The 72,089-nt window shown below is 38.2% G+C and overlaps 1 protein-coding gene and 1 pseudogene across 1 annotated transcript in view; both read left to right on the forward strand.

Moving 5' to 3' along the window:
- LOC139731301 (flavin-containing monooxygenase 5-like) overlaps nucleotides 1-10,115 on the forward strand; it is a 14,232-nt gene extending 4,117 nt beyond the window's left edge. The window contains exons 4-9 of the mRNA XM_071642189.1: nucleotides 829-1,045; nucleotides 2,201-2,343; nucleotides 3,818-3,954; nucleotides 5,766-6,166; nucleotides 6,759-6,862; nucleotides 7,513-10,115. Of these exons, the coding sequence (XP_071498290.1) occupies nucleotides 829-1,045; nucleotides 2,201-2,343; nucleotides 3,818-3,954; nucleotides 5,766-6,166; nucleotides 6,759-6,862; nucleotides 7,513-7,851 (1,341 nt within the window). The 3' untranslated portion in view covers nucleotides 7,852-10,115. The remainder of the gene's footprint in view (nucleotides 1-828; nucleotides 1,046-2,200; nucleotides 2,344-3,817; nucleotides 3,955-5,765; nucleotides 6,167-6,758; nucleotides 6,863-7,512) is intronic.
- Nucleotides 10,116-20,932: 10,817 nt separating this feature from the next.
- Nucleotides 20,933-48,349, forward strand: LOC139731375 (flavin-containing monooxygenase 5-like; annotated as a pseudogene).
- The last annotated feature ends 23,740 nt before the right edge of the window (nucleotides 48,350-72,089 follow it).

Raw genomic sequence — 72,089 nt, forward strand, 5'->3', positions numbered from 1 at the left:
TTTTGTGTGTTTTTTTCGTCGTGAAACAGCTGTTCATGTATTATGTTTGTGTGTAAATGTACTTGTATAGATGTATATATTTGTGTAACTGTCAATTGTGGTGTGATGGACCGGGTCCACTGTATTTCTTTCCTTGTACTTATATACCTGCCTGTGGGCAGGTAGTATCCTAGGATTATTTATCACATGCTTTAATTTGCAATGGAAATAAAGTATGTTATACACATTGAGCGATATGGAAACGTTGTTGCTCGAAAGACGCGTTTGTCTCTCAGCAATATTCCATGATTTTGAATTCAATTCTCAAACACCATGAACAGTACTCAACCCTCTGCGTGTCACATTGATTTAATGTCCATAGGTATGCACACGGAGAAATTGGTGCACATTTTTTGACCCATTGAGACAGAAACGGTTAACCACATTTAGAAATAGAGGTATAGGTTAGGAAGCTAGTGCACAAAAGGTTCCCTCACAAACTCTTGGTAGAGTTGGTATCTTCGCGGTGATCAGAGTACATGTGTATAGCTGCACACATAGGCCTACACTTACTACTAAACTTACCACCTTCTCTCATTTACTTACTACTAAACTTACCACCTGAGCTTCTCTCATTAACATGAATGAACATTTATGCACTGATGATGGTTAAGGTTTAGGCCCACATGAGCCATGAACAATCTTCCGCCTTCATTCAATATTATGATCATTTTAAACATTATCACAATCATAATCATCACCACTACTAATACCTGTTACATGCTTCCATTACTTATGTCACACTGTAAACGATTTCCTATAATTGCCTTCCTGACATTTTGCGCGCAGTATTTCGAGATGTACGCCGATCACTTCGGCCTACGCAAGCACATCAAACTCCAAACCAAGGTCAACAGTGTCAAGCCCGCCCCAGACTTCGATACCACGGGCAGATGGACAGTGTCATTGACCTCCATGGGGAGCAATAAAACGTGGGAGGAGACTTTCGACGCGGTGTTTGTCTGTTCCGGCCATCACTGCCAACCAAACATACCTCACTTCGAAGGTATTTAACCTTTCCGCGGCCGCGACGTCATCAAAAACCTCCAGCTAAAAAAGAAAGAAAAGTGAAAGTATACACTGTACATTAAAAAAGAAATGTTGTTACATTTAGATTTCCATTGAGGCTCACGCTTCCACAACTCTCAAAAAGAGAAATAATATAACGATAATAACAATACTACAATGTACTACTAATAATTCTACTACAAAAATTAATGACAGTGCATGGTAATTATGATAATGATGATGATGATAATAACGATAATGATGATAATAATAATGATGATGATAATAGTAATAATAATGATAACATTTGACAATAGTAATGAGAATGATAATAATAACGATAATTGTGAAGTTTCATTGTCCGTTCATCCCATAATATATTTGTATCCAGGTCCTGTTCAAAACCCTCATGACAGAAGGATTTCTCTTTTTTTCAAAGTAAATTCATTCAGTTGTGGTAGCAGCTGAGCTAAAATTTTAGAAACAACACCATTGCCAATCTCAGCAGCAGCAATTCTCGGAGAAGCGAAAGTATGACTATGACGGGAAAATTAATAGTAGTATGAGAAGAATTTAAAGTGGTAGTAACCTTTCTACGGAGTGGGTCGTATCATCATAGAGGTGGTAGCGATATACAAGGTTTGTAGCATCTCATCCTAGGTACAAGCTCTCGCTCGCTCTCTCTCCCTCTCTTGCAAGTACATAATGTAGGCAATGTAGGCAATGTTGACAGACTATTAGCTATACAACTGAAGTAATTTGCATGATAGCGTGTATTCATTTTCAACTCAGACTGCGGTACGATTTATGTTAGGAAAATATTAAGAAAGAAACAATTTTTTTTTTTATTCTTCTGAATTGTCTTTTGAATGTCATGAGAATACATATGAAAATCGTATATTACAAATATTCTCAGGTATAGTGTGTAGTATGCCTCAATTGTGTATTAAGCACATCATTCTGTTGTGAGTTGCACAATATCTCATTTCTTTTTAGACAAACCGTGACGTAGGCGTGTGGACAATGTGTGTAAGCTCATTTAATATGCATGTGTGTTTGTTAATGAAATTTATACATGCACAGTTGCTTTCGAGGCTCCTTGTGTTTACTACATAAGGGCAGGATAATCCATATGTACTTATGCTTTAATCAGGATTGAAAAACTTCAAGGGCACCGTAATGCATACCCATGACTATTTGACACCAGAGAAGTACCGTGACAAGAGGGTAGTCATCGTCGGGATCGGGAACTCAGGAGGCGACGCGGCTGTCGAGCTCGGGCGAATGGCGTCCAGTGTAAGTATACATTCCTTCATCAACAGCCTTCGAAACGGAGTCATGAAGATTTTTTAGGATCTGACCTATACAGGAGCGCTTTTGCGGCGTTGATATCGGAACACTGAAAGCTGTAGATGTCTCCCTTACCCTGCCTTTGAAAGTATAACGGCTTAAATATGATGATAGTAATAATGAAGATAATTACGTACACTGATAATAACAAATTATCATCAAGATCATTATCAATAACATTGATATCATCAGTACTGATAATGATAGAATCATAAAATTGATGATTATCATTACAACAACAATGATGATTTATATATTCATCACTCCTTTTGGATATGTTTATAGCTGTCTCATCATAAATTTCGGAGGAACATACTGTCAGCTATAGTGTATGATTCAAAAAATCTTCTCTGCACGGATGTAACCTGTGATAAGTATCAAGCATCATGGGACGTTTCGAGCAAAAAACTCGATATGATATTTATCTCTTTCAATGTCGACAGCGTTTCATTGTGACAACCGGTCCTGAACGCAACAACTACGAAGCATTGCCATAGCAACTGAGAATAACGATGGGAGACAAAGGGGAGAAGGGTTGACAGGTGGACATCTAATCATTTTCACTGAAAGTGTCTGAGCACCTCACTCACTCAAATACGCCTCTTTAATTTGAATATATTTTGTTGTTGTTTGGTTTGTTTTACTTTGTCTTGTTTAGGAGTTTTTTTCTTGGTTTGTCTGTCCACAAGTAAGGCTAGAATTCATCTTAACCAATATTGTCCTAATAGAGTCTCGTGGGTCCTTTGCAAAGTGTGTCGCGATTGTAGAATCTCGTAGAAACAGTTGAAGGCATTTACAATGTGTTTAAGCGACCATGACAGTTTTCTTCCCAAAGTGAAATTTGAAACAAAAATGCAGAATGTACACTTTACTTAAAAACCTATACTTGAATATGTGATTAATACTTATGAATACTGATAATAGTTCTTTTTTTCCGAGAAAGGTAAGGAATCATATGCAGGATGTTACTCTAGGCTCCTACCAAGATCTGAGATTAAATACAAATGATGCACAGGACAGAGTGGATCGGTGAGAACTGGATGCGCGAGTTTAACTTTGGAACTGTTTAAACCCACGAGCGCAGCGAGTTGGTTTTAAACTGTTCAAAAGTTAAACGAGAGCATCCAATTTTCCCGACCCACGAAATTAGCCTGTGCATCATCAATTTGTGTTATAAAATGGTCCCGTAAACTTTTGAAATACGACCATTTTCCTCATCATGCGTCCGGTACATCTATGACACTGCACAAGACTTGAGCCATGCGTTCGGATTTTACCGGACGCATGGCTCAGTGTGAGTCAGTAAAAATAAATGCATGACAATTGACCAATCAGATTGCGGAGATCCTAAAGCCCATTTTATCATATCCACTTTTCTACTCCGCTTGTCAATACTTTTCTTGATTTCCTCCCCTTGTAGTTGTTTCTGAGCACGAGAAGTGGAGCCTGGATCAGATACAGAATAAGTGACAAAAGCGTTCCTTTTGATCTCGGTAACCGTATCGAGCGATTAATGCCCATGAGCCTCCAAGAATCGATACTCCTTAATGAGAACAAGTGAGTTTTCGATGCCACCTACCGTTTGTCGTTCATTGGATCAATGCTGACATATCATAATCCTGTGTACCTGAATTTCATTAATCGCTTGTTCCCATGCAACATCAAATTGATCTCGATAGTTAACGACGATACTAATACGTCGTGATCATTTACCGAATAACTAATCATTTTTTGTCGTTTTAATGAGGAACAGTACATAATTATAATATGACCTACGTGAATCAGACAAACATTATATATATATATATATATATATATATATATACATACATACATACATACATACATACATACATACATACAATTCTTCTTCTTCTTCTTTTATGGCTTGAGTCGCCACCAGGCCGCCACTTGGTCTAAGACGACGAGATACCCACTTTAACGTACACAACAAACATGAACATTAACACTTATCCACAACTCATTTCCACGCAAACACTTCACATTTTGCACAATGCACTGCTGCACTTTTTTCCCTCATTCTTCCCTCCCTCTCTCTTTATCGCCAGTCAGTGAGTGGGGACTTGTATATTATATTCTTACAATGTCTTTTGTTAAGACACTCATTTCTGAGGCCATTGTCCTCGTCAAGAGTTTGCTTATGATGATGGTCTCCTGAATTTCTGTGCATCAAGAGTTGCCTAATTTGTCTTTGAACAATAGATATACGGGAACCTTATGTATGCATAAGATAATTTGTTTATTTTCATTTAACATTGTGTCAGAAAAAAAAGTTGGATATTTGAATTAATCATTTATTTGTTTTAATTGTCAGATTCAAATTATACTGTCCTCAATTAGTTCGTTCAAATGACTTTGTATTTTATTGAAGTATATGAAAAAGAAATTTAGGAATTCAAATCAAAATCAAATCAAATCAAACTCAGATCTTAGCTCGCCATTGGACCCCAATTCTCATCGCGAGTTCAGTCAGCGTGAAGAGTACAGTCAATATCGTGACTATCAGAATTGTGTTGGGGGACTGTAACGGGCATGTCCAGCCGACCTCTTGGCTGTTGCAAGGTATCTTTAGGGTGCAGGCAAACATGTTCTAGAATGAAGACCAGATTTCATCGGAACTCATCAGAACGCTGACATTTTTGCATAATATCTTTGCATGGGGGAGGGGGGGGGGTCAGAAGGAGCCTTCGATGGTCAATAGAAAGGGGTGTAAGCTACATGGCCTTTACACGGGCTGTATACTATACGATTAATTGCGTGAGCTGGTTGTGTGCAGTTGTGAAGAGTGTTTCCCTCCAGAGCATCACATGGTACGTGGCATGGGCTGAGCCATTTTCTCGACTGAAGATATAAAATTGAATCATTTTTTTTTTTACGATTGGCACGTGCTCTTTGGTTTATGCGCAGAGAAGTATTTTTGAAAACAGTCTAACGTAACGACCACATGGGAACCCTCTTAAAGGGGATGGCTAGTAACTCACTGTGAATGCTGGGGGATGATTTTTCCAATCCTTGTGGGATTCATTTTAGAGTACATTATATATCTACTGTTGTGTGAAAATTGTTTGCTTCAGAATGGTCTCATATTCAAGTAATGTGCCGTTTAATGTTTCCAGGTTAGCATGCCTGTACAGTGACGGGGCATTAAACTGTGCATTACTTGAATATGATGACCATTCTGAAGCAAATAATTTTCACACAACAGTAGATATGTAATGTACTCTTATTGAATGCCACAAGGAATCATCCCCTAGCATTCCCGCTGATTCCCACTGATCAGTTACTAGCCATAACCTTAAATAAAGTCAAGCATCTGACAAATTGTAATTGCATTTCCGTGTTGCCAGGAAACGTGTCGACCACGATCTTATTGGTCTCAAGCCCGATTTCGGTATCCTTGCCGCTCACCCAACAGTCAACGATGACCTTCCGGGTTGTATCATGAATGGCCTGGTCACTGTCAAGCCAAACATCCGTCGCTTCACCACGACCGGAGTTGTGTTCGAAGACGGCACCGCGGAAGATAACATCGATCTCGTCGTCCTGGCAACAGGCTACAAGATCTCCTTCCCATTCCTCTCGTCTTCCGTGCTTCCGATCAACGACAACCGTGTTGAGATGTACCGCTATGTCTTTTCTCCGCACCACAAGCACCCAACCTTGGCAGTGCTCGGTATGGTCCAACCTCTGGGACCTATCTTCCCTTCATCTGAGCTGCAGGCCCGTTGGGCGACAAGGGTGTTCAAAGGTAACCCATTTGCTGTTACTCTCGACTACTTCCTACAGATCGGTCAATGTTTTGGTCGAAATCAATCTCCAGACAGTAGAGAAACATAGTAAGTGATGTAAATAGATAAAAAACAAGTTATTGAAACATATCACCGAAGACCCTGCTTCCAGTGGCGGGAAGGGTCAAGGCCCTCCTACATCGCGGTAAGTTAATACCGTTAATATAGTTTAAGTTTAGCACTTTCCTGCTCTTGGAACTGCATATGACTGTGTGAACACAATAGGCAGAACTTGAGAGACTGCTGACATCCTCTACAAAATTCCTCATTTCTCTTTGACCCCTGAAGCAAATCGAATTGGGTTTTCAGTAAGATGTGGGCAACGAGTTATAGTTTCATACCCTGAAATTGATTCACTACTTTAAAAGTTATTATTGCGGAGGGTCCCGTTGAATGTTTTTTTTTTTTTTTGGGGGGGGGGAGGCATACGGTATACTAAATGATGATGGTTAAAGCTGTATGGCGGAAAATATGCTTGACAGTGATTTAGATAATGCCCGCTTTCACTCTGGTAACTTTGTTTGTTCATACATTTTTTTTTTTTCCTGACAGGTGAGAAGCAGCTCCCGACCAAGGCTCAAATGATGGAGCATATCAGACGCACGCAGGAGGCTATGGACAGGCGCTACAAGAAATCCCCGAGACACACAATCCAGGTATGGGTAGACATGATCACCGACTCGTTCATTAGGTGTTACTGACGATTGCAAGAATGATAACGATAATAGCAATGATATCGATTTCAAAACGAATGAAGATATATGAAGACGAAAATGATAAGACGGTATTCTCAATAACATTGATAATGAAGACTTGATTGTACATGCAATTACTTCTTTATTCAACATTCTATAATAATAGAATGAAAATAATAGGTGTCCTTTTAGCAATAAAAAATACATGAATTATAACAGTATGTGAGCAAGGCAAGGAAATTCTCTCATCTTGAAAACAAAAGGCAACAAACATTACAACATTTCTAGGTAATGAGTGCATTAATGAATATGGAAAGGCTATTAAACGAAACGCGTGTGTTTGTGTGTGTGTGACACATTACAGTGGCAGAATCAATAATCCAATAAAGGTTATACACTTAAACAAACAGAACATCTTTAGTCGACCACAATTTAAGTTTACTTACACTCCTATGTATATACCTTAAGCCAGATCAATTTCACTTTGGCCTTGGTAAATCAACACTGTATAAAAATGCTATCTTGGGTTCCGTTTGCCTGTACATTTTATATCAGTGCAATGGATTCGATTTCATGCTTTGTTTGAAAATACACCCTGCCGTCCATTACAGATCGACGTCATGCCGTACTTGGATGAAATCGCGAGTGAAATTGGCGTCAAGCCCAACCTACTCGTGCTCCTCCTAACTGACCCGGCCCTCGCCTACCACTACATCTTCGGTCCCTACGTCCCCGCCCAATATCGTCTCTATGGTCGCCATCGTTGGGCGGGAGCACGCGAGCACATGATGACGGTGTGGCAACGCGTCCATAAGCCGTACAAAGCCAGACAAGGCGGGGCGTCGATGAAGGAGCTTGAGGTGGCTTCAGGTCCAAAGTTCGGACTCCTTCAACTCTTTATCATCCTTGGCATCTTGGCGGTTATTTACTTCCGGTTTTTCCAAAAGTAGTTATGTAGAACGGGACCAGAATCCCTTCGTGATAAGAACAGAATAATGTATGGCATTTAAACCTGCGGAATCACGGTAGCGTTTTATAGTATCATTTTTGTATCAGGGACGTTTTGATTGTTATAAAATACCCCACAGAGAAGTAAAGGCAGTGAGTCGGCCATTGCCTAGCGATGACAAAACAAAGAATCCATCAGTGAAAACGGATTATGAGAATATTTTTTTTTCTATTTTTGTTACGAAAAATAAAGATGAAAGTATAGCTCATCTATTAAGTGATTATACCGTTGTTCTAAAATGTTCCTCCAGTATGTGATTACCGTCGTTCTTATAAATGTTCCTCCCTAAGTACATAGTCAAATTTGTTATTTTAGATTATGGAATGGCCACAGTAGTGAGAATAATGTGTATTATACTTACACACACGCACCCACATCCACACCCACACACTCTCATTATACATGGCATAAATGTCATCCCTACCAAAGTTATAGACGAAGACAAGTAGGAGTCTCTCTTGAACGCTGTTTTGACCGCACCCTGTTTGGATAGGAGAGAAAGAAATGCAGATATTGTGTCATTTGCTTATTTTTATCTATCAATAACTCTTACCTCTAAATACTGGTTAAGTTGCACTTTTTTTTTGTGCCAACCTCGATGTGAATCTCTAAGGAAACACACATTCATAATAGATATAATTTTTATGACTTTATGATTTTATGATATAACTTTTATGTGAGTCATGTGAGTGTAGATCCTAGACCCCAGTTCCCTGAATTGTTTTATCGATATGTATATTTCAAATTTTAGCATTCATTCATATCCTGACCGTCATGCAACAGATTATCATTTGGAAAATCCTAAAATTACTATAGCTCAAAATGCCATAAGACATCATGGTCCAGATGTATGGAACTCATTGACTGATGATCTTAGACGCAGGTTTTTTACAGCGTTTTAAATGATCCTATAAAAAAGTTCTCGCAATGTACCACTCGAATAAGAAAGTACGCTCATATTAGCTTCCAACTCCTGAACACTGTATCTCATCGCTTCTCTTCTCTTCTCGTCTCTTAAAGGGATCGTACAGTTTTGGTTGAAACCTAATTTCAGGTTTCTAAAATTCTTTGGTGAGATAATGAGAAACCTGTTCTGAAATATGAAAGAGCATGTAATTCTTTGAGGAATCAATGTTTATTTAATGGAAATTGGTTTTTTAATGGTTGAGATATCAAAAAAAGAGCGATTATAGTAAAGTGTGGGACCCACACTTTATCATGATCGCTTTGTTTTACTTTGTTTTTGGATGTTTCAGTCATTCCAAACCCGATTTTCATCAAATAAACTTTGAATTCTTCTTAAAATGGTATGCTCTGTACTAAATCATAAGTGTTTTCTTGGTATCTCGCGAAAAGTTAAAAGCCAAATTCTCATAACCACCACTACTGTACCATCCCTTTAAGCTCAGTTCAAATTCATTTTTTTTTTCGCAATGAAATAATATATTACCATAAATCTCACTATGACAAAAATGATGCGTGTAAATTTATACATAAATTATATTGTATATTTTATATAATATGTAATTACATAAGGAAGACAATTAATAAAAAAATACATAAAGGATGCATTACAATGTTTGGTAAAGTAACGAAAGTGAAATAATTGTCAATATGCATTGTGTGTAAAAAACCGGAGGACCCCACTAAAAAGACAGAGCTTGTTGTAAAATGTGGGCCCCTCTTGGGTAAAAAGATTTGGTGCAAAGATTGATTGAAAACAGCAACAAAGCGACACAGAAGGTTTAAGAGCCCATCGAGAGACAGACGGACAAGCAGTTACACACAAACCAACAGCAAGCAAACTAATTGACACGAGACAGGACTGGGACAGCAACATTTTTACTTGTAGAAAAAAAACTGACTTGACGACACGACACGACAGGAAACAAAACTATGATAACGTGACAAAAAGGTAATGAAATAGACATCGATTTGGTTGATAGGTCTTCACTGTGGTTGAAATTGTTTGATCATAAAATTATTGGTAAATTACTCCGGGTCGTTAGGATATCTATAGAAAGTCAAAATCCTGCGTTTTTTATAACAATTCTAAATCAGATTTTTTTAAAGAGTAACATAGGTGTAAAACAAGGCGAGAATTTATCACTAATATTATTTTCGTTGTATCTAAACGACTTTTCGTAATTTCTGTCTCAGAGATACCCTGGCCTGGATTTTCTTTCATCAGGTATCAATGAAACGTGTTCTACCGAAGAAGTGAATATAAAATTATGTTTGTTGATTTATTCACATTACTATATGCAGATGATACGATTGTGTTGGCTGAAAATGCTGAGGAACTCCAGTTAGCTGTTGATGCTTTATTTTATTATTGCCAATTGTGGCATCTGACCGTTAATACTGCTAAGACTTAGATAGTTATTTTTTCCCGTGAAAAAGTTAGAACAGCTCCTGCCTTTCTTTTCGGAGATGACAAAATTTGTGTCAGCGATTATTGTTTACTTAGGAACAACGTTCAATTATAATAATAAATCTAAGAAAGCTATAAACAAACAAGATCCCAAGCCAAAAGAGCGTTGTACTCCATGAAAAGCAAAATTTTACCTCTCCTCCTTCCAATCGACGTAAAACTAGAGCTATTTGAACATTTTGATCATGCCTATTTTTCTGTACGGCAGTGAAATTTGGGGTTTTGAAGACCTCGCCCAAATTGAAACTTTCTTTGGTAGATATTGTAAGGAACTTCTTGGATAACATAAGCGAACTCCGAATTGTATGGTTTATGGTAAAATTGGTAAAGATAGATTACAAAAAACAGTGACCCTTCGGATGTTAATGTTTTGGTTTAAGCTTGTTCACAGTAACATGTCAAAGATAGCGCATGTTTTGTATAATTTTCGATATGTTTTATCTGCGAGGCAAGAAAATTCGATGACATGGGTAATTAGGATAAAAGAGATATCTAACAACCTATAGGTCTCACGGAAATTTGGAACAGCCAAGCATCACATCTCACTTTAGCTGGCTTCAAAAGTTTAGTTAGTAACAGATTAAATGATAGTTATAAACAAGAGTGGCATAGTAATGTAGACAAAAATTCTCAATGTTTAAATTTTCGAGTTTGTAAGCAGGATCTCCATTTTGAGAAGTACTTCGAAACCTTAATGTTTCACAGGCAAAAATTTTATGTAAATCCCGTTGCGTTAATCGTAAACTGCCAATTGTTTCTGGAAGATACAATCAGATTCCAATAAACGAAAGATTTTGTACCCATTGCAATGAAGAGAAAATTGGTGATGAATTTCGCTACCTTTTTCAGTGTAGACTTTTTAGTGAACAACGAAAGAAATACTTCAAAAATATTACTTGAAATACCCAAATACTACGAAGATGGATCAATTATTTAATTGTCAAAAGAAAACAGTCCTTTCCAATTTAACCAAGTTTTGTAGTTATATAATGACACATGTTTAGATTACTAGTAATTTTTATCCTTTTTGTAAATACTTCATAAGCCTTTTTTACAGGCTGTGCCTTCTTCACAATTGATTTATAACTTATTTGTCTTTTCACTCTCTCCTCCATTTTTCTTCCATCTCCCTTCTTCTTCTTCTTTTCGTTCTCGTCTCCATATTTCCTTCATTCTTGTTCACTTAGCGTGTGAATTCATTTCCGTATGTCTTTGCGTTTTTCTTTTCTCTGTTTCTATTTTTTCTTTTTTTTCCTGAACCAAAAGTTACTCGTATATCTTTTGTTAATTCCTCAGTCTTGTGTCCTTCTCACTCTCCCTATATAGCTCTTCACCGCCATTTCCCTTCTCTCTCTCTCTCTCTCTCTCAGTCATATTTCCCTTTCTTTGTTTTGTTTTTGTTTTTTCACCATATATCGTGTTTATATTGTATATTTCTGTACATTTATTTTTCTTTTCATCAATTACATTTCATTCTTATTTTCTTTGTTATAGTTGTTTTTGTACACTTTTCAGAGATATTTGCAATTCTGTATTAGAAAACTGTTTTAACTGTGTTGTAAGTCATGATAACCACGCCCATCGCAATAATCGTATCCAATAGGAAATATTGTTAGAAGTAGCATCTAAGACATTTCAACCAATAAAGATTGCTCCCTTGGGCAAAACGCGCCTTGCTTAAAGTGAGGCAGTCCTCACGAATTTTTAAAAAAAATATGTTGTTGTTGGTACCTCCAATGAAATACTTTCACCAAAAACAAACTTTCAAATCACCAAATAAGCTCGTAAATTTTGGTTGAAAAAGTGTGAATCTGCATGGTGAATATGCTAATGAGCAAATCCTGTCGGAGAGTCAGACGTCACCGAGGGGCAACTCTTCCCAACCGTGTTCTGCTCGTTATCCGTACGCTCCCTAATTACCCGGATGTATGAAGAAGTCGGTGGCTACTAGTATTTGACATTGTTTCTACGTACTGTTTGTGTGTGTGTGTGTGTGTGTGTGTGTGTATCGTGTATTGTATATTCGCACAGTACACGTGTGGACGGTACAACTAGATCTACGGTAGACCAACTGTACTAGTACCAAAGAGATTATACCTTGTGGTATAATCTCTTTGACTAGTATTACATATAGTCTAGAGGGGCGATTGCATTCAGCGTCGTCTGGTCAGGCTATCTTACATCAGTACTGGTTGCTCGAATCGTGCAGAAAATTTCCCAACTTTTTTCCGTCCCAGACCCACAAAAGTATCGTGAAAGGTGAGCTGTATGGCTGGGAAATCTCGGTACAACGAAGCCGAATATAAGAAACTTAGGGCCTACAAAATCTCGATGTCGTGTTGTGACCTACCTGTGCGTGGGCCATTTGAGAAGCAATGTTTTCACGTGGACCGGCAGGCTGTGGCCCTCGGTTATAAACCGAGAAAACTCCTGAAGCCAGATGCAATCCCGACCATTTGCTCAGATGAGTTATAAAACAGAAACACCTCGAGCATCGACTTCGAAGAGAACCGAGGAAAAAATCGTAGAGAGGTAAGAAAAGTGGCTAGCTATGTTTCATTTACGGTGGGGCTGCAGCCGGGGTGGGACTGCAGTACAATGCCACTGAGCTAGCTGCTGCCAGTGCCGACTGGCCATGCACGGCAAAGTGGAGCGAAATCACATCCCTACGACCCCCTATGTTTACCCTGCCCGGCAGACATCATATTTTTTTCGAGGAAAGGCGATATCCGAGTACTTACAGAAATATCGAGATACAAACAATATTTTCTTTGAAGAATTCGACTCTCTTATGCACAGGTTATCTTCGGTTTGAACGCCAAACTCTGCTAGATGGAGTATTGTGTACATTATAGTATGGTAAGAATTCGCGCGCGAGAGTGGTTTGTACGCTAAGAAGTATGCAACACGGACGGAAGTTAGAAAAGGACCGTGCCTATTTGATGTGAAGTTCATGGTATATTTGATTTAAAAATGCATATAAATTTAAATTAACAATATTAATTTTTCAGGAATTATATATAACTAAGCTTGAAATATTTTGTTTGAAATAATAAAATCACATACTTTCACATTTTATGATAAAATTACAACTGATCATTTGAACACTTAAATTGGTTTTTAGAGGCATGGCTGTCAATTTGGTGAGTAGGGCATGCATGACGTAGCATCTTTTTGCCGGCTCTTACACGATCGCTTGCCCGTACACCTGTGTCGCTTGCAGGAAATATTTTTGTCCCCGCCGAACGAGTTCGAGCAGGGGACTATGAAATGGGCTCCGTACGTGTGTGTGTCCGTGTGTCCGTCCGTCCGTCCGTCCGTCTGCGCGTCCGTGTGTGATCAAAATGTTCAATTTGCTACTTCTCTATCATTTATTAGCCAATTTTGATTCTGTTTGCTTTATATGATAGCACTACATGGGAGCTTTGAAACTTCTACACAGAATTTCAGTTGTGACCTTTGACCTTGACCTTTGACCTATATTGTACATTTTGCTTCAAAATGCTACTCCTTCGCCATTTCTAACCAGATTTCGATTCCGTTTGCTTTGTGTGATGGCACTAGGTGAGGGCATCAAAACTTCTACACAGAATTTTGACCTTTGACTTCTTTGACCTTTGACCTTGATTTTTGACCTATATTGTACATTTTGCTACAAAATGCTACTCTTTCGCCATTTCTAACCCGATTTCGATTCCGTTTGCTTTATGTGATGGCACTAGGTGAGGGCTTCAAAACTTCTACACAGAATTTTGACCTTTGACTTCTTTGACCTTTGACCTTGATTTTTGACCTGTATTGTACATTTTGCTACAAAATGCTACTCCTTCGCCATTTCTAACCCAATTTCACTTCCGTTTGCTTTATGTGATGGCACAAGGTGAGGGCTTCAAAACTTCTACACAGAATTTTGACCTTTGACTTCTTTGACCTTTGACCTTGATTTTTGACCTATATTGTACATTGGCTACAAAATGCTACTCCGCCATTTCTAACCCGATTTCGATTCTGTTTGCTTTATGTGATGGCACTAGGTGAGGGCTTCAAAACTTCTACACAGAATTTTGACCTTTGACTTCTTTGACCTTTGACCTTGATTTTTTTACCTATATTGTACATTTTGCTACTAAATGCTATACTTCCGGCGGGGACATATATTACGCACCGCGTAATTTCTACTTTTCCTTGTTCAAAAATCGCGTAGGGAGACAGTTTTTCATTTCCACGCGTATAAACTAGTGAAAGGTTATTTTTTTTTACTCTTCTTAATTATCATTACAGTGAAAATCTCAGGACTGCCTCCCTTTAACTATGCGCGTTTTAACAAGCGCTCATTCTCTGGCGTGCGCACAAATAGGACAATGGCAGGTAAAGAGAGCCAGAGATGAACCACTACAAAAAAACAACAGCTTGATCATTCATGCCCTCTTACCGGTTTTCACGTATGGGGTTGTTGCTGTAGGGGGGGGGGGTGAAAAGCTATCTCAGATTGATTTCTTCTTTTTTTGTGGAATTTTGTTCAAAGAATGATAAAATATTCCTCATGAAAGGAATCAACATTTCATGGTTTATGGAAAACTAGACGCTTTTAAATTAAAACGGGCACTAGCAATGCTATTTTTTTTTTATACAGGCTTATCCGTTAGACAGATGGGAAATTATCACGCTCATTGTGTTTTGCTAAATATTCATTGTTTCTTAACGGCACTCACGGCATTCAGAAGATTGATTGACTTCTTGATATTTGGGAAATATCCAATGTCCGGTTTTTTAAATTTACTTTTTGAAACAACCAAAGGTGGATGAATTCGTGTTGGTAAAGATAGTGAAATCATGTAAAAATTGTTAAATATTTTGAAAAAGGGATAATCATTAACGGTTTTATAGGTAGAGTTAAATGACTTTTACTTTTTTTATGCCTCCGCCACGAAGTGGTGCCAGAGGCATCATGTTTTCGGATTGTCCGTCCGTCCTTCCGTCCGTCCGTCCGTAATGAATTTTGTGGCAAGCGTAACTACAAAACCTTTTGAGGTATCCTAATAAAACTTGGCATGTATGTGTATTAGGGGGTGAAGTTGGGCCTATCAACTTTTGGGTGCACATGCTCAAGGTCAAAGGTCAAAGTTCAAGGTCAAATACGTAAAATTTCATTATTTCCTCCATATCTATGCATTGCCTGAAGATATTTTCTTGAAACTTAGTGTATACATGTATTACTCAATTAAGATTCTCTGGTGAAAGTTTAGGGTCATGAGGTCAAAGTTCAAAGGTCAAAAGGTCAAGTAGAAATATTAAAATTTCACTTTTTTTCTCTGTACCTTGGAAATTGTTCAAGGTATCTTCATGGAACATAGTATATATACATGTACTGACTGGCAGTAATTATCTAGAGAAATTAGGGTTCATGGGGTCAAAGGTCAGGGGTCAAAGGTCAAGGGCAACACTTCAAAATTTTACTTTTCCCCTCATATTTATGCAATGCCAGCAGGATTATTTTTTCTTACACTTGGTGTACGCTTGTATAACCCAATAGAGATTCTCTGTTAAGTTTTTTTCCTTTTTTTGCCTCAAAGGTCAAAAGGTCAAAGATCAAGTGAATGTGCTGAACTAACTGTTTCCTCCTTATCTAGGAAATGGTTCAAGTTATTTTGAAACTTATTACATATTTTTGCATGTTCTGCCTGACGGTGATTATCTTAATATGAATTCTAGGGTCAAAGGCCAGATGAAAATGGCAACAATTTACTATTCAATACAGAAATTATACACTTTTTCTCCATACCTTGAAAATTGCTCAGTGCATAAACTTATATGAATGGATCAAAGTCAAGTTAAAGTTCTTAAATCTCCAAATATATGCTCTCCTATTCATCCGATTAAACCTAGGTCAAGGAAGGCGAACATTCAACACATTTGTGACAAACTTGTCATTTTAATATTTTACCAATTTCTGTGAAAATGTAATCACACGTTGTCCACATGTACGATAGACATATTAAGAGAACCATGCATTATGGCGGAGGCATACCAGTCGCCATAGCGACATTTCTAGTTATACATAATTTATTTATTTAAAAAATGAGTATAATCCAGAGGAAACTTTCTAAAAGAAGGTCTTTTGCATGGAATAGGAAGTTTTGCATATAAGTTTGTGTTTTAGTGCTTATGATTAAGATAAGCTGCCGGCGCGGTGCCTGTAACCTTTCTGTAGGCATCCATGTGAATACAAATACTTCAAATCAAAATCAGTGTGCACCTCCATCGACCAACCTACAACTAGACCATTCCAAAGGACTATCTACTGACAAATAAGTTTTCAGCAGAGTCTTGAAATGATTAACGGAAGTGTCTAGATATATATAGACGACCACCATATTTTGTGGAAGTGCGAGGTCCAGGAGTCAACTGCATTGTAGAGGATGAACGGAGGGATCTTAAGGAAGTCATAGTGGAGCGTAAGGAAATAAGACCTGCATGTCAGATACTCGGGGGCTTGCCCATCTGCAGTATTTTGTACGTAAGCAGAAGAACTTTGAAAGATGATCAATTCAATTTAATTCAATTCAATTCAAAGTGGTGATGTATGGGAATACATATGCGGTGATGTAGGGAAGCCAGTGGAGAAAACGGAGGATTGGAGTTATGGGCTCTGATTTCCCGGAGAGGGAAGCAAGTCTACGGTAGAATTTTGTACCCATTGAATCTGGAGTAAATATGTATGAGGGAATTTAGAAAATATGGAATTGCAATAATCTACGTGACAAGAAACAAATTCATGAACTAATTTGGCAGTTGTAGGTCGGCCAAGTAGTAAGATTTTTGTCAAGGATCCCCGGCTCCCCCCCCCCCCTCAGGCGGTCATCCATACACATAATATAACACATACACTCTGTCAAGATCAACAACATTGATTTGTCACAGGTCAACAGTACAAAATTTTTGGGTCTTTACATTGATAGTGATTTATCTTGGAGAACCCATGTTGGTTATCGAAGTAGAATTACTGCTAGAAATACAGGGGTTCTAAACAAACTTAGTTATTATTTTCCATGTAATATTCTACAGAGTATATATTCAACTTTGATATCTCCCTATCTTAATTATGGGATTCTGGCGTGGGGAAATGCTTCTAAAAATCTTATCGATTTGTTATTCATTGTGCAAAAACGCGCTATTAGAATTGTAAACCACGCTGGATATTTATCGCATACGAATGAACTTTTTATGAGCAATAAAATTTTGAAAATTCCTGAGTTATTTTCTTACAACGTTTGCCTGTTTATGTTTCAATTTTCAACTGGCCAATTACCAGATGCATTTTCCAAAATGTTCACAAGAAACTATACAGTTCATGATTATCCAACCCGCCAACGTTATGCGTATCACCTTCCACGTACCCGAACAATTTTTGCGAAAAAACTATCATGTTCACTGGACCTAAGTACTGGAATGAACTCCCTACGGAACTTACAAGCTGCACCACTTTAACCTCATTCAAACGAAAATTAAAACAATATCTTTTGAGCAGCTACGGCATGCATATTGCATAGTACTTGTTGCTCAGTATTTCCTCCCTTGTCTATCTTATTTATCTTCTAGTAGTAGTCCGACGGGATCCTAACCATGTACATTATTATTCTTCGATCAGTCTGCCTGTTGCGCTCTCTAAGTTTTTATTGTTACACTCGATTGTTGGAATTCTTGCGCGTGGCAGCTGTCTGTTACCATGGTCACACGGCCTGCATGGTTTAGGACCCCGCTGGAATTTGACACCTGAGCTCCATTGTCCTTGTGTGTATATTTTATATTCACGACAAAATTCTTTTAGCCCACCTTCCATTTATGTATTTATGCCAATTGTTACGTCATCATCTATACCTCCACACCCACTTAAAAGGGCATTTTACCGGTTTTTTATTTTTTTTTTATATGTTGTTCTTTTAATTCTAAAAGACCCAGCGGTGCAAACAGAATCAAAATTTCATAACGATTTAGTCTGTAATTTCATGTTGAAAATGGAAATTTTTTGGCGAGAATTATGCTAATGAGCTGACGAGCCCGGATGTAGTGATGTCACAGGTGCCAAATGTTTCACTGATTACAAGCCCTCGCATACGCGTGCGTTAAATCGTGCCGAGTAGCAGACGACGCTTAGGCCCAATTTAGCTAGCAGGCGGCACTTGTGTACTGTCCTATCCATGCAGCTGTCTCAAATTTCGCTGAACCAAATCGCACCAAAATTACAGGATATACTTCTAAGCATATTTCAAAATACCGTATTATATTTGAACGAAATCGGTAATCGAGAAGTATCAATATTGACGCCAAATTTCAAGTTGTCACTAAAAAAAACCTCACACTTCGCGAGAGATCTTGGTAAACGCGATATGCACAATCTAGAACTGAAGTTAGCCGACTAGTGCTGTGCGAACGGGGAATTTACGCGGGAACTAAATTTAAAATTGTCATGATTTTAGCGATTTGTATGATTTACGAACTTTATTTTTCATTCAACGTAGCTCAAATAATTTATAAATTGATTTCTTGCTCCCGATTACTCCCGAAAGATTTGTCTCATGATATTAGATGGCTAACTTCAGTCTGTGCGTGCGCAGGCAAGTAGGGCTACTACGCCGCGATCACTCTTGTTTAGTCGTACAGAGCAGATTGTTTTTAGCGACGACAGGAAAGTCGACAACTTCACTTACGCTTCTCAACTTGCGATTTGGTTCCAATTAGCGTGAGCAAGTGGACATGAGTCATAAAATACTTCTTGTGATTTTGGTGCAATTTGGTTGGGTGAATTTTGAGATATCTACATGGATACGGAAGTAGAGAGCACTATGCCTACACCAGCGCTTGGATCGCGAAGCAGTGGCACTGTTTGTATCTACGTGGTCGGGCCACTCTTCCGAGGTATGGGTCCTACTAAAACTAGATCTAAGTTAGTCCTTGGTGTTAATACGACCACCATGAGATTTATCTCGACCACAAAAACATTGAAAATCCATAAAGCAGATACCTTACCTGCAAAATTCAGCACAGAAACAACAGGGCCTGCAGCACAAGGGCCTCTAGCGGCAACGCTAGACCTCGGAGTCTGGACTTTAAATCGTCTGGACTTTCAAGTTCTGGCAGCAGGGCCATTCGGGGTATGTATTGCATACGAGACGTTTACGCTGTGCCTATTATTAGCGCTGTGCACGTACAGCTGTCGACGGAGCGGCGAGTAGAATCTTCTCGGTCCTTGACTGCTCACTAGTCCTAGTCCTAGTTCTAGTCTAGAGTCTATATGTACTGAGTGCCGTTTTCTTCTAACTAGGCGTAAACCGTGATTGCCGTTGACTATTTTTTGGATTTAGATTTTAAGAATCACTCAGTCCTCATCTTCGTTAGATAGTTTGAACTGTGATGTCGAACCATTATCGCTCATCATCAATGCATAGTTAGTGCAACGTTACTTTTTTTACACATAGTTTTCTATGGGCAGCACGTTCGGACAATGATGCCAATTTCATTTTGCATATCTGGAATATTCATATTAATAAATATTGTTTAACATGTTTATTTCAGCTCCATATTGCAATTTTACTAAATAACAGTTTTTGCAGTACTTCGTGTGAGATTTCATCAGTAACTTGGCATGTGTAGTACCTTTCTAGTTCGTTTTGCTAAATTCGGAGGTTGGCACCTGTGACGTATGCCAAATTGTGTGGATCGTTCCTTGGCTTGCTCGTTTTCATTTTTTTTTTCAAAAAAATCATTACAGGCTTATCCTGGGTTTTAGAATCCTCTCTTTCCAGTTGTAGGCATCAAAAAATGTAGATTAGAATTATCAGACAAGTAGAAAATGTCAGTACAGGTTTCTTTTAAATCCTTACAATCTCAGTCGTTGTTCTCTCAATGTCCTTACTTGTAGTAGGTTATAGGCCTAGTTGCAACATGTGACCTTTCAGTGTTTTATTCTGTATTTTATATAGCAACATTTGATTTGATCTTGTTCGTTTTAATCGGATCCCCAATTATAGTATGGTCTAAAAATATCTGTACTTATGCTTCCCCTAATCTGATTTTACCACGGGACCTGCGGCTCTATACAAGCTTGCTTTTACGCAGGCCCCATCATATTTTTCGCATTATGATCTCAGTTTAACTCGCATGTATACAGACCTTGTGTATACCAAGACAAACTTTTGAACATTCCGGTGAAGTTCTATTTTGAATTATGTTCTGTATAGATTTCGTATCAATTTATTTTATATTGTGATATATGTGAGAAATATGAAAATAAATTGAAATGAAATTGAAATAATTATGCTTGCTCCAGATTCCTAGAAATGCCCCCTTTACGGAGGGAGATGGGTCGTTAATTGACCCCCTATCACATGCTTTTGGGAGGGGAGACATAAAAAATTAACCCCCCCCCCCCCCATTCTAGGGTTATGGAAGGAAAACCGACAGAATTGCCACCTAATGCTTTTGAAAGGGAACTGACAAAATCACCCCTAAATGAAGGAAAAGTGCTGAGGTAAAAAGTGTCCACAATATCAGCAGCTACATAGACAGGAATATGTTTAGAGACGTTCTCATGCCGCGCATGCTGAATGTACCAGAGAAGATGTACTTCCTGCAGCACTTTTCCTTCATTCAGGGTCCAGGCTGGGATTTCTACCTACGGATATGTCTGAAAGATGTTGGAAGTTGTTGGGAAAGATATGTAAACTACCCCTAATCAGAAATATTTCGGGGGAAAATGATTAAAGACCCCCTATTTAAAGGTTCCCCGAACTGAGCCCCGAAAATATACCCCTTTCCCGAAAAATCGGGAACGCGCATACGGTACGGATGACCACCAAGATCACATACCGATTCACTACTCTCAATAGAAACATTATCAGTTACTAGATCCGGGAATGAATTGGTGTTTATATACTTGGAATATATATGGATCCACTCTGATTTTTGTTCATTGAGGCAAAGCTTATTGTTTGACGACCAGATTTTAATGTCCTCAAGACAGTCGTGAAGTTTTTGAGCCGCTTCAGCCTTTTCATTTGGTTTGAGTGTAACATAAATCTGTGTGTCGTCAGCATACACCAAAATCTTGAACGCCTTGGTGTGATTCAATGACCTTGGACAATGGACTGTTATAAAGAAGAAAAAGGAGTCGCCCGACCACGGAACCTTGCGGAACCCCCGCAGGTCAGCGGGAATGGTGAAGCAGCGTGTCACTGATGATGACTCGTTGAGTACGGCTGGGAAGATACGAAAGGATCCACTAAAAAAGAGTTCCGGATATAAGGAAGTATTATTTTGATGAGTGGCACCTTGGATATAATGCCTAATGACTAAAACATCAAGCTTATTTTCTACAATAACATGAATCAGTAACTGCATGCATTTCATTAGTCAAGGACCGTGCATTCCACAGGCCGAGTTGAAGGCCAGTTGAATGCACAATAGTAGATACCGGGGATTGAGATCCCGGGATCCTACGCCTATATACGTCCGCTGTTAGCTCGACGCTGACGGCCAATGCCAAGATCCGAAATCCTATTCCACACAGGCTGAGGCAGCAGCTGGCAAGGCTGTTCAACTGATATAGGGCAAGGGCGCCGGAAGGGCGCTTGTCTAAATGTTGTAAATTCATAACTGTAAATGCGAAATTTTCTCCCCTAACTGGGCGAAAATTATAATACACTAACAATATACACTATTATATCTATACACTAATATGAACTTATGAGTAAATTTAGTGTATACATGGTAACCTCGTGTCCTCGAGTCCTCGAGTGTGCCCGCTGAAACATACCTTTAGTGAACCTTACATTTTCCTTTTCTTCTCTGCTTTCTAGAAATATAACAATATTTTTTATTGCTGGAACTATGCGATCACGGTTGGCTCGACGCTGACCGCCACTGCCAAGATCGGAAATCGTATTCCACACAGGATGAGGCAGCAGCTGGTAAGGCTGAGGCAGCAGCTGGTAAGGCTGTTGCAGCAGCTGGTAAGGCTGTTCAACTGATAGGGCAATGGCGCCGGAAGGGCGCTTGCCTTAAGGTTGTAAATTTCATAACTGTAAATGCGAAATGTTCTCCCCTAACTGGGCGAAAATTATAATACACTAACAATATACACTATTATATCTATACACTAATATTAACTTAGGAATAAATTTAGTGTATACATGGTATCCTCGTGTCGAGTGTGCCCGCTGAAACATACCTTTAGTAAACCTCACATTTTCCTTTTCTTCTCTGCTTTCTAGAAATATAACAATATTTTTTTATTGCTGGAACTACTGTAGTATGCGATCACGTTTGATACATTTCAGACGAATGGCAAAGTAAAAGTGGCTCCTCTCGCTCTGCCAGTACTTGTAGTTAAATGAATAGTTTTCATAACTTATGATCATTAGTCCTTTGCAGTGATTTCTTTTACTATGTTTAACTATATAAACTATAAACGCGACTTTTATATTCTGCCCCCGCCCTCGCCGATTGCTGGATCTCACACTATCACATAATGTACCCCCCGTATACGTCCTTGCAACTGATTTTTGTTTTCAATGTTAATTCCCTAGAAATTTGCTTTTGAATGCTCTATAAACCCGACTTTTGTACTTTTTTTTAAAACAAAAAGTCCCTACGATGGGGGGGGGGGGGGGGGGGATCCTCCCTTCCACACCCTCCCCCCGCTCGGTCATTTCGCTCACTCGCCGAGGCTCTCACATCGTCACATAAAAATAATGTGCCCACGTCGAGATTTTGCCTCCCCCCCCCCCCAAAAAAAAAAAAGTGTTCCGGCGCGCTTGATATAGGGTATTGACATTATAGCAAATACAATTTAAAGAAACATCAGGTACATGAATAATGAAACGTAGGGTCATGAACATGATCAGAACAATGAACACTGGGTTGTTGTGGGCCATGATTATGTTCAATATGCCCTTGTCTATGCCCTTGTGCAACAAGTTGAAAACATGGAGGGTAAAATCCTTGACCTGCAATCTGAGGTGGAGAAAATTAGGATCGAGAAATAGTCAAACTGTCTCAAATCACATCTTCACAAAACAATGCCATCATTGGTCTTGAAAATGACCTCAACAAAATGGAACAGTACTCTCGCAGATCTTGTATTAGAGTACTAGGAATCGAGGAGAAAAGAGATGAAGACACAGATGCTGTGATTTGCAACGTAATGTCAGCCAAACTGGGTATCACCTTTGACGTCAACGATATCGACAGGTCTAACAGGATAGGAAGACAATCTACACCTTCTCAACATGCAACGACCCGCCCAAGCCCCAGCCTCGACCAACCGCACCTCGCCCTATAATCGTCAAGCTCGCATCCTACAGAAAGCGCAGTGAAATCCTCCGAAAACGAAAAGTGCACAAGGGGTCAGGAATCATCATCGTGGAGGACCTTTCTCTTAAAAACCAGAAACTCTTCAAACTGACGCGTGGGCACCCAAAAGTCTCTCAAGCATGGACCTCAAGGGCTCACACCTGTAAATAAAATGGAATGTCCCAGACCCCTTCACAAATTCGTACCAAAGATACCAAAATAAATGAAGAAAAAAATTAATTAAAAATCAATAATGCAGTTTGGCATAAAAATGCATAGCTGCAGATATTGAGTATGAATTCCTCTACAAACTGCATTTTGGTTTGAAGATGAAAATTGTTCTCATGGAATTTGAAGGGACTATATTTCATTGGGTGCGTGTACGGAAAATTTTTTGAGTGAAAAGAACTCGTAGTCTGCCTTTGCGGACCCTTGGACAGAGTTTGAGCCGAAGAACCTGCCTTGGAAATTTGATGGATGACAGGGTATAGCTCACTTATCCAGGTTAGTGAAAATGAAACACCCCATTTCTTCCAGCTATTTTACAGAATTTTTTGAAATTTGACTTTTCACACACGTCTCTATGGGGAATTATTTACCCGTGTGGGCCCTCAAATGGACGTGTCATCGCATTACTGCCGGCAACTGGGGGAAAGTCGGTCACAAGAGTGATCAACAGTGAAGAAGATTTGCGTAAATTATAATCTACATGCATGTTTCTCTAATATTATCACAATTATGATATCTTAGATTATAAGAGAAGAAACTGTGTTGATATAAATATAATGTCTGAATGTTGTAGGCCTTGTGCTTACACATTCATTTTATGCAATGATCATGTTACCTGGAAATGTATGTTCCTTCAACGACCAAAACCAATTGCTATTTTAATTGCAATGTTGCTTTTCAATGCTATCTCCTCACCTGTATTGTACAAATGTTTAAGATGAAGAGTTTTTAGGACGTATGTGCTCCATTCTTTGAGTATGTCACAAGTGCTTACAAACAGTATAACACTCACAATTCTGATTTGTTAGAATTATCGAAAAATAAAGATTGGGATGAAAATGTATATAAACGGTATTATACTATGAATGAATTTAATCATAAATTTGATCAGTTATATCAGCATCAATCTTTTGTTCGTTTTAATTGCCGTAGTATTGCACAAAAAAATGAGAGCTTTGAGTCATATATCAATACTTTGAATTATTAATTTGAAATAATAGGATTGACAGAAATGTGGCTAACAAAGTCATCTCCTCTACAATGTATCAACTGCAAGACTATGTTTTTGAAAATAATGATAGAATTCATGGACGAGGAGGTGGAACAGGAGTGTATATCTTTAAATCTGTTCGATATGTTGTTAGATTAGATTTGACTAGAGAGTACAATAATTTTGAATGTTTATTCATAGAAATACCACGTAAAGGCAAGAACAGGTTAGTACGAATAATTTATCGTCCACCACATGCTCCCATTCATGGTTTTGTTGAAGAAATAACTCAAGTGTTTGATGTGTTTGAAATTGATATTCATAAGTTTGATTGCTGTATTATGGGAGATTTCAATATTGACCTATCTCAAATCACTCAAAAACCTGTGTTGATGCCTTCTTTGATTGTATGTCATGTTTTTCATTTTATTCAGTCATAAGCTCCCCAACTCGTATTACAAACAAAAGTAGAACTACTTTAGACAACATATTCTTCAATACAGATATTTATTATACACCTGGCATACTTGTTAGTGACCACCTGCCGGTCTTTGTGATTATGGCTGAATAGTTGCCTCCAGAGGGTGACTCTGAAATTTGATTTAGCACAAGATGCATCAACAATAAAACTGTTCATAAATTTTGTGTTGAAAGTCAGTGTATATCAGTAGAAATCACATAGATATGAATGAATCTTATGATAATTATGTGCAAGAGATAACAGATATTATTATGTAATAAGTGTTTTCCATTAAAGGAACATAAATGTAAAAGGAAGAATAAGGAAGTTTGCATGACTTTTCAGTTGCAGAAGTTATGTCGGAAAAGATCTGCTTTGTATAAGAAGTATTTGAGAAAACCAACTCAATACCGTAATTCAGAAATTATGTTACGAGTGAGTTGAAAAAAGGAAAATGTAAATATTATTCTAATAAATTTGATATTGTGAAGAATGATATTCGGAAAATATGGCAATGTGTAAATGGGCTCATAAAAATAGAGAATAGATATAGAATGAGAATAGAAATTTAAGTTCACACGGAATAAAAATAGACAATGAGTTGGTCACAGATAAAGCTGAAATCACGAATGTGTGTTCAATGATTATTTTTCAACCATTGGTCATAATTTGTCCATGAATCAAGGTTTATAAGATGATGGTGCGTTTATATCCTTCTTAGCGCACCTGTGTATTCATCAATATTCTTTAAGCCTATCAAAATAATGTAAAATTTTGTCTATTGTTTCTGAGATGAAAAATACACTAGTGCAGGGTCTGATTTCATTAGTATCCGGGTTGTGAAACAAGGTATACCATTTATTGTGAGACCATTGTGTGACATCTTCAATATAAGTTTATCAGCTGGTATAGTCCCAAATAATATGAAAATTGCACGTGTAATCCCAATATCCCAATATATAAAAAGGTGATAGAAGTATTATGAGTAATTATCGTCCCATATCTATTCTTAATACATTTGCTAAGATATTTGAAAGATGTATTTATAATAGAGTTAGCGCATTTCTTCAAGATTCAAATACACTCATCCCACATCAGTATGATTTCAGAAATGGGCACTCCAGGCACTCCACTTCTTCCGCAGTATTAGAATTTATGCAAAATATTATCCAAGGGATTGAAAACAAAGAATTTATTTTATCTGTCTTCATTGACCTGTCAAAAGCCTTTGACTCTATTGATCATGACATTTTATTGCATAAGCTTAGTCATTATGGTATACGGGGTATGCCTTTAAAGTGGTTTGAAAGTTATTTACATAATCGACAGCAATATACTGAATAGAAGGTTTCAAATCGGATTATATGGTTGTAAAATATGGAGTCCCCCAAGGTTCCATTCTTGGCCCTCTTCTTCTTCTTCTTTTTTTTTGGATTTACATAAATGATTTACCAAACTGTTCCCAATTGTTACATTTATTATACTGTTTGCTGACGATACAAATATTTCTCTGCATAACAACGACTTATCATTATTATTTGACAACATGAATCGAGAATTGAAGAAATTAGATAAGATGTATGGATGCAGGCAAATAAGTTAATTTTGAATGCAGGAAAATCTCATTTTATGATATTAGGGACTCGTGAGTGTACTGATAATTTCGTTTTATACTATCATAGTGATATGATCTAACATGTAACAAATATAAAGTTTTTGGGTATTATGTTGGATGATGAACTGTCGTGGAATAGTCATGTTAATGTGCTCTGCAACACACTGTCGAGAAATATTGGTATATTGCGAAAACTGAAATTTTTACCTAAGCATGTGTTGAAATTGTTATATCATTCTTTCATTTCATCTCATTTGAGTTATTGTACTCTCGTCTGGGGCCATTCAACTAAAAAGAATGTGAAACGTATTCATTTGTTGCAAAGGAAAGCTACTCGTATCATAACCCACTCACATTTTTTGTCACAAACTTCTGCATTATTCCAAAAAATGAATATATTACCAATTCAAGATATAATCTGCTTCCAAACAGGAATCTTTATGCAACAGTGTTTATTTGGTGCATTACCAGCTACCTTTCAACTATGTTTTCATCTCAACAGCAATATTCATTCTTGTAATACAAGAAACCAACAAAAATTTCATCCTCCCCTCTACAGAACCGAATTAGCCAAGTCAACATTTTTTTATCAAGGTCCCATTTTGTGGAATACTTTACCAAAGGAACTGAAAAACTGCAAATCATTACAGCAGCTCAGGAACAATTTTAGACGCACTTTCCGTATTTAATAGCAACATGGTTTTGTATATTCTGCCAGTATCTTACTCTTTTCTTTTTTCCTTCTTCAGCCTGCTTTGATTGTGTACCATTTGTGTTCTATTTTGTACATATATTGTAAGTTGAGAAAGTCTTGTATTTACTTTGGGGCCTATTCCCAACAAGCCTGAAAGGCTTTAATTAGTCCCCCACAATGAACATGTTTATACTATGACTTGAAATGTAATGATTGTTGTTTTTAATGTGGAAATAAAATGAAATAAAATGAAATGAAATATCACCAGAAGTTATAGAACAGAGATGAAACCAAGGTGTTGTTTTACTGTAGTACAGTATAGGTTTACTACAAAACTTCAACCTGCTATTAGCAGCGGGTTGTGGGTTTAGCCACCATTCCTTGCACACAAGAGACAAGTCAAAATCACCGTTAACACTTAGAACAGATGAAACAAGTGTAATACAAATAATCACTGCTATAAGTCTAGTACCCTGCATTGTAATGAAATATCATGTCAGGCATGCACAAAAGAAGCAGGAATACCAAGCAGACCATTCAGCTGGAATACAAAGAACATACAGTCAATGGAATGATGGAGAGTACAGGGGATTCACACCAGGGCCCTGTTCCATAAAAGTTATGATCAAACGCAAGTCAAGGAAATCATACGCAACTTGATTTTCAACCAATCAGAATGGAGCATTTGGGACTTACGTTTGATCTTCTTGACTTGCGTTTGAAAGTAACTTTTATGCAACAAGGCCTAGAACTACTCATGCATACACTATGTACAATGTGTATTGGCAGTTCAGAGCAAATCGTACAGAACCAGTGACAAAAATTGTCAATAAAAACCGCATTCTCCCTGAAAGTATTACATTCCAGTTATGCCACATTAATGCAGACAAGGATAAGAAATCAACTCATTACATTCTTGCAAACTTAAAAAAGAGAACTCTTTGTAGTCCCTGATACGTATCAATTCCCTTATTTGCTCTAAATTCCTTTTGGCTTCATCCATTTCACCCATGATATATTTCATCTTTCCTTTATCTTGTGTAAAGAGTACCTGCTATTCAGAAATCTCAATTTACCACCTAGCAAAGAATATGCACCAAATCTCCTCATTCCTGTTAAGTAAGAGACAATTCTGATTCTTTGTGTGTAAAGAATTTGTTATAAAATTCAAACAAAATTCAAACTCATCATTTCAAACAGAAAAGGCAAGAATGAGCCGTCGTTAGTCACCAATAAAAAAGCGGATTCCAAGGCCTCATACACTGCAATTTCATGATTGGGTAAAGCGGAACGTTAAGTCACACCCCCTTAGCAACCATGGGTTCGGGCTCGAAAACCTGTCCGTCTGTGGGGGTGTTCGCTCGTCAAAGCAAACCGTCCTACACGGTGATAAAACACACCTTTGGTTTCGTCAGCTGCTCTCGGAGACTTAAGAGTATTATTGTGTTCGTCGGGCACCATATAACAACTGTGGAAACTCGCTCTCTCTTCTCTGCGCGTCATTTCTCTCCTGCTGGTCACAAGACGCTGTCATTGGTCGCATCTACACACAGAATGATAACTTGACGGTAAGTGACAACTTTTCAACTGTACAAGTTCAAGTTCTAGTTTATTTCATATTTCCACTTTCTCAGTGATGGGATTACAAAATGATTGACAGTAAAACAAGAATACAAAATATGTACAACCATATCTTTTGATTGGAGAAGAAAGAAAAAAAACTTAACACAAATGTAAATGGTCATTATCATCTGAGGATATCACAAGTAACTGTCAGAAATATGATGGGGCCTACATAAAAGGAATTATGCTTGTAAAACTGTAGGTTCCCGAATTTATATGCGGAGAACGGATATGTTTATTATAGCCAACTAACATCATACCAGTGCAAAATTCAATATTAAGAATGAACTGATAAACCACATAAATATTGCTCAAACCAGACTGTACAGATTTCGCCGTCTTTACAAAAGAGTGCTATAACGGTACCATTAAATAACTTGGAGCTGCGGACAAAGACAAAAGACTGGGAGTATACAACAACAACAAAAAAAGTTGCTAAAAGCCTGGTAAAGTGTATCCTCTAAGCAATCGCCGTTTTAATTTGCGTTTGAAGGTGAATAGGGAAAAGGAAGAAGTAATATCTTGAGTGAGGTCATTCCAGTATCTGGGTCCAGTAAACATAATTGTTTTCTTTGCAAAAATAGTGCGAGTACGGGGAAGGTGATAGGCGTCGCTCTTACGAGTGGGGTAATAATGAATAGAGCGATTTCTTTTTAACATATGGATAAAAACAGATGGTAATTCATTAGTTGTTAGTTTATACATGAAAATCCCAAGGTTATAATAAAATAGGTCTGAAATTTTCAGAATTCTGTTTTGATCCAAAAAAAAAAAACAGTTGGTATGAGCAAAATATCCGACGTGGTTTATGATTCTTATTGCACGCTTTTGAATACGAAGGAGGGAATCTAATAATGAATTAATTGCATTTCCCCACGCCAAAATTCCATGATTAAAGTGTAGAGATATTAAAGAAGAATATATGCTCTGAAAAATATAAACACGGAACAAATATTTAAGCTTATTTATGATTCAAATATTTCTGGACAAAATATTACTTACAAAATGAATATGAGTTTTCCAGGATAATTCTCGGTCAATCCAAAGCCCTAAAAACTTTGTGTTGTTAACCTGCGTTAAACATATATCATTTATTTTGATCTCATGTGGGACAACATTCAAAGAATACTGAATACCATGTATATAATGAGTTTTTTTTTTCTATATTAAGGAATAATTTGTTCGCATAAATCCAGAATTGCACAGACCTGAGCTCAGTATTCATTATATCAATTAATGTATCAGGATCTCGATGAGAAGAAAACAAACTTGTGTCATCGGCAAAACAAATGAATGATAAACTTTGCGATGATTTTTGAAGATCGTTTATGTATAAGATAAATAAAAGTTGGCCCAAAAGGGAGCCCTGTGGGACTCCACATGAAATAAGTTTTAACTGCAAGTCATAGCCGTTAATGTTGACAAATTGCTTTCTATCTGTTAAATAACTCTTTAACCATTCTAGAGGTGTCCAGCGGACTCCATAATGGCACACTTTAAAAAATAAGTAATCACAATTCCATAAATTGTAATTGTGTGGACACAAAACCTTGTCACACTCTCGGTGATTTTATGTGCATCGTATATCTCATATCCAAGCCAATATTTCAGCTCTTCACCTGACTTCTTCTGAGTTTGCAATTATTTTTTTATGCCTCCGCCACGAAGTGTCGCCGGAGGCATTGTGTTTTCGGGTTGTCCGTCCTTCTGTCCGTCCGTTAGTAATCAAATTTGTGGACAGCGTAGCTAAAAAAACCGTTTGAGGTACCCCGATGAAACTTGGCATGTGTATGTATGAGTGGGCGAAGTTGTGCCTATCAACTTTGGTTGCACATGTTCAAGGTCAAAGGGTCAATGTCAAATTACTTAAAATTTCACTATTTCCCCCATATCTATGCAATGCATGAAGGTATGTTCTTGAACTTAGTGTATACGTGTACTGCTAAATAAGGATTCTTCAGAGAGTTTTGGGTCACGAGGTCAAAGGTCAAAGATCAAGTGAAAATATTAATTTTTTTTTCTCCATATCTCGCAAATGGTTCAAGGTATCTTCATAGAACTTAATACATATGCATGTACTGTCTGGCAGTAATTATGGATCGAATATTTGGGTCATGGGCCAAAAGTCAAGGTCAACTACTAAAAGTTTCACTATTTACCTCATATTTATGCAATTCCTGCAGGATTTTTCTTGAAACAGAATATATACATGTCTTACCCAATAGAGATTCTCTTGGAAGTTTCTTGCCAAAAGGTGAAAAGTCAAAAGGTCAAAGGTCAAGTGAAAGTGCTAAATTTCACTTCTTTCACCATATCTCGAAAGTGATTCAAGGTATCATTATGGAACTTGGCAAATATCTATGCATGTTCTACCTGACAGTGATTATCTTCGAATTTTAGGGTCATAGGGTCAAAGGTCAAGGGACAAAGACCAGGTTAAAACGTTAAAATTGTACTGTTTAATACTGAATTTACACTTTTTCTCCATTCTTTGAAAATTACTTAGTGCATAAACTTATCAAAGGGTCAAACATCAAGTAAAAATCCTCAAATCACCAAATACCTGCACTCTTAAACAATGTAGCCATTCATCCAATATACCTAGTTCAAGGAAAGTGAACATTCAACACATTTGTGACACACCTGTCATTTCAATATTTTGCCAGTTATGTGAAACTGTCATCACACATTGCGAAGACATTGTACTATTAGGAGAACCACGTATTATGGCGGAAGCATTTCTAGTTTTGTCATCTAATGAAACTCGGATAGCAAAACAAACTGAGCAACTTTGCAGCCACTCAAAGAACATCTAACAGGAACAAGATTTTCCCTATGGAATGCAGGGCTTAAAGGGATTGTATAGTTTTGGTTGAGACCTATAGCCTCAGGCTTCTAACATTTCTGGGTGAGATAATAAGAAACCTCTCATACAATATGAAAGATCATGTAATTCCAAGAAGAATTCAGCTTTTATTTGATGATTTGGTTTTAAAATGGCTGAGATACCCAAAACAGAGCAATCGTAACGAAGGTGGGACCCACCTTTTATTACATGCGCTTTGTTTTAATTTGTTTTTGGATGTCTCAGCCATTCCAAAACCGATTTTTCATCAAATAAAGTTTGAATTCCTCTTATTGTATGATCTGTACTATTTCACGAGTGGTTTCTTGATATCTCGCAAAAAGTCAAAAGCCCATTCCTCATCCCCACCAATGCTAAACTATCCCTTTAAGGCAACAGACCTGGTGGGATTTTAACAAAGTAGGGCAAGCGGAAAAGGACATTATAGAAATCAGTGTAGCCGTCTACTACAGCCTTCAAGGAAACTATATGGAATATTTTGATTTTTTTTTTCATATCGCTGAGTTGCTACACGCAAAAAAAAAGTCACTTGAGAAAAACTCCAACTTTTCCTAGAGATTTCATGAGACGTGATAGATCTTGCCATGCCCTGAGAAAGAATATTTTATTAACATCTTAATTATAATTATCTTCAGTGGAAATCATAAAATATGTGTCTTTTATGAAAACTTCCGGAGATCGGTAACATCTTAAGGAAAAAGATGACAGTGCCAGTAATAGATGTGTCGTGTTGTAATGAAAAAACAAAACAAAACAACAAAACAACAACAACACCACCTTTGATACTCCATTGCTACGTCCAACACCGAGTTCCAATTCACTTGATTTCTGTGTATAAGTTTCAATTCTGTTTCATGGTATTAACCTCCCTACAGATTAGATACACATATAACTTGGTAAATCGATACTGATCAAGGTGAGAGGACGACCTCCTGCTCGAATGGTTGCTGTGATCGGAGGCGGACCGTCCGGCCTGGTCGCCATCAAGACCTGTCTGGAAGAGGGTCTCAACGTCGTATGCTTCGAGAAGTCGGAGGTGATCGGAGGTATGTGGTACTATCGTGAAGACCGGACGGAACAGTCCTGTGTCTTTCGCTCCACTGTTATTAACTCCAGCAAGGAGGCCATGTGTTTCAGCGATTTTCCAATCCCGGAGGACTGGCCGAACTTCTTACACAACAAGAAAGTTCTCCAGGTAAGGACCAAAGAGATGGTAAAAAGAGCCACTTTCCTCCTGGAAATGCTCTTAATATGAGCTTCAAGTTAACAACTTATAACTCTTCATTTTTTTTTTTTTTTTTGGTAATGCATCTATGTAGGTTTTTAAAAGTTTTTTTTCAAAGTAGAGCATAATTCCTGCATCATTAAAGCTGGTCGTAGAATCTTCAAACAAAGGTATGACAACAATGTGATACCAATATGAAAACTTTGTTGCTCAAAAGCCACATTAAGCGTATTTGTCTCTAAGCATTTTCACCATTTTATGGTTCCTGTTTTCGGTTCTCAAACACCATAAACAATAATTAATGACACTTAGAAATAATAATAATAATAATAATAATTGCATTTATATGGCGTTTCATACTGACGTTTCTAAGCGCACTTTTGCTACTCATAGACTAGAAAACACAATGACATTAACAAAATCAGCGTTAACAGTAACAAAAGAAGAAGAAAGAAAAGAAAAGAAAAGAAAAATACAAGTGATACAATGGTAAAATAATTGATAACTGTGTGCGCCTCCAGAAAAAAAAAAATTACAACTGATTAAACAGGTGAGTTTTGAGAAGAATAAAATATTAAATGATTCAACAGATGAGGCATTCTGAATATAAAGAGGGAGTTTATTCCAAAGAGTGGGAGCAATGGAAGAGAAGGCTCGGTCACCATAACGGGTTTTTGTACGTGGGCCATGAAGTAATTGGAGAGAGGAAGATGAACGGAGGGGTCTGGCAGGAGAGGAGGAGAGGAGAGAGACTAGGTTTTGAAGATATATGGGTGCAAGATTACGTGTGATTTTGTACGTCAGAAGTAGGATCTTGAAAGTAATACGGGAATGGACTGGAAGCCAATCGAGTGAGCGGAGAACAGGAGATATATGGTCATGTCTCCTACTACTACAGAAGTGAATTCAGGAAGTTAGTGTGCAAGAGGCTCTTCACAAACTTGGTAAAGTAGATATTTTCAGAGGTGCTTAGTCAGAATACAGGTGTAGCTGCAAGCAACTTCTTCGCGTGCTCAATGAAATCAGCCCTTAAAGGCCTGACTTCAGCACGGAGCACGCGAACAAATTGCGAAGGACGCGAATAGCAAAATCCAGCATTCGGAAAAGTTTTTCTCCGAATGTGTTCCGACAATGAAGCCGAAACCATTCTTGCGCAATTTGTGCGAAGTTCGTACGAGGTATATGTGAATGACGTGTGTATACCATTGCTAAGTACAGCATGTTACGTACACGAAGAACACGCGACAGAAATGTGAACAATGCAATTTTTTCAATTATCATGGGAGAAATGTTTCCAAGGAGAGATGGGAGCTGTCTTGAGCTGGAGTTTTTTTTTTTTCTTTCGTGTATTTCTCCTCTCTTTTTCTATCAGTTCTCTGTTGTGTGTGTGCCTACAATTTTTTCCTAAGGGTGGGATTTCACGGAGCACGCGAACGATTTGCGAAGGACGCGAATGGCAAAATCCAGCATTCGCATTTTGGTCTGCAAAAGATCGCCAAACGAACGTGAGGGTTCGGAAGCGTCGTCAATTGTTCGGGAATGTCGTTTTTACTTCGGCGAGAATTTCAAAAAAGTTTGAAATTTTCTGCGAACCTTTTCCGCACACTTGGTCGTGATTTGCTCGTGAATTGTTCTCGAAAGTGTCTTTAAAGCCTCGTCATATGCGCAAGACCTTCGCAAGACAGGCGCGATGTTCGCAAAATGTTCGTGAAACCCCAAACAGACTTCGAAACTTTGGAGAATGTCTCGCGTATGTTACGCGAAATCTGCGAAGTTTTTCCGATCATTTTACGACGTAATCGCAAACTGTTCGCGTAACTTTTGAGACATTCTCGCGAACGTTTAGCGCACGTTTGGGGGATGTATGACCTATACGTTTTCTACAAATAAAAATCGTAGCATACACCTAAACTTCAAACAATTATTAACAACTATAATAACAAAAGAAATTAAAGACTAGCAAAGAGAAAGACATGTTTGATATACAAAAAAAAAAAATCGCAGAATACAGTTAAAATCAATCTAAAGCATGTAGAATTTCATTTGAAGTATAGAGATTATGTGTTGGAGGAACTGCAAAAAAAAAGAAATATGCTTTACTAGTGGAGATACGTCCTAGGAAAAAAAATGTAGGCAAGCACACAATAGAAAAATGAGAGAAAAAGAAAGGAGAAATAGAGGAAATAAAAAAATTCAACTCAAGACAGCTTCCACCTCTCCTTGGGTACATTTTTTCCCATGATTATTGAAAATTTTTTGTTGTTCGCATTTCCGTCGCGTGTTCTTCGTGTACGTAACATGCTGTACTTTAGCAATGATACTCACGACATTCGCACATACGTCGTGGAAACTTCGCACAAATTGCGCAAGAATAGTTTTCGGCTTCATTGTCGGAAAACATTCGGAGAAAAACTTTTCCGAATGTTGGATTTTGTCATTCGCGTCTTTCGCAAATCGTTCGCGTGCTCCGTGAAATCCCACCCTTAGGACCTACCTCTACTAGTAAAGTATTTTGGTGGGGGGGGGGGGGGGGGTCAGTTTCTCCCACACATAATCTCTACTTTTGAATCATTTTAAATGTATTCTGCGATTTTGTTGTATATCAAACGTATATTAAACGTTCGTGAGAATGTCTCAAAAGGTACGCGAACAGTTTGCGGTTACGTCGTAAATGATTGGAAAAACTTCGCAGATTTCGCGAAATAAACGCGAGACATTCTCCAAAGTTTTGGGTTCTGTTCGGGGTTTCAAGAACATTTTGCGAAACGCGCATGTCTTGCGAAGGTCTTGCGCATATGACGAGGCTTTAAAGACACTTCCGAGAACAAATCACGACCAAATCATGACCAAGTGTGCGGAAAAGTTTCGCAATTTTTTTTTAATTCTCGCCGAAGTACAAACGACATCCGCGAACAATTGACGACGCTTTCGAATCCCCACGTTCGTTTGGCGATCGTTTGCAAACTAAAATACGAATGCTGGATTATGCCATTCGCGTCCTCCGTGAAATCAGCCCTTAAATAACGAGCCGAGAACAAACTGCCGTCTTCAGTCAGCACTATGATGATTTGAAATTGCATATCATTATTATCACTGCCAGTATTATCGTTGTCTCCACTGATGTCAGTTTCGTCTTCATTGCAGTATTTCGAGATGTACGCCGATCACTTCGGCCTACGCAAGCACATTAAACTCCAAACCAAGGTCAACAGTGTCGATCCCGCTCCCAATTTCGATACCACGGGCATATGGACAGTGTCATTGACCTCTATGGGGAGCAGCAAAACGTGGGAGGAGACTTTCGACGCGGTGTTTGTCTGTAATGGCCATCACTGGAAACCAACCATGCCACACTTCGAAGGTATGTTAGCTTTCCGCGACTCCCAACCGGTATCTAGACAACATCTAGTCGGCGTCGAAAACATCCTGCAAAACAAACGAAACAGCACATAACAAAACAAAAGAACAAAAGAATTAAAAAAAAACGGTGTTATTACTTCCCGCTGAGGTTTACCTTTCCACAATTTCAGAAACAAAATTACAGTAGCGATTATGTGCCTCGGACACGGTAGTCTGGGTGCCAAAGCCAGATTTGGGGGTTTACCTTGTTTTGCCGTCTGTCTTATGTTTTTTTGATGGCTTTCCCTATTTCGATGGCGCTGAATCCGAATCTAAATGATGCAACTCTTGTACCCTTGAGGGTTTTGAGATATTCAAGATGGCCGCCAAATGGCCGCCAAAACCGGAAATTCCTATGTATCTTTATTTGATTCGGGAAAAATTGAAAATAAATACTGGTTTCACTATTTCAAGGGTGCTATGAAAAGCACTCCGAGAGACCTACGCCAAGCAGTTACTTTCCACCAATGATCTTGCTCTTCCATAGAGATCAGTGATTTCCACCCACTCAAAAATCCGATGCCCGATTTCCCAATATAGAAGCCTTTGTTACGTCATAAACCCTCAGATGCGCGGTACGCGCCTCGCTCCAACAAACTAGAGCACGCACTTTAGTGCGCGCATGAAAACTTCAAAAATGCGCAGCTTGAACTCCCAAGTTCATTGACCCTACGTGGCAAAACATCGAAAATCCATAAAACCCATAAAAATTTCCGGATCACTACCAAAATGTAATCATCTGTTACTTGTGTCCACTGGCGTAGCCATGGGGGGGGGGGGGGGCGGTCTCCCCCCCCCCCCCCTCCCCAAGATTTGGACCGGGGATTTGGGAGGCGGAAAAAGTGAGTGTATACTGTGTGCATGTACATGAAACGGATCTCCCTTCCATCAAGTAAGATCACAATTTTTTTCAAAATTTCACTCAAAGTGTGCACCAGATCATTGAATTTCAATTCAAAATATACTAGCCTTAGTACACTGTTTAGATTTACCAAAAAAATTGTAAATAATTCTGAGTGCACAAGACTTATCACTTATATTCCGAAAACTCAAAGTTCCCTCATGTACAAGGAGAATATCGCCTTTTAATCAACCCTTTCCTGCCTCAGTTCCCCCAGACCAGTTGTTTTTGTAATAATTTGCCAAATATTCCATGAAATATGCGTATACGAGATTATCTCAATTTGAACTTTAAAAAGGCAAAATATCCATTGCACAGGAAGGGTTGTGATAACACTCGCCCACGCCTTCTACCTGCTCGCCAGCCCCTCCCCCCCCCCCCTCCCCTCCCCCATGCATACAAGTAGACTGTGGCTACGCCTTAAACATAAACAGTTTTCCAAATATTCCACAAAATGTGTGCACCAAAACGTTTAACTGCAATCAGAAAATTATACATAATCTCCTTCCACAGACTCAGTACACTTTGGGGAATGACAATTTCCGAATTTTCCACAAAAAGTGTGCTCCAGATGGCTTCATTTCAATTCTAAAAACGCGAAAGCTCCGTCGAGCAGGAGGAGGAATCCCCCTCCCACACTCTCCCCCTAAGCACTATACCTCACTAGACTTTGTACATACACAGAGGTGATGCACATTCGCAATAAGGGCTAAATTCCGTGATTTTAACACTTCCCTGTAAAAGCCCTATTTCCATTATTATTTGGCACTGGAAAAATTGTAAGTATCGCACCAAAAGTTTGTACCAGATCGCTGAATTTCAGGTCTGAAAAATGCAAAATCACTTTCGTTTGGGAGGAGAAATGCCCCTTATCTACACCCTCGTGTGCATGCTTTTTCTGTTTGATCGCTGAACAGACAGTGAGCGTTCATGATATTCATTGTAAGAATCAATACAAGAAGTTTATCTAAAAAAAAATGATACGATTTTATATAGGCAAATTGTTCAATGATAATCTACATCAAAATATATTGCTAGCTTAAACAAGTGGGACAGTTTCAAGTCGATAAAGCACGCAAAAATATGCGTCAAATATTGCACCATTTGCAACATCAAAATGCAAAAAGTTCTCACCTTAAACAAGTGGGACTTAACCGTTTCAAGTCGATAAGACACCCTAAAACATGCATCAAATTGCACCATTTGCAATATCAAAATGCAAAAAGTTCTCACCGTGGGAGGGGGGACATCCTCCCACACCCTCCTCTCCCCCTCGCTGGCTCCGCTCCCTCGGGCTCAGTCGCGCTCATGATATTCTGTGTAAGAATTAATACGAGAAGTTTATTTAAATTATACAAGATATAGGCAAACTGTTCAATGATAATCTACATCAAAATAAACTTCTACACCTTAAACAGGTGGGACTGTTTCAAGTTGATAAAACACGCAAAACATGCATCAAATTTTACCATTTGCAACATCAGAATGCAAAAAGTTCTCACCGTGGGAAGGGGACACCCTCCTCGCACACCCCGCTCGCTCGGGCTCAGTCACGCTCATGATATTCAGTGTAAAAATGAATGCAAGAAGTTTATCTATGATTATGATACCATTTTATAGCCAAATTGTTCAATAATAATCGACATGAAAATATATTACTATCTTGAAGAAGTGGGACTGTTTCAAGTCGATAAAACGCACAAAAACATGCATCAAATTGCACCATTTACAACATCAAAATGCAAAAAGTTCTCACCGTAGTAGGAGGACACCCCCTCCCAAACCCTCCCCCCACCCCCGATCAAATCCTGGCTACGCCGTTGCTTGTGTCATTCTCATCCTTATTTCTTGCAAGTTTCATCAAATGCGTGCAAAACTATTTGAGTTATCTTGCACAGGAACATCAAAATGCAAAAAGTTCTCACCGTGGGAGGGGGGACACCCCCCACCCGTCGCGCTCATGATATTCAGCGTAAGAATAAATAATACAAGAAGTTTATTTAAATGATACATGGACATTATAGGCAAATTGTTCAATAATAATCTACATCAAAATATACTTCTACCTTATATATTACTATCTTGAACAAGTGGGACTGTTTCAAAGTCGATAACACACGCAAAACATGCATCAAATTGTACGATTTGCAACATCAAAATGCAAAAAGTTCTCACCGTAGGAAGGGGGACACCCTCCTCGCACACCCTTTCCTCCCCCTTCGCTCGCTCCGCTCTCTCGGGCTCAGTCGCGCTCATGATATTCAGTGTAAGAATTAATACAAGAAGTTTATTTTGTTAATGATACGTGAACATTATAGGCAAATTGTTCAATAATAATCTACATTGAAATATACTGCTACCTTAAAGATAATAATAAAGTTTTGGTACCTCAAAAGTTTCCCTGAATTTCCTTGTCTTAGTTTGTGTTTCAGGTTAAAGTACCTTTCATATAACTAACACTGTGAGACTTACTCGCCCCAAAGCGCTCTCATGTCTTAGAAATCATGCGATAATGGTTTCGTACCAGAGCCGCCGCCATACGGCGGCGAGGTAGTACACGTTTTGTACGAAACCATTATTGCATGTTATAAAATGGGTTCAAGAATGTAGCCAATTGGAAGCGCTGAAATTAATCACGTGTGCTTGTATTAATTTCTCACTAACATCCACGGCCGACGTCACAATGTTTGCACTAGCAATGCGCACTCAATCAGTTGTTACAAGTGCGTCGCGCGCTACTATACGCGCTGTCAATCCTGTAAACAACTTCTAGTTCGGGCTGCCGGCCGGCCTTTCTTGTGTGCATAACATGTGTGGCGTACGTATACTCTTATACGTACAGTACTTATATGTGTGGGCTTTCCGAGTGCGACGTGCGTAAATGTTTGGGACGAACATCTTCGGACATCTTGATCCACAAAGGTACGTGAAAAATGCTGTTAGTTTTCGACCCATTTTATAAAACATATGATGCACAGGATTATTTCGTGGCGTTAGTGGAGATGCAGCTCACTCTCGGGTATTTACAATGTAGTGCAACATGCACTCGGCTTCGCCTCGTGCATGTTTCACAATTGTAAATACCCTCAAGTACGCTACATCTCCACTAACGCACTCTATCATGTGCATCATTTGTATAATAACTGCGACCAGCAGCGTGCAGTCCCATACGCATACAGTAGCTAACTGCGACCAGCAACCCCAAGGCATAGCGTAATGGGGCTTCGCAATGTAGCATTCAGGATCATGGCAGATTTAGTATCGCGGGTAAATATCAACTTAAAGGTATTAGCCCACATTTGCAAACCCACGAAAATCAAAACTGCATAAAACAGGTCCAATATGACTTCAAGTACAAGTTATAACAGTAACATACCTCACCTGTTGCTCTCTGTCTATACCATTCGATAAAAGAGAGAAAATCATCGTTTTAAAATCAATTTTCAAACCGGGTCAACCCGACCCAAAATCGAATTACGTGCGTGGGCTAGCTACGTACATGTAACTTACACATGTATCGCATGCATGTAGTACGTACGTAGACCGGAGCTAGCGAGCGTTATACGCATGCATACGGTGCATTTTCATTTATTTTTATGAAATTAATGGACTAATTGGAACGAAATTTTGCACAGGTGTTACTGCAATCATACCCAAACTCCATGCTAACTATGAGACCAATTGCTGCAGGTTTACAAATGTGGGCTAATACCTTTAAAATCCAAACATTTCTTCAATTTGAAGACTTACCAATTAAGTTGAAGTATTGAAAACAGGCTTCGGGCAACGTTTGGTTCTGCCAATAGTCCCTTTCTGTTCAAATTGATGACTGAATGTGACTCGGTCGAGAGGACCTTGGGAGAGCTACATACACTGAATACTACGGCCAGCGCATGCGCACACAAACATCTTATCCGTTCATGGATTTGAAATTTGTGCGCATGTGATGTGACCATTTAGAAGTGAATGCAAGGGAATTTTTTTTTTTCATTTTGGAGCCAATTTTGAATATCTCAAAACGCTCATGGATGCGAGAATTACATCATACAGATTGATATTCAGCACCCTCGAAATAGGGTAAAACCACCATTATTACGATTCAGATGGAAGTATACAGTCATACGAATTTTCTGTTTTGGCGGCCATCTTGGCGGCCATCTTAAATATCACAAAACCTCAAAGATGCAAGAGTTGCATCCCTAGATTTGGATTCAGCACACTCGAAATATGGTAAAACCATAATTTATTCTCATTTTTTTTTGTAATTCAGATGGAAATAAATAAAAATTTCCGGTTTTGGGCGGACAATTTGGTGGCCATCTTGAATATCACAAAACCTCAAAGATGCAAGAGTTGCATCATCCAGATTCGGATTCAGCACCCTCGAAATAGGGAAAAACCACCAATTATTTTCAATTTTTTCGCAAATCAGATGGAAATACATGGGAAAATTTCCGGTTTGGGCGGCCATTTTGAAAATATCAAAACCCTCAAGGATGCAAGAGTTGCATCATCCACATTAGGATTCAGCACCCTCAAAATATGGAAAAACCACTGATTATTTTCAATTTTTTCGCAGTTCAGATGGAAATACATAGGAATTTCCGGTTTTGGTGCACATTTGGGCGGCCATCTTGAATATCTCAAAACTCTCAAGGATACAAGAGTTGCAACATCCAAATTCAGATTCCGCACCCTCGAAATAGGGTGATTCCACTATTCATTTCCAATTTTTCCCAATTCAGATGAAAATACATAGGAATTTCCAGTTTTGGTGCCCATTTTGGCGGCCATCTTGAATATCTCAAAACTCTCAAGGATACAAGAGCTGCAACATCCAAATTCGGATTCAGAACCCTCGAAATAGGGTGAAACCACAATTCATTTTCAATTTTTCCCAATTCAGATGCATGGAAATACATAGGCATTTCTGGTTTTGATGCCCATTTTGGCGGCCATCTTGAATATCTCAAAACCCTCAAAGATGCACGAGTTGCATCATCCACATTCGGATTCAGCGCCCTCGAAACAGGGTAAAGCCATCAATAAACGTCGGACAGACGGCAAAACAAGGTTCAGCCTCTGGCACCCAGATTACGGTTTGGTGCCGCGGACACAGTTTTCTTTGTCTCCTCTTTTTCTTTTTTATATTCGTTTATATTTCCCCAATTCATAAATTGTCATTCCTTTCAAATGTAAATATCAAATAAGAATTGATCTCACATCAGCATCTGGAAAACCTCATCTTACAAACAATATTTTTATGTAGATTCCTCATATTCTTTATACTGTATTTGAAAATTCACCAATGCATTTTTTTATTTTTGGGGTTATGTTTATGGTTTGTTTGTTGAAACGAGGAATATGGAACGATAAAAACAAACAAACAAACAAATACTATTACAATGGACTACAGCTACTTCTAATACAAATTAATGATTATGATAATGTTGATAATGACGACACATGACAACAATGTTTATAATAACAAAAATCATAATATGATTACAATAACAATAATTCTAATAATAATTTTGACGTTTCGACGTCCATAATCCATATCATATATACATATTTTTCTCTCTCGAAGTAGAGAAGCGGCTGAGCTAGAAGCAGCAAAATAGTGTCAGTCTCAGTAGCAGTAGTACTCAAAGAAGCAAAATTAGCATCAGAAGAACTAAAAGTGAGTTTAACCACTTTGAGGAGTTGATTTCAGTAGTAGAAATGTTAGCAATAGAAAAGGTCTATAGCATCTCAATCTCTAGGTGTAAGCTCCCCCCCCCCCCTCCCTCTCTCTTTCTTGCAAGTACATTGTCATTGTACTTCCGATGTTCACAGATTATCAACTTAAATGAAGTATTTTGAGATTGTAGCTCTTGTACCGTTTTTAAAGCAGACCGCAATTTTTCTTTTTTAATGGTAGGAAAATATAAAGATTTTTTTTTATTGTCTTCCTTGTGTCTGTGAGTACGATAGTCGTATATTAAAAGATTTTCTCATATAGGCCTAGTGTGTGGTGTGCCTCATGTAATTGGAACGGGTGTCATACATCGACCACATCATTCTGTTGTGATTCCAATATGGAATGCACATCTCTTCTGAGAAAAGCAGTGACGTAGACGTGTTTGGACAATGTGTATAAGCTCATTTGTTTAGTACAATAACATGTACTTGTGTGTGTGTTTGTAATAAATGAAAGCTATATGCATGTGCAGTGGCTTTCGAGGCCCCCTTGTGTTTACAACGTAAGGGCAGTAATTTACTAATCAATTGATATTTGTGGTTTCATCAGGATTGAAAGAAGATTTCAAGGGCACCGTGATACACACCCATGACTATTTGACACCAGAGAAGTACCGTGACAAGAGGGTAGTCATCGTTGGGATCGGGAACTCAGGAGGCGACGCGGCTGTCGAACTGGGACGAATGGCGTCCAGTGTAAGTATACATTCCCTCATCAACATCCTTCGAAACGGAGTCGTGAAGATATTTTAGGATCTGACCCATACAGGAGCGCTTTTGCGGCGTTGATATCGGAACACTGAAAGCTGCAGACGTCTCCCTTTATATACCTGCCTTTGAAAGTATAGGCCTAACGGCTTAAATATGAAGATATTAATAATGATAATTACACTGATAATAGTAATATCAATAGTGTTATTGTCATCCAAATCATTATCAATATTTTTCATTGATATCATAAGTACTGGCAATCCTATGATAGAATAATGAAATTGATTATTATGATAAGAATAAAACAATGATAATTCATATATTCATCACACATTTGGGATAAGTAAAGATTGGTGTCGCATCATAAGTTTCGGGAGAATACTGTCAGTTATATTGTATGTTAATCTTCCCTATACACGAATGTATCTTTTGATAAGCATAAAAAGTACATAATCGCAAGCATCTTGGGAACATTCGAGCAGAAAATTCGACACGTTCGATATGATATTTATTTCTTTCAATATCAGAGCGTTTCATCGTGACAACCCGTCCGGAACGCAACAATTACGATGCATTGCCGCAACAATTACGATGCATTTCCATAGCAATAGAGAATAACAATGGGAGACAAAGGGGAGAAGGGTTGATAGGTGGACATCCAATCATTTTCACTGAAAGTGTCGGAACACCTCACTCAAGTACGCCTGTTAAATTTGAATATTCTAATTGCTGGGTTTTTTCTCTGTCTTGCTTTGGTTTCTGTTTGTTTGTTTGGTTTTTTTTTTCTTAGTCGGTCTGTCAACAAGTAAGGCTAGAGGTGGTCTTAACCAACATTGCTAACAAGTCTAATGAAATTTCATATGTCCTTTGCAAACTATATCGCGATTGTAGAATCTCGTAGAAAAGAGTAAATGACATTTACAACGTATTACTCACGCGACCATGACATGGTGCAATTCGAAACAAAAATACAGAATGCACACTTTATACAAATTGATACCTTTAATACTGGTAAATACTAACTATAGTTCGATTTGTTTTTCCGAGTCAAGAACGAAATCACACGCAGGATGTTACTCTAAGCTCCTAGCCAGTTCTGTCATATCCACTCTCCTACTCCTATTGTCATTGTTGTTTCTTGATCTCCTCTCTAGTTGTTTCTCAGCACGAGAAGTGGAGCCTGGATCGCACACAGAATTAGTGACAAAAGCGTTCCTTTTGATCTCGGTAACCGTATCCAGCGATTATTGCCCTTGAGCATCCAAGAATCAGTATTCCTTAATCGGAGCAAGTGAGTTCTCGATGTCTCCTATCGTCTATCTGTCGTGCATTGGACAAATGCTAACATATCATAAGTGTGCGTTCCTGAATTTCATTGATCGCTCATCCCAAGCTGTGGATATCATATTGATCTCATAGTGAACCGACAATACTAGGTCCCTCATCATTACATTTATAGAATAACTAGTTATATTTTGCATCTCAAGCAGAAATAAAGTTTAATCAGTGTTTACAGTTGGCAAGTACTCTGTGGTTTACGTGCAAGTGAAGATTTTTTTTTTCAAAACAATCTCTCACATGGGAATTCTCTTGATGAAGTCAAGCATCTGACGAATGACGTTGTATGTAACTGCATTTCCGTGTTTCTAGGAAACGTGTCGACCACGATCTTATTGGTCTCAAACCCGACTTCGGCATTTTTGCTGCTATACCAACCATCAACGATGATCTTCCGGGCTGTATCATGAATGGCCTGGTCACTGTCAAGCCAAACATCCGTCGCTTCACCACGACCGGAGTTGTGTTCGAAGACGGCACCATGGAGGACAACATCGATCTCGTCGTCATGGCAACAGGCTACAAGGTCTCCTTCCCATTCCTCTCACCTTCCGTGCTTCCGATCAACGACAACCGTGTTGAAATGTACCGTTATGTTTTTTTCTCCGCACCACAAGCACCCAACCTTGGCAGTGCTTGGTCTGATTCAGCCCCTGGGATCTGTCTTCCCCTGTTCTGAGCTGCAGGCGCGTTGGGCGACAAGGGTGTTCAACATACCTGGTGTTCAAAGGTAACCCATTTGCCGCTACTCGCAAGTACTTCCTACAGATTGGTCGATGTTTTGGTCTAAATCTCCTTTTCAACTTCTAGACGTTAAAGAAACATTGTTAAAGATGTAAATAGATTAAAGAAGCTATTGAAACATATCACCGAAGACCCTGCTTACAGTGGTGGGAAGGCCCGAGGCCCTCCTACATCGCGGTGTGCATAATGGTATGCGGCCCTGAATGCATTTTCGTGCGTTTACACCGCCATGTCGAGCCGCGCCGGGAAGTGAAGGTTTCGCTTGCATGTTGTTGTTGGTTTTGTGTGTGTGTGTGTGTGTGTGTGTGTGTGTGTGTGTGTGTATGGGTTTTTGTTTGTTTGGGTTTTTTTTTCTTTTTTCGTCGTAGTGGCGCTGTACATACATGTAAACATTTTTTGTTTAGTTTTTACTCAATCGCTATAGAGTACAGCTGAGTAGATTTGGCAGCGCATTTGTGTCCGCTTGAATTTACATTAATAAAAGGCGGGTCTCAGGGATCCCCCCGGGCCTACCCAAATGGCCGAAATTTGGTACTGCAGGTGGGACCGCGTGCGTCAATATCGCTTGTGTGTGTGTGTGTGTGTGTGTAAACGGGATCATACATTCATGGAGAAAAATAAGATGGATATAAGCCCAACCATGACTAATGAACATTGAGTGAAAATTCACTTGGTCACAATTGACTGATTATTTGATTCATTGATTTGCAATTTCTCTTAAATGGAAAGTTAATTGTATTACTCTCAGTTGGGCCTGGCTGTGCCTCGTTGTGCTGCATGTTAAGTGCTGCAACTCAATTTCCATGACCTATCACAAGCGAATAATCACAATGCGTCTATAATTGTTTAAAACCCCATATAATATACTGAATAATGATGGTTCAAGCTGTATAGCGGAAAATTTGCTTGACAGTTTTGCCCGCTTTCACTCTGGTAACTTTGTCTGCTTGTTCATACATTTTTTTTTCCTGACAGGTGAGAAGCAGCTTCCGACCGAGGTTCAAATGATGGCGCACATCAACAGCACGCAGGAGTCTATGGACAAGCGCTACAAGAAATCCCCGAGACACACAATCCAGGTATGGGTAGACATGATCACGGACTCGTTCATTAGCTGTTACTGACGATTGTAAACTACGAAAACGAATGAAGATCAAGACGAAATCAATGAGACGGCATTTTCAATTACATTGCTGATGATGCCTTGTAATAGCATCTTTATTTAACATTCTATAGAATGAAAATGATAAGTGTCCTTTTAACGATAAAAAATGCATGAACGGTAAGTAAGCAAAGCAAGGAAATCATCTCATATTGAAAACAAAAGGCAACAAACATTACATTAAAATATGCAGTGAGAGCATAAATGAAAATGGAAAGGATATTAAACAAAAACGCCAGTTTTTTAACACATTATATTCAGTCAATATCGTGGGTTTTTTTTTTAATGAAATGATTGCTGACTGAGTGAATTGGCAGCAAGTGACAATTTTCTTGCATTAAAGCGCATTCTCCCGCACTCAACCATAGACAGTGGCATGGGGAATCGATAATCCAATAAAGGTTATACACTTAAACGAACAGTGCGTGTTCAGTCGTCTATGATTTAAGTCTACATACACTCCTATTACCTTCAGCCAAAACAATTTATTTGGCCTTGGTAAATCAACACTATGTACTATCTTGGGTCCCGTTTGCCTGTACATTTTATTAGCAGTGCAATTGATTCGAGTTCATGCTTTGTTTGAAAATACACCCTGCCGTCCATTACAGATCGACGTCATGCCGTACTTGGATGAAATCGCGAGTGAAATTGGCGTTAAGCCCAACCTACTCGTGCTCCTTCTACTAGTAACTGACCCGGTCCTTGCCTACCACTACATCTTCGGTCCCTATGTCCCCGCCCACTATCGTATCCATGGCAGCCATCGTTGGGCGGCAGCACGCGAGCACATCATGACGGTGTGGCAACGCGTCCATAAGCCGTACAAATCCAGACAAGGCGGGGCGTCGATGAAGGAGCTTGAGATGGCTTCAGGTCCAAAGTTCGGACTCCTTCAACTCTTTATCATTCTTGGCATCTTAGCGGTCATCTACTTCTGGTTTTTCCAAAAGTAGTTATGTAAAACGGGACAAGAACCCCTTTCTGATAAGATCAGATTAGAGGAAACCAAATAGCCAATTGGAAGCGCTGAAATGATTCACGTGTGCCTGCATCAATTTCTCACTTAACATGCGCGGCCTGATGTCACAATGTTTACACTAGCAGTGCGCACTCAATCAGTTGTTACAAGTGCGTCGCGCGCTACTATACGCGCTGTCAATCCTGTAGAACAACTTCTAGTTCGGGCTGCCGGTGTCACGGTCGATCAGTTCCGGGTTCCGGGGGAACCGATATACTGGCCGAATCCAGTCGATTAGTTCCGCGGAACGAATATACCGCACAATAGGCAGTACGCAGAAACGTTCCGCAACCGCCGATCCTATCCGGGTTGTGCGAGTAGGCCTCATAAGAAACAAAATAATATCTGTTTATTGTGGATGCCTATACCAAACCTAAAAAATCTAAGCAAGATATTTCTTCATTTTTTAAATGATATGAAGGACAAACCTATTTCTACGTTCTGATAATTTTCCTTTAAATGATAAAATTATAGCCTCGTACAAGTGGCGCGAAGAAATGAATACTGTAGGGCCTACAATGTATTAGCCAAATAGCATGCACAAAACGTACGAGTCGATAATCTGGAGCCGTTGCACAGACAGTGTGGTGCGATTAGCCTTTATTTATAGACAAAACTTCAAAGAATAGTTCAACCAGGGAGGTGAGACACCTCACCTCCCTGGTTCAACGAAAGAGCATGGTGATACTAAAGTTATAGGTCCTACATTTATAAGAGACTTCTTGAAGTGGGAAGGAAGAGAGAGGGAAGTTTTGCTGGTAGGGTACAGCGTGGATAAACATTTTTTTTTCAGTGAGCTTTGTTCTGATAAGAAAATGATTGTTCAGCTGTACTTCATTAAAACAAAAAAGAATGTTGGTCTAATAGTCTGCAAACAAATTGTTAATGTGTATGCAGGGGACTAAAATGGAGCTATACACGTGGATTTCATTTCATTTATCTACTTTATTCTCATTTTTCTTTCAACAAAACATAACACAAAGTAAATCAAAAATGCAATCATAAGCAAATATACATGTATGGCATTCAATGGTAATTAACAAACCAATAAAGATATGCACACATACTGGAATTACAAAGTTATGTTTGCAGGGTAAAAATGAGAACTAAGAGGTCCACTAAATAGCTTTGCTTGTAGATTTTAGACCACTCTAAAATATCTTCAAAAATACTTATTATACTTACAAGTACGTAGTGCATAATGCAAAAAAAAAATGAAACAAACAACAGAGACACAAAAACTTGACACGACTAAACTGAGGGGAATATACGAATGAAAGGATTAGAGCAAAAACAAAATCAAAGGAAGAAGGAGAGAAGAGAGAGAGAGAGAGAGAGAGAATGCCTACACGCTGAACAGAATAAACGGAAGAGGAGATTTATTAATAACGTAATACATTAACCCGACATTTGCAACTACATGTATACAAAAACTATTAATATACAGCTGTATATCACTTTCGTATAATTATTCCACTCATAAATATATTTGATAATATCCTTTCATACATCATCATTATACACCAAACAATTATATCACCTACATATCCCAATATATTTGTATAATTCACTCCAAAAAATTCCAATATATATACATATATATATATAGACTGCGAGAAGGGGTCTCGACCATACGAGTGAGTCATTTTTGTATCGTTACAGCCCTGATGAAGGTCCTAACGGGACCGAAAGCTCGGCAATAAACACGCACGCTGACCCTAGCTACGTCCACGATTGCTCTTCTTCTCGCACTGTATATATATATATCATCATTACCATGGCAGCGCCTTATCAAAATAACACGAAATGTGTCTTGAATGTACACCTGTAAATCATTACATATTCCAAATTTAAAATTACATAACTTAAATACCGTGGGAATAATTCACTCCACAAAATATAAAAAGAATACAATTACCGTAACAATACTTTCTCTATCAAACACACACGAGAAACATATATCATACAAATCTACATCTCACTTTCATCATCACCAAATTTGAACTCAATTACTTCAACTTATAAAGATAATCACTCAATATCACCACATACCCCAGATTTCATCAGAATTAATTCAGAGCTGTAGAAAAGTTAGCGACGTAAACTTTGCGACGAACCGCCCGACCGCCCGACCAACCACACACAATTCCTATATACCTTCTTGTACTCTTTCGATATGTGGGAGTATAATAATAATAAAAATAAATACACCAAAAACTAATCATAACAACTTATCTAATTACTCTGGCATTGTACGTGTGAATGGAATCCGGGACAAAAGTACTTCTAAAACGGGTGTATACGCTTGTGCGAGGAGGACAGAGTCTGATACCTGATCTGTTCAGGCAATAGTAACCGTACAGACGGTGTGGTAAATCGGTCACTATCTTGTTTACTTTGACCATCATTCTTTCCACGTGTAAATCCTGCACCACTGACAATTCCAACCCAATGATATTTTGCCACTTTCGCGGTCTATCGATTCTATAGCCTTGTCCTTTTGTGTAAGATTGCCATAAAAACAAATCAAAGAAAAGAACCATCAGTGTTCTATCCAGCCTCAGTTTGCTCAATTATTGCCTGATGGTTGAGGATGTATTTCGGACAGCAGCTGGTGACTGCATGCAGCTGTGGCAAAATTATGGAAATGAAATGCCTAATTTCATTACTTTATAATGTGATTCTTTCATTGCGTTAGGGTGTTACTGATGATGAATCTTTATTTGCTGTAACGTATATAGATAATGAAAAATAAATATCTCAGCCAGAATTTAACAAAGAATAAAAAATAAATAACGCTTGAAGAGTACACTAATGATGGAGACTTTTTTTTCAGAACTTAAGGAATTTCAAAATTTAGAGCCGGTGTATATAAATGTATTCTGAGCCTAAGGTTCTCAAAAGGGGTAGATGAAACTCAGACCGCCTAGTAGGATGATCATGAAACCATTGATTTCGTGGAAACATTGAATTAAAATTATTGGGGAGAACATTGAATTAAAACTATTGGGGAGAACATTAATTGTGTTGTAGATGAACATGAAGTGACCCAGGAAAAAAAGAAACAAATCTTTGATTTTTTAAATCTTATATTTTTGATGAATAATGAATCTGAGTGGCGAAACCCCACAGATAATACGAAGTAGGGCCTACTTTTTTTGCAATAACAATAATTCATGTAATAAAATTTGATGGGCGCTGCCCCATGCCAAAATGTCGTATTTGAGATAAGGTAATATTAAAGAGAATACAATGCTAACAAAGAAGATGTTGGAATGTGATATCAATATTACGCGTAATCATTTTACTTATTTTAATAACATGAGGCCTCCACGAAAGTTTTTCATCCACTGTGATACCAAGAAATTTTACATAGGATACACGATCTAATCGAGTATCATCAAAATAATATCTGTGCTTAATATTTACAAGGATTTACTAAAAAGATACTTAATTTTCTGAAGGTTTTATGAAGATCTTATCCACTGAGTTACTTTTTTTTTAATCAGAGTTGACGGTGTCTACGAGAGTAACTGGGTTTTGATGAGAAAAGAAAACATTTGAATCATCATCAAAATGTATAAATGAGAATATGTCAGATGATTTGCAGAAGTCATTGATATAAACTATAAAAAGTAAAGGACCTAATTTATATTACCCTGAGGGACGCCACATTTCATAATTGAAACTTGAGTTATTCTCGTTCAGAGAATATTGTTTTTCGGTTCTCCTGAACCACTCCCTTCTCCCGTATGCCATAATGAGACAATTTATGGATTAAAATTTCTTTATTTATAAAGCTGTTGATTTAAAGCTATTATAACTCGAGATGAATAACATTTTCCTTTGTTTACTTTTCTCCTTATTTTTCTCCTTCGCACTCTCAATCTCTTCTTTATTCTTTATTTTTAATTCTATGTTGTTTTTTCTCTCTCTCTCTATTAGCCTACCGCTTTTACCCTTTTTACTTTTTATTTATAAAGATTCCATTTTGGGGTACATTAAGCCGTATTTCTGTCTGTTTCCTGTCAAATCATATTACATGTAGTTTACTATAGCTGTTTTTCATTTTCTTATCTCTTTTAATTTCTGTCTATCCCATCGCCACTATTGGCTTCACACCTTTTACATGTGCATGTAATGTGTATTTCCATTAAAAATGTATGTACTGTATAAATGAAACTTAATGTTTACGAAGAGAAAATGTAACTTTTTTTGTGTGGAACACCAGATTTCGGACATAGGTGCACTGTTTGGATATTCAAGTTAGGGTATCACTACAGGAGTCAAAAATTTACGTGAGTTTGTGATATCCCATATTTTGCATGCACTCTAATTTCTTTCAAAGGGAGGGCTAGTAACTGATCAATGGGAATCAGTGAGATTGCTCGGGGATGATTGTTCCAATTCTAGTGGGATTCATTACAGAGAACATTAATATAATTATCTATTGTTGTATGAAAATTATTTTCATTTTAATGAGCAGTTTAATGTTTCCGGGTTAGCATGCCTGTACAGTGACGGGGAATTAAACAGCACATTACTTGAATATGAGACCGTTATGAAGCAAATAATTTTCACAGAACAAAAAATGTACTCTTAAATGAATCCCCCAAGGATAGGAACAATCATCCCCCAGCATTCCCACTGATTCCCAATAATCAGTTACTAGCCGTCCCAGCTTTTAACAGAAGATCTTTTTTGGGGGCCGCAGTCCCTATCATGAAAAGGGAAGGCATTCAAGATTAAACGGATGGTACAGTTTTGACTATAAGATGGTGTTCAGAACAAACAAATAATGAGAAACCTACAATACTAAAGAGCATTCAATTCTTTTAGGAATTCAGAGTTCATTTTACACAAATTATCTTCAAATTGCTGAGATATATGTAGCTACAGTGCGTATAAAAAAAGCAACAAGATTTCATTTCTAATTTGTGAAGATGGTATTTACTTTACTCCAAAGTAAGTAGCAACACCATAAAGCCATATATCTCCTCTTTCCAATGACATCTTATTTATTCTTACACGGTCATGGATGGCTGAGTAATCATTCTTTTTGGACAATGGGTCTAATTGGACTTGGGACTAAGTATCAGTTAGTGAGACCGGCATAAATCCTTTTCAATTCACCATTTTTTTTTTTGAATGTTCAGACTGGTGAGACATTCCTAGGGCCCTTCTTCTTTGAAATAACCGCAACGAAAATGAATGCTTACAAATTTTAAATGAACATGTGATTCCTGAATTAATGGAAAAAAAATCTGTGCAACAAAGGGGTGTGTTCAGACGCCTATAGAATTATGGTGGGCTGTGGAGCCGGGAAATGTGCAAACGCCGGGAAATGTGCAAACGCCGCGAAATGTGCAAACGTCTCGCCGGGAAATGTGCAAACGCCGGGAAATGTGCAAGCGTCTTGCAGGGAAATGTGCAAATCTCTAAATTTCATCAACGGGAAATGTGCAAACGTGACGCCGGGAAATGTGCAAACCATTCATTTTACCTATATTATGTATAATAATAGCTGCGCATGAACCATTATCATCTTTACCACCTGTCTTAGCGACCATCTTTTTTTTTTCCATTTTCGGCATTTTCTTGTAAACCCCACAAGGAAATTTCAGCAGATTTGGCATATAACATCTTAATGGTGATATGATCGTAATTTGTTGAAATGAGCCCCCCCCCCCCGCCCCCACCACCACCACCAAGGAGGTGGGAGGGAGGAGTTGAAGCCTCAGAGTCCCTAAACGCTTGATGTTTTTTTCTTCATATGTCGAACCGAAAAAGATAGAGTTAAGTTAGTGCTATGAAGACATAAATGACTGAAATTTCATGTTTGATTATGGCGGACCCAGGGGTGCCCTGATCGGGGGTGAGGGGGAGGGGATTTTCTACATTTACAGCATATTCTCGAAAAATCTAGGAAGGATTTTCACCCAACTTGGCAGATGCAGTCACATTTATGGTAATGACATGATCTTGATTTGTTAGAATGAGCCCCCTCAGCGTCCCTAAAATCCTGATTTTTTTAAATCTTCTTTTGTCAAACCGAAAAAGATAGAGCTAAGTTAGTGCAATGAATACATTTATGAATGAGATTTCATGTTTCATTATGGCGGATCAAGGGGTGCCCAGATCAGGGGGGGGGGAAGGGGTGGAGGGGCTATTCCACATTTTTAGCATCTCCCTGAAATAGCAACGAGGGATTTTCACCAAACTTTACAGATAGCATGTTTATGGTAATAATTATGATCTCAATTTGTTCAAATGAGCTCCCCCCCCCCACACACACACACCGCCGAAGGGGGGGGGGTTGAAGCTTCAGCGTCCCAAGAGACTCCAACTCTCCCGTTTTCGATGGGAGATCTCCCACCGAATCTCCCATTCTCCCGTTTGAGATTTGATTTCTCCCGCCCTGGCTCTGTGTCTCCCGGTGGAAAGGATTTCTTACTTATTGCTATCGTATGTTGAAAAAATAAGCCTCAGATAGCACCAGAGAACATCTAGAACCCCAGGAACTTCGCGCTTCGCACACATCAACTTGGAGTCTCCCGTTTGCTAGGGGTTTCGGGCGGGAGAATCTCCAGATCAGAAGGTGCTTGGGGTTGGAGTCTCTGCGTCCCTAATCTCTGATATTTCTTTAATCTTCTTCTGTCAAACCGAAAAAGATAGAGCTAAGTTAGTGCTACGAAGACACAGCGTTAATGAATGAAATTTCATGTTTGGTTATGGCGGATCAAGGGGTCTCCAGATCGAGGGGGGGGGGTAAGAGAAAAGAGAGGAATTTTCCACATTTTCAGCATCTTCTTGAAATATCTACGACGGAATTTCACCAAACTTGGCAAATTGCATCTTTATGGTGATATGCTCTTAATTTGTTAAAATGAGCCCCCTCACATACACACACACACACACACACACACACACCGCCTAAGGGGGGGGGGGTTGAAGCCTCAGAGTCCCTAAACTCTGGAATTTTTATCTTCTTCTGTCAAACCGGAAAAGATAGAGCTTAGTTAGTGCTATGAAGACATTAATGCCATGAAATTTTATTTAACGTTTGATTGTGGCGAATAGAGGGGTGTTCCTATAAGGGGGGGGGGGGGTGAGTGAGGGGGAGGGGGATTTTCACATATTCTGCATCCTCTTGAGAAATCTTTGACGGATTTTCACCAAACGTGGGAGGTAGCATCTCTATATAGGGTAATAGAATCCCACCTTGTTCGAAGGGGCAACAAGTCAAATTTGTTACCCTTTCCCAAAGCGGGGGATAAGACCAAGGTATCCCCCACGTCATAAGCAGACGTGAAATTTCATCAAAGTATAGGTCTACCTTCTAAAAATGTGATAAAATTTTGTTCAATTACTCTAGGTTGTAAAGACAATTTCTTCAAGTATATGTATTCCTATTTTCATATATGTAGGGTTTACCAGAAAATTCTGAATTCCACGCGAACGACCTCACTCCCCTCGTCTTGTTCAAGGGGCGGAGATGGTGGGGGGCTCCATCTCCTCCCTTCTTATGGGTTGAATGAATGAAAGGCCGCTGTGTTTAACATGCTCTAAGTTTGAAATGGGGGAATAATCCAACAAAATATGCATTTCCTTTAGTATTCTGCTTTAAATGAATCCCACAAGGATTGGAACAATCATCCCCCAGCATTACCACTGATTCCTACTGGTTAGTTAGCCATCCCCTTTAAGGACATGACACACAGAGTCACAATATGAGGACATCTTAGGTAGATAAAGGGGGCTTCAGTTTCTCCATAATCAATCACATTTTAATATGAGTGTGTATATCATGTCAACCTGCACAATCCCATGATATCATCCAGTCAAAGAGCCTGATGTCACGTTATAGCGTGCAGACCAAATGCATAGCTAACATTATTTCTTTTTTCCCCCTATCGAAATACACTCTGATTAGCTCGCATTCCCAGCTGTATCTCACAGTGTGTTGATTATGTTACTACCTAATTGTACGCTCTGCCCACGTTTCTTTGTGACGTCACGGTCTGCGATGATTCCGAGAATGTCGTGCTTGTTGCATTCGGTGTTAATGAGGAACGTGCACAGAGTACCACACTGCACGCCACTTCGCGCGGGTACGTAGGAGATTTTAGTGGTTTGTAATTAAAAGTACACTCAATCTCTTCAACCTCGTCACACTCCACTTCAACAAATACAAGACTCTCACGAGCGCGCTATTCTTTGAAATGTTATGCAAGAATGTTCATCGTTGTCGAAAATTTGTCAATTTGCGCAGGAACTTCCGTGGCAGAAATTCATTACACATGCACGTGATAAGAGCATCAGCGAGCTAACAACATTCCTTTTTATGTATATACAGAGTCTAGAACAGCCTACCTAACTTGCATCAACTTTAGTCTATGTAAGGAGTTTATTTAAATCCATTTGAAATACCTTCCAGTCTGGGAGGAAGTGAATTTGAAGATGAATTTAGTTGGGTTGGTGGCATCCCACATACAGGTGTTTGACAGCTATCGTTCCCCCGCATAGTTAAGCTTGCAGCAGCCAGCGTATGTATAGGCAGGCTCACAAGAAGTGAAGCTGCCACATCCTGTCTTGCCACCAGACAGACCAGACGCTGCAGAGCCTTGTCTAGCAGTGATGCCACAACTGGGGTGTCTAAGGTCCAACTATAAGTTTAAGTTTGTCTTATTTATAATTCTGTAGTATGGATAATGATTTGAGTTTGCCCAGATACTGTATAGTTATATTCCTGGCGGTAAGCCGTATCCTGTGATTATTGATACCAGGACAGCTTAGAAGCCCCTCCTTATTGATTGCAGTTGTGATATGAATACAGTTTGATTTAATTTAAGAAAGTTGATATAGGGTTTTTTGTTTTGTATTCGAGTTTGATATGAGGAGGACTGAAGATAATTGAAAGGTAAAAGAGTAATTTTGACAGCTGAAGCTTGAAGTATAGTGTGTAATATGCGGAATTATATGTCACCGCGTAGTGAATTATAATGATGATGATGCTGTAGATCTAATTGTCTGCTGTACACTTTGCGATTAGAGTACATTTGAGAGGCCCTTGTGATATTTCTGTATTTGTTATGTAAATGGCTAAAATAGGCTGTTTGAATGTAAATATAATGCCCTTATTATGTTTGTGAGTTGGTGATAGTAACAAGATGAAGGTGTTCTAGGTTGTTAGTGTTCGACTCATGGAAGAACAGTCATTTAATTTGGAAGATACAATATGTAAGCTCTGAGCTCAGAAGATTATTATATTGTATTACCGGATGTATGATTTGAAGACGTGATTACACCTTAATAAATGCACACATGATTTTAACGGTATCCCCATCTCTTCATAAAAAGTGATCAAACTGCCTCATCCAGATCAATAAGCTAGTTCAAGTGTTAACACACTGTGACAGTCTATAAGTGATCATTTGTTATCTTATCTAACATGTACTGTATACGTGGAGCAAAAATGAAGTTGTCCGCACATCTAGAAAGAAAAGCAATCAACAAAATAACAAGGAAACTGTGGACTGCGAACCCCAAGCTGATAATGTTGATATCACTTCTTATCTATTTCAATTTCAGATGAGAAAACACCATAGTTGAAAATAGACAAGAAATTTGATTCTGCCTTTACTTTCAAATCTGTAAATATAAAACGGCCATCAGAATCTAATGGTCATCAAATTCTTTCGCATGAATTATATTTACTGACAACGTATCACATCAAAACACAACAATATCGCTTCGTCGAAAGAGGAACATGAACAATGAAAGATGACATAGATGATGCATGGTATTACCATTGCGGATGTTAAGATTTTCAGCATATATACCATGACAAGGATAGTCCTACAGTAAATAATCCAGGCAGAGTTACAATAAAGTTGTATAAAAAAGCAAAAACAGTATATATGTTAAAGGATATTCTATTGTGTTTACGGTTTTGGTACTAAACGCAGATTTGTAGGTGTGTCTCTCTGCATGTGTATGTGTGTGTGTGTGTGTGTGTGTGTGTGCGTGGTTGCGTGTGTGTGTGTGTGTGTGTGTGTGCATGTCGATGATGGTCTATCATTTTGGTTGAAGAATACCAATTGTATCAATACCAATTGTATTTACATTATGCAGTCAGTTTAATGCTAATGAAAATTTATTTTGACGTATGGACAGTGACTGTCATTTTTCTTCTCTATAACCAAAAAAAAAAGTAATATTAGAAATGAAATAAATCGTGTTAATTTTTTTCATTCTCCACAGTCACATTTCTCTTAGTTTGACAGGAACAGAAATGACACAGTTCGTTGAGGTAGAAACTACAAACTCATCGTGCAGACGCCTACACCACACACATCACACAATAATCACTGCTGGAGTCAGAGCGTCGTCTTCGTAATGTCGTCTTCAGAGTTCAGACTCAAAAACTTCAATTTGATGTAATCTGATAGAATCAAGAGATGTAAATATTGAAAGCATCATGACATTTGTCAAGTGACAAAGATTGCAATTTTTACTGAAACAGCATGTTTTACACCGCTTTTCTCAGGACATTCGTCGATTTCGGATTAGTCTAACACGATTTTTTTTTTTACTGAAAGACATAAGAATATTACAGTTTGATATAAATTAATTTTTTAATTTGAATTTTTTTTTTAAACTTTGAATTTTTATGCACAGCATGTTCTACACCGCTTTTCTCAGGACATTAGTCGATTTCGGATTAGTCTAACACGATTTTTGTTTTACTGAAACACGTAAGAATATCACAGTTTGATTGATTACTTTGACTGGGGTAAGTGTGAAGGAGCCGGTTCATTCGAAATCATTAATAGCTGTTTGTGTATCATGTACATACATCAATGACACCTTAATTAAAGAAGAAGTTAATAGGAAATAATATTATATAAATTGATTGTTTTACATCATTCAATGTTATTTAGATTAATTTCTGACATAATTCATGCAATAAAGTTGTCTCTGCTTTGAATATAAGAATCTTTATTTTTACCAAATTTGAGCACTGGAAAAAGTTCGATACGGCTACGAAAAGATCCAAATCTGCAACGTCACCAAATGTGTATGCAACCCAGTGGGATTTACGTATCTATAGGCAAACTGTGTGCACTTTTCAGGAAATTGGTGTGTAATTTGTTGTCAATCTAGAATAAATCGTCCGCCAAAACTATATATTCACGTCGTGAAATCGTTTGTTTGTTTGTGTTCATTGGAATCATTTTTTACACCCATAAATTTACGGAAAAATAAAGTTTTAAAAGCACAAAACCTATCGTCAGCTCAAGATTCACGATCGCCGTGATTAGCTGTTCCTTCGTACAGTCACAATTTGCTGTTATTATTGACACAACAAATCGATCAATGTGGGGGAATTGCGCATAGCTGAGGTAATCTTACATACTCATGAAGGATGATATCTACGTCAAAGAGCTGTAATTGATTGGAAATCATTTTTACACCCATGAATTTACGGAAATACGACGTTTGAAAAGCACAAAACCTATACCGTAATCAGCTCAAGATTCACTATCGCCGTGATCAGCTGTTGCTTCGTACAGCCACAATTTGCTGTTATCATTGACACAACAAATCAATCATTGTGGGGGAATTGCGCATAGCTGAGGTAATCTTACATACTCATGGAGGATGACATCTAAGTCAAAGAGCTGTAATTGATTGGAAATAATTTTTACACTCATAAACTTACGGAAATACGACGTTTGAAAAGCACAAACCTACCGTAATCAGCTCAAGATTCGCGATCGCCATGATCAGGTGTACGCACAACAGTACCAGCAGAATCGACAGTGAAGAGGGAATCCTCGATGCCGTGATTTCAGCTTGATTCTTCAAGTTTCAAGTTTATTTCATATTTCCACTTTCTCAGTGATGGGATTACAAAATGATTGACAATAAAACAAAAGTACAAAATCTATACAACCATATCTTATGTTTGAAAAATAAAGACAAACAAACATTACACACTAATATAAATGGTCATTATCATCTGAGGATATCACAAATCAATGTCAGAAATATGATGGGGCCTACATAAAAGCAATGATGCTTGTAAAAACTGTAGGTTCCCGAATTTATAGGCGTGAAATTATACGGAGAACGGACATGTTTATCTCAACCAACTTAAATTGTACCAGTGCAAAATCAGTATTAAGAACGAACTATCGAACCACATGAATACTTTAGTATCGCTTACACGAGTACATATTTCGCCGTGTTTACAGAAAAAGTGCTGTAACGGTATCGTTAAATAACTTGGAGCTGCGGACAAAGACAAAAGACTGGGGGTACTGGGGGGATTCTTCTTCTGGGGGGGGGGATTCTTCTTCGAAATGGCATAATGAATGTTTGTTAGATAAATGTGACCTTCTTTTTCTCTTGTGGGTTGGTTTAAATTCTAATTTCTACCTCAACTTGCTAAAAAAAAAAAGTCTAACAAAGCGGGAAACTGCAACATTTCCGTGCTGAGCAGCAGTCACGATTCACGTGTTGCATGCAAGCATGCAAGCATGCACCGCTGCGCGCTGCTGCAGCGATCCCCATATCGTATAACACGCAGGTTGCACGTATTTCGATCAAGTGTCTTGGTAACAAGGCTTTTTACGCGTCTGGGAGACGATTTGCATAAACTTACGCATGTTTCAGAGGAATTTATGAATGAAAGTGAGTAGCATGACATCATGCCATGACCATATTTGGAATAAGCAGAGGTAGAGCTTTCTGTAGGTACCAAATGTGTAAGGGTTCAACGCAGAATATCTAAGACACGATGGCCAAAAGAACAGTCATTTTCGCCGTAAGCGAAGGAGTTGGTCCTTAGACGTAAGATTTTGGCCAACTTTTGAGATTGACATCCCACTTTTCTCTTCAAAATTCCACATTTTGTAGGTTGTATCTCGAAATGTTGTTGATATCAATCAGAAACTAGAAAATTTCCCAAGGTCATTTTTTGACCTTTTTTCGGGCTGTAGCGCGAAATCACATTTGCCGAGAAGTTTTGGGTTTTGCCATAGCAGAACGGGTCTCATATAGCCGTACGGCAAATCAGCTCATAAACATTTGGTGACGTCGCTCAAATTCGATGTTTCTTGTAGGGAACGGAGCTACGTGGTCATGGAAATTGGGTGTTTTTTCAATCTCAAAAACAGTTTGGGGGTAAAGTTACATCGTCTAAAAGATATCCAGTTTTATTAACTAGCTTCTTAGCTTTCCGTAGATATCAAACTTGTCATATTTCTAGATTCTCTATAAGTTTCTGCTTTAAAGACATTGGGGTACAGTTTAGGAGGCACACGAGCCAGCTCATCTACAGGTATTATGGCCTTCGTCGAAGAAGTCCCTTGTACATTTCCTTTGATGCCATAGCTGAGTGAGTGCTTCCGCCAAGTTAGTTTTATCCTGCAGACTTTGGGTTGTTACGATCGCTAATGAACTTTGTCACATACTGAGGCACCAGTGGCTGAGAAAAAGAGACACGTGAGTGTGTATATTCCGTATTTCCTGCAGATTGAAAGAGAAGTGTGCATCAGCGATCTTTAAGCCGTGCACCGATCATGGAGTCTTTGGTTGGTAAAACACACTATCATTCTTAAGTTTCTCGCGAGCTGCAGTATGGCATGTAAATCAAAGTAGACTATTGCACATCCGCTCTAACCTTAATGGATCTTGCATGCCGCAGAAAAACTTGTTCAAATGTCTAAAGATTAAGTGGGACATTATCTTTCTCTTATCAGTCCAAGAGATTTTCTCAAGATATTGTTGCTCTCATACATTTGTATTTTCGGCAAACACAAATATTATACTTCTTTACAATAATTATGTCAAGTGTCGAAACGTGTCATTTTCTAGATCCAAGTACTCACAATCTATGAAAACCAGCTATAAAATGCCCGTCAATCATGAAGATCATCTCAAATTCCACCGTATTGTGATGATACCCCTGCTTGCACTGCACAGATGTACTTTTATCCGTACCACGTTTGTTAGAGTAAAACAAAAACGAACCATTTATTTTGTCAATAAAGCTTGAATGACGAAACTTCAAACAACTCCTTTTGCTGCTGTTGTTTCGCCGGTATAAAGACAGGAGAGTTATTTTGACTCTGTTTTTCTGGCGATGATGTTTCTAATTGCAATATATTGCAGAACAGACGAATTTTTTATGCACCAGCATGTTTTACATAGCTTTTCTCAGGACATTAGTCGATTTCGGATTAGTCGAACACGAAATGTTCTTAGTATTTGATGTTTTGTTACTCTCCATGAATTTATTCATAATATAAACCATTCAACAAACACATTCAAGTTTAGCCATCGAAAAAGCACATTTTACCAAGCGCCTGCTGAGCATACACACTTACACCAGCACTCACCGCATTCGTCTTAGCTTACACCTGAATAATCTTTTGTTATTATCGCAATGCGACGCCAAGCAACAGATAGCCTGGCTTGTTTTTTATTTTTTCGTTATGTACACACGATATACAGTCTGATATACGCTTCATACGTTTTATTTCTGTGGGTTTTTTTTTTTCAGCCTGTCGTATCTTCATTCTACTTGCTTAAAAGACAGCGTTCTGCATTCTATCCCAAAATACAGTCTACCATAATTTCAGTCAGATCATTGTTTCTTCCTGTATCTTGAATGGAGCTGAATCAACATCTTTTTTCTGTTATTAGACTATTGTACACAAAATTTTTAGTTATGTGCCAATGTAATGTAGCTATGTTCGATAGTACACGTTATTGTTTTCTGTGAAAAAAAAAAGAATATTGTGTATCATTTGCAATATATTCAATGCAGAAAATTCTGAATGAATAAAAAAAAAATCGTTGTGAGTGTACACACAATAATTATGTGGATACTGAATTATAATATAAACACAATATATATATATATATATACACACAATATACATACATATATGTATGTATATATATATATATATATATAGTATATATATATATATAGTATATATATATATATTATAAATATATATATATTATATATATATATATATATGTGTGTGTGTGTGTATTTTTGTGTATGTATTTAGACATACACCCACATGATGACACTCTGTTTCGCTGTACAATATTCATGCAAAAAAGGTATAAGCACATCCTGTGTAGAAGAATGTTATTATTTGCGTCAAAAAAAAAGAAGTTACGATTGTACAGCGGCATCAGCTGATAATATCACATTTGTATTGATTTGAATGTCCATAGATAAAGATTATTGAAAAAAAAAGATATCCATCTGACCTCGAGCAGACGTATAATCTTGTGAAAAACGGATTTAAAAGTCTATCATTGATATCGCATCCTGGTCGCTGATGAAGAAGGCGATGACTTACCTATTTGGTGCTTTGTTTCTTACCTTAAAACATGGGCTCCCCTGGCAGGATAGAGCATTTTAATTCCAAACTTTAGGTTTTTATACACATACTTAACGTGTAAAGGCTGCGGCTATGTTATGATAAGCGCGCGCGCATCTTTTCATATATGATTGCGACTGAAGGATGGATACTGCTGGAACTGGCAGAATATTGTTCACTTCTGACTTCATTTGGCGAACATTCGACCATATTCCCGGTCTTGTTCAGTGCTTTTGAAATACAACATAACAAAAAGCAAACATTTGCAACGAAATTTGAACAAAATCATGGCGGAAGAAACACAGCAATAACAGCTCTTAAATTTGCTGCCTTACTTTCATGAGAATTGTTTTATAGCTAATAAGTTTTTGTTTAAGCGGATTAATACTGACTAATGTCATGTTGTTGTTTTTCTTTCACCGTAATTTCATCTATACGTTATGATCATTTCTTGGATTGATTTCCAATATGTATGTAACTTTACTTCTTCCTTTTATGAGCGATGCAAACTTCTGAATACTCGAGACCTTAGGTTCAGTTTGCTGATGCAATTTGGTGAAGCCTTAAGTTTGTAGTTGATGGAACGTCTACAGATTAAAGTGAGTAATCATATTAATTGATGAGGGGCAACGTCACGATGTGCCGACTTTGAAGGATGCATTGTTCTGAACAACAACTAAGCTTTAGTGGGGTGGCTTAGTGACAAATATACTGATAATCGTGACACGCCGGACAAAAGTGTCATTTTTTCCTCAGACATTGGTATATATATGAGGATCAAAATTAGGGGGTGCTCCAAGAAATCCGCTAACAGAAAAAATGAGAAAATGCCCTTAATTTGTACATAACAATAATGTCTGAATTCAAAGACTATACACAGGGCATTCGCCAGGTTTCTGTACAATGCAATGCAATGTACATGGTTGCTAGTCTTAAAATTCAGACCCATAATACGACATATTATGTGCATGTTTACAGTAATACACCATTTTTACTGGTTTTCCTATGGTAACAGGTGGTTAGTCTGTGTTGCAGACCTGAGGGAGGTGTGTTGGAATAGTCCAGTTTTCTTAAGCACCTTTTCATTGAATAATTTCATATAATTTCTTGTAAAGGATTTTTTTAGTACTGTCTACCTCCTGTAGAGAAATGGCAAAGAGTGACATGTGACTCTGGCTCAGATACTTTAAATCTTGGGCAATGACTGAGCCAGGTGTAGGACTATGTCACAGTTCATTTTTTCTCCCAGAACTACTAGTTTACCAGTAGAAGAGCTGCATATTCCATTGAGAACTTAAGGTTTTGGGTATTGCCCTACATATTTCCTAACAAATTTAACCCGTTTCCTCCAAGATTGTGTGAATTCCATAGGTTTAGCGCAGGGATTACCTGGTTCCCGTAAGCAATTTTTATAGTCCGCACCTCCCCTCTTTATATGTTTCTTATTTCTTATGGGGGTTATTCAAATGTTTAAAAAAGTTAAAAGTCTGCTTTCATAGATAAAGTTGAATTTAGACAATTTGAATATTTTTAAAGATATATTGATATTTGTAATTTCACTCATAAAGACTTAAAGCGGTTTGAATATTTTTGGTCTGATAGCTATGTATAGACATGTTATTAAAAAGTAAAAGCAATGTTTGATTGGTTCACATTATCCAAAGAGGGTGGGATGTAGTTGGCTGGTGAACAAAGTCTATGGGGAAGTTTAAAAAGTTGATAGAAATAAAACAAAATCGGCATAGAGCAGAATCTAAATCACAATATGATATGACAAAATTCCCGACCCCAAAGGCGGTTGATTCTATGATGCTTTATGTCAAAATACATTCCACCCAAAAATACATGTGATTGATAGGAGGAAAAAGTATAGCACATTAAAAACAATATAGTTCAACTAACCCCATTAGTCCAGCAGCATAATGAAATGATTGTTAAGTTTTATCGCCTTGTCAATTGAAGATGATGTTACATAATGACAATTATCAAAGTCAGGTAGATCTACTAGTATATCAAGAAACCAAAAAGAAGGGGTGGGGTGGGGAGAGAAGAATGAAGTAAGTTATTAGTATCTGTAGTTTTGGTTTTCAGTATATTCATTTTAATTTCCTTAATTTCCGTTAGGTCATCATGGATTGGAGCATTTGTGTACTAGTAATCTGCCAGGAACAAACACAAGAAAAACTTAAAGGTCCTATATATACACTTTTGGGAGAGTGACTTGAAAAAAATGTTCAGGATATCACATTTTATGCATAATATGTGTAGGTCTGGGGGCATTTCATGAAGCATTTTGTCCGACAAGTTGTCGGACAAATTTGCTCTCTGCCAATCAGATGCAAGGATTTCTGTAGTTTGTAACAGTTTGTCAGAAAAATATCTGACCAAACTGCTTCATGAAATGCCCCCCTGTTGTATCACAAGACATCCTACCATATACAGTTTTTGCAATCAAAGCAAACATATAAAGAGATATCAGTATTTTTCTCATTAAAGCATAAATGCGGACGGTTTAGTCTGGAAACATGTTATCATAGAAATATTGTTCACATTTTGTGTTATTAACAATACTTAACATTGATTATACAGATTCATTTTTTTTTACAGAGGTTCTTTCTATCCGTAACTCACACTTAAGAATAATTTTCAAGCACTAATTTTGGGTTTTTGCCTTTAATTATCCACAAAAAGGAGGACTCAATGCATAAAAGGTGTATGCTTTATTTTTGGAAAATGTTGAGGAGATCAGGAAAATAATATATATTGATGTAGATTTTGGACCTGAAGGAGCAGTTGAAGCATTTTTAAGAAACAATGCCTTGTGGCATCGTTCTTATCATCAAAAATTAATAATGACAAACTCAAATGAAAATTGGAGGGGGGAAGAAAAGATGAACATAATGACATGAGACAGCTTGGTAAAGATTAAACGCTAAAATAGACAATGCAGCCTCTTTTCTCAGTTCATACTTATCCAGAGTGTGTGCTTTCTTTCCAGTACCGGTATTATTATTTAGATAGGTTAGGGGAATCCCTTTGAATTGTGTGATACATCATTTTAAAGCTTACAGTCTGCTCTTTCAGAATCTGTCCTTAAAGGACAAGTCCACCTTCATGCGCACGTGGATTCAGTGAATACAACAATATTAGTAGGACACATCACAGAAAGCTTGGAAAAAATCGTACAATCCGTTCAAAAGTTATGATTTTTTAAGGTATCTGCACAGTCGCGGCTGGATGAAAAGACTACCACAGTGTATGATGTCACATGCGCACATTCTAAGGAAAATGAAATGAGAATTTCACAAAACCATACTTTTTGAATAAAGTTCACATAGTTTCTTTGACTTGCTAGTGACGTATGTCAAGGGTAATATTATTCCCCCTGCCTTCTGAAAGAGAAGTCGAGTATCCTTTTGTAAGCGAAAATAATTTATGTTGAATTTTCTTTATTCATTCTTTATATCGTTGTACACATGTGATATTACAAGGTATAGTAGTCTTCTCATCCAGCCTCGACTGCATGAGCAGAAACTTCAAAAATTCATAACTTTAGAACGGATTGTCCAATTTTCCTCAAACTCTCACTGATGTGTTCTACTATTGTTGCTGCATTCACTCAACCCACATGCTATAAAGGTGACAAATCTTTGTCTGGCGACTTTTTTGTTGATCAATAATACCAACCCTGATGGAAATCTCTTCAAATTCATAAGTTCTGAAGTCTCCTTTAAGTTTAACCAAAATCTATATATGTAGTTGCCATGACAACATACCACTTAACACTAATGAAAAGTATTTCAAACCTCTATACATCCCGTTGATCAGTTGTACCTATTCAAATGGAATCTCTTCCAAACTGGAAAATAGCCTCCTGTAACTAACTTCAATTAAAAACCCTAGTTTTGGGTTGCCATGGCAACGCACAAATCAACAATTATATTTGACCCCTGGTTTATACTCTTGGTACCTTCTATACAACGTTCATATCAAATTTTGTGAAAATTGAATCTTCCTACCTGGAGAAATAAACAAAAACATGATTTTTAGAAAAAGTTCATTGACCTTTGACCTTTGACCTTTGGAAATTTCACCCCAAATTCAATCAAAATATTTTACTTGTTCTCAATATTCTTCCTGCCAAGTTTTATCCAGATTGGATATTCCTGACCTGAGAAATAGCCAAAAAACCTATTTCACAAATAAAGGTCATTGACCTTTGACCTCTAACCTCCTTCCCAGCATCAATTTTCTTGGAGCACCCTATTTTTTGAGAAGGTACATCATGAAGTACCTTTGGTGAAAAAATCATGCTTTTGTCCGCCGTGTCACGATAATTTCACTAAGCCACCCCACTATAAGACATGTTTGACACGTTTCCTCATCAAACCTCATCAAGTCACCGACCTCCGTAACCATGACAACGCAATCTCCGTTGCTGACGGCGAGGATGCAGATTTGCACGGCGGGAAACGCTCCGAAAGCACTGCTTCCCTTGCATTCTGATCGTGATAATTGCTTGTTGATATTTAACACTATAAGTTGTTTTATGTCCTCCCAATACGAACACTCTCCCAATACGAACACTCTCCCAACAAATTAAATTTCACGGTAAATTATAATTGATAACGTGTGTATAGTTTTGTGTGTATGTTTGATAAAGCATTCATACAGAAAGAGTTCGTTAAGGCTTCTTTGTAGTGACCTTAATGGATAATCAGACGATAGCACGGTACCATTAAAGACGGCGGCAGCGCGAATTTCTATTAGTATAGTAGTCTTAATGAAGCCAGCCTGGGCAATAGAATATGGTCTTATGAATCGTAATGCTAGGATTACTTCGTTAATTAGTGGACGTTGTCATCCGAGAGCAATGGAATACGTGTGAATCATTTTGACCGAAAAAAAACAACAGCACAAATTTACGATTATTTTCATCGTTCGCGAAGTAACTCGAAAGAGGCTTTTACAAAGCGTCGTTTGCTGATTACATTACGAAAAAGCAACACCTTTTAAGGATATTACGATCTCAATTTATTTTGCTTCATTTCCAAACTGTAGGTTTAGGAGCTGTTTGTGTCTCTTATGTCTCTAATTCCTCTTTAACATTTTCCCTTTATTCTAGTATAGTTTTGTAGGGCGTGGAAGGGGAGATATGGGAAGAGGGGATTAGACGATGAAACAAGTGTTTGCGAATCGTATTTTACTATATTATTTTTACCATTTTGTATAAATGCACTTTTCGACAAGAGTGATTCAGATGAAGAAGTCAAGACAATTCTGGTATCGTTACTAATCTATAATATTTTCCGTGTTATGTACAGTGTATTCCATGTCGACTAGGTACACCTCTACTGCTGTGTGTATGACGACGTTGGTTTGTCTACGAAAATTATTTGGGTGTGTGCGTTCTGTGATCACGCCTTGGAGTTACTCTACCTGAGCATCAGGCAGATACAGTACACGCGAACACGTATACACATAGTGGAGCTGAGGATGTGTGCGTGTGTGCATTATGAATGTAAATGCATGCATCTGGCGTGCGTGCTGCCCTGCATGTTTCGTGTGATGAGCATCCCTGTGGTTCTTGCGCTGTACTCGACTGCAGTGGGGTTTGGTATTTTGCAAAATACTCACGCCGAGTGCACAGCGTAATAGTGGCATTTGAGGCCCATCTCGCGGTAGGCAAGCAGGCAGGTCAATCTTAGTGCGTTTTCCAGTACGTGTTTTACTGCTGGAACAAAACATAACAAACTCACGAAAAGTAGTGATCAGTGATTCATCTCCCATAACACAGGATAAGTTATCATGGAGCGAATGCGGGTCGTTTTGTAAAGCTCCTCATTGTGATGGTTTGAAGACATAATTCGAAATGAAAGCTGTGCAGTGGATTTCAGCGGAGGAAGCAATTTCTCACATGATTGTAAGTAATCAGTGCACTTTTTAATGTCGTAAATCCTAACTTTCGCCACTTTTCTGCTGTTTATATCTATATAGGTAGAGTTAAGCATACGATTTGGAGGCATAGTGGAAAATCTGCGAGATTCTGTGGGCATTGTAAGTGCTATCAATTACAGATCAACATACAAATAAATGTAAAGGTGATGCGGTGTTTTATCATAGTTTCCGAGCTTTTCATATCAATTCCGTCTGCTGAAGGCGAGTAGCATGTATCTCTCAGTCAATGTAGCAGTCGTCATGGTAACTGTCGTCTGACTTTGCTTCATTGAAGTTCTCTTTCGTGGACTCTCCCATTTAATCTCCTGCAAGTACGTATATCATTAATGCGAAAAATATGAAATATTCATCCATTGACAGAATAATGATCCCCAAAGTATAGTTTAACATATTGACATTAAAGGCACTGCCAATTTATTCTAACGATTTCTTGTTTTATTTTGTTTTTCTTCAAGCGGATTTTGCAATGCTAAAATGTGCTTCGTTTGAATTTGTGCATGGAACAAGGAAACATGACTGCAAGGAAAAATTTTTGTTATATATATGTTTTAAAGATGTCAAAGTTTACTTCAAATACTGCGAGAAGATGGGAGAAAAACATTGTGAGTTATCACTTTAAACCAAACCACACAAAATGTCAATTGTATTTGATAAAAGTAATCCTTAGAAGGTAAGACGCGAAAGCATTGACTCTCATTGTTCGGACCGTGGTTCAGAAAACAATCTACTATTCGAGAGCTTTTCGTTAACCCAGAAACCTAACCTCTTATCCCTCGGATGCTGATGTCATTCTGTCTGGCGTGGTGGATAAAGAGATGCATCTACTCACGTCAGTTCAAATAATGGTAAAAACTAATGACAAATTGCACTCTGCTTTGTACTCCCGTCCAATTTGCGGTAGAGCCAAATTCATGCCGGACAACTGAACAATGTCGACGTAATCCAATGCTTTCTTATCATTTTTGGACAAATGATTACCATATCTGACAGAATGGTGCCCTCTGTTTTTTATAATTTTGTATTTTCTGGGTTAGAAAGTTGTAACATCCCATAGAGACGCAAGCACGAATACATTCTTATGTTACCATGCCCGCCCCCTCCCCCCTCATCCTTGAAAATATACTGCCATGATTAGATGAACGTTCTTTCAGTGCCAATTTCCCAACCGCCTGCCCAAATTCGAAAGCAAAAGAAATGGTATGATGAACTGCTGGTAATTTGCGAGGTCGTTCCGTCATTGTCGTTATGTCCACTGTTGCAGCTGCGGTGTTTCACGTCAAATATTTGGACAGGTTTTCTGCCACGATCAATGTGTGGACTTTATGTCGCCTTGTGGGTCTCGTCGGTATTAGATGTTGACGTAGCGGAAACTTGAACCGCGCTGAACCAGCAACACGATATTGGAATATAAAGTTGCAAGAGTTGCATTATTTTCTTTTCTCCGTTGATATGGCACCAGTACTGTATGGCACCCTTTCACACACACACACACACACACACACACACACACACACGCACACACAAATGCACAAACGCATACCCTTCTTAACTCTATTATGCTACGTAGTCGCTGTCTACACAAGCCAAACTGTTAAACTTTTCTGACTGCAGTGAATATGCATTTTGTACTGCCTTAATGTTGATATTATACATATATATATATATATATATATATATATATATATATATATATATATATATATATATATATTGTGTGTGTGTGTGTGTGTGTGTGTGTGTTTGTATTTCTGGGTAGATAAAATTACGTTTTGAGATCGTTTAGTTTGGAATACTGTATAAATGTGTCATCTGAAGAACATTAACATAGCTAAATCAGACGAAGTATTGTAACTATGATATTGTCCTTACATTGTTGACCTAACAGCTAGCCATGAGGTATGAAACATAACACGAAAGTGAAATATAAAGCAGTATCCAGAAATAGAAGGCTAGGGACCTTTTCCAAGTGTCTATGTTATCATGACATGATAATGTTTGTTTACATTCATGCACTGTAGTTTTGTATGGCCTTTTATGTTAAAGATTTACCGAAGTTCTCGACATTTTGATTTTAACGATGCACTTGAAATGATGATATCATTTGTTTTCGACCGGAGATCTCACGCTGTATGCAGTCTTAGCATCTGAGACGACACACTGGAATTCACACTTAATGGTGTTTCCGAGGGATTCATTTCCAACTGCAGTGCGGATCCTTGTTACCCGCTGCAGCAGTGCGACAGGCGTGATAGGATGCAGTGCCATGTTACTGAACCGTGATTCCCGGAATATGACGTCTGTCAT

The sequence above is a fragment of the Diadema antillarum genome, unplaced genomic scaffold (genome assembly GCF_040938485.1).
Source record: "Diadema antillarum isolate AM-2024a unplaced genomic scaffold, OU_Dant_1.0 seq00000368_RagTag, whole genome shotgun sequence".
NCBI lineage: Eukaryota > Metazoa > Echinodermata > Echinoidea > Diadematoida > Diadematidae > Diadema > Diadema antillarum.